The sequence below is a fragment of the Coloeus monedula genome (assembly GCF_965178545.1).
Source record: "Coloeus monedula genome assembly, chromosome: 6".
Lineage (NCBI taxonomy): Eukaryota > Metazoa > Chordata > Aves > Passeriformes > Corvidae > Coloeus > Coloeus monedula.
Window position 1 is genome coordinate 19968444 of NC_138786.1, and position 55710 is coordinate 20024153.

At 39.1% G+C, this 55710-nt stretch overlaps 1 protein-coding gene across 4 annotated transcripts; it reads right to left on the minus strand.

The window, feature by feature from the left end:
• Positions 1–2558: 2558 nt before the first annotated feature.
• On the minus strand, positions 2559–48243 carry CPT1A (carnitine palmitoyltransferase 1A). Of its 4 annotated transcripts, XR_014226494.1 has the most exons (22): positions 48162–48243; positions 35043–35121; positions 34736–34890; positions 33568–33707; positions 33001–33172; positions 29844–29945; positions 29039–29176; positions 28044–28121; positions 27301–27408; positions 26384–26471; positions 23919–24114; positions 23181–23369; positions 21645–21750; positions 19723–19839; positions 18634–18798; positions 17769–17903; positions 16552–16704; positions 15376–15480; positions 13392–13484; positions 11703–11861; positions 4486–4577; positions 2559–2831 (listed from the first exon to the last, which is right to left on the minus strand). XR_014226494.1 is itself a non-coding variant. In XM_082283380.1 (20 exons), the coding sequence occupies exons 3-20, from the start codon at positions 34874–34876 to the stop codon at positions 11775–11777; spliced, it is 2313 nt and encodes a 770-aa protein (XP_082139506.1). In that variant the 5' UTR covers positions 34877–34890; positions 35043–35121; positions 48162–48243; the 3' UTR covers positions 8789–11774. The 4 variants fall into 4 exon arrangements, 3 of the variants coding, with proteins under 3 accessions (XP_082139506.1, XP_082139507.1, XP_082139508.1); XM_082283380.1 differs by lacking the exons at positions 2559–2831; positions 4486–4577 and having other exon boundaries at positions 8789–11861; XM_082283381.1 differs by lacking the exons at positions 2559–2831; positions 4486–4577 and having other exon boundaries at positions 8789–11861; positions 35034–35121.
• Positions 48244–55710: the final 7467 nt, after the last annotated feature.

Consider the following 55710-nt stretch of genomic DNA (forward strand, 5'->3'; position numbering starts at 1 on the left):
ATACCCAAACTTTGTACCAGAGATTTATTGTCTCCAAGAAATCTGTTTTAATTACACAATTTTTGAAGCTCAATTTTTAAATAGTTTAGGTTCCTGGCTCACACTATCCTCTCTGGAAGAACATTTCAGAACCTTACTCCTTGAACAGTTAAGAAAACATACTTTCCATTCTAAATTTAAGTGATATGTAACCTTTTAACAGCTTCTAGTCCTCTTCAATATCGATCTCCTGAATTCAGTTATAAAGAGGAAGCATATATCTTCTCAGACTTAATTTGCCTAGACTAAATCAAACTCCTCTGTTCTCTCCATTAAAGACACATATTCCATTCTCTCATTTGTCCCAGGAGATTCTGAGGACTGCATCTGTTCCAAATCAAGTTTCTTTTTCGTGAGCACAGATGACCAGAACTGTACACAGTACTCCAAATGGAGATTTACCAGCATTTTATAAAATACTACAAACATCTTCCTTTCTCTACTAAAAATATACTTTCTAATGTTCCCTAGAATAGTATAAAGCTTTTTCATAGCTGTATGATATGAACAAATAGTGGTAGCCAATGGTGACCTTTTGATTCACAATTTAATTCACATCTTTCTTTTTGCCTCCCCTTGCCTCAAACCAGTGCAGAACTAATACAGAATTAGAAGCTGCTTCTCAAATCTTGCTACTCTATTCCAGCTGACACTCTTCCTGAGGTGTGTCTCTCATATCTCCATTTCCTTTCATATTCCTCTGCATTCTGCTTTTTAGTAAAACTTGGGCCCTTTTGACATTTACCCTTTTCTTCTTCTGTCCAGGTATGTCAGCTTTTCAAATGGACCACGTAGTGCTAAAAGAGAAGGGGTTTCCTGTCAGAATGAACTACAATTTTTTACAATCTCTACATTGAAAGGGAAATATTAATTCCAAAGAACCTTAAGCATAGTTGACTAAATTTGATGACAACTGGTCTAATCAAGCAGGGATTAACTCCAAACCTAACTAATAGGGAGGGCAGCTCATAGCAGCTTTCAATTTTTGTGTAAATATCTCATGGAGTGGATTGCATTCTAATTCTCTGTATTATTTCTTTTAAATTTTCCCTGTGATTTTTTTCTCTTTATTATTATTATTTATCCCCTTTATTATTATTTCCTCTTTATTAATTTTTTCCCTCTTTATAATTTATTATTTCCTATTTACTATTTTCCTACCTCTTGACTAGTCAAAATTCCTAATTTTTTTCCCATCATCATTTGAGCTCATCTCTCTTTTGAACTTAATAACTTGACACTTTATATTATGGCATTGTCCTCTGCTGTGTGTTCTCAAATAAAGATGCATCTGATGATGAGAGTGTATTACATGAAATTCAGTTTTTCAAGAATTCTAAGTTCATCTTAAAATGTATTTCTCTTTTTCTACTCCTCCCAGTAATTTTACATTTTATTTTTAATTTATATTCCTAATTTCTACATTTAATCCATGTTTATGTCACCAGTCCTAACCTTAATTTCTTGTTTACTGGTAATACTCCTACTGAAACTCAATCATACTGGGAATTTTAGGGAGTGGATTTCTCTTCTACACTGAGTAGCTTCTGCTTCTAACAGATTGTTTCTGAGTTTTTCCTAATTTATCACGTGGAAGACTGTGTTCTCACTCCATAATTAAACTATATCAATTCTGCTCAATGGGTGCAGACAGGGAAAGGTTAAACAACAAGACTCTTACTCCATCTGCATGCAACAGTCAGATCCTGCCTCATGTCCTTTAATTATTGTCTGACTTTGGGATACTGTCTTTTCATTCAAGTAAAAAACTTTCTGAAATTAAATTTGGGGTAGAATACTTCCTTCAAAGAATAAAAATTATCCTTCAGTCATCACATGACTAGTTTTAATCCAAAATTCTATAAAGGGAATGAATGACATCCTTAAATTTCTTTATGTAAGAATAATGCAGAAGCAACACTCAGCTTTGTTTAGGCTAAAAATAACATATTTCAAATACTGCAACTAATGGAAAAAAAACTACGGTGTTTTTTATACATGAAGCTGATACCAGTGCATACTGTATATTTTTCTTTTTTCTACTTTACTGGCTTTTAATCACTCGATGTCATGAACTCAATTGCTGTAACAATTACTGCAGTTTGTGCAAAAATCACCATTGGGAAAGCAATCACAGTATATATGATTAGCCATGTAAAATAACATTAAAATTTTTTTAACTTGTTTAAATGTAAGTTTTGAAATTTAAGTTCTACTTTTAGGCAGAATGCTCAGTTTCTACTGCAGAAAAAGGTTTGTTACTGTGTAATTTAATCACATTCAAATCTAGACCCAGAGCTTCTCTCTATCAATTTTACATTTGGTAAAATACACCTAGTCCATTAAAGAATCAAATTTAATTATCATGTATACATCTCTGTGTGTATTATTCATGCACAAAAGCAGCAGCAAGACAGTGAAATTTTATCTTAGTATACAGCATTTGCATTCTACATAGGAGCCTCCAGATATGCTTCCAGATCCACTTCTTAGTTTTCATGCTGTGGATTATATGCAGTCATCTACACCCCTGCAGGAAATTCTGAGCTTGTGTGACACAAATCTGCATCAACTGTGGATCTTTCTAGCTCAATATCAGATGAATCATTTTTAACATAACAAACATAATGTTTTTCTTAAAGCATGTGTCCTGTACGTTTGTCCTTTCAACTACACACTGCTATTAGTACCCATTAAACGTTGTTAAATTCTTACTTACAATTTAAGGTACTGAGATTTTGTCCAATTAACGTGGTTTCTTGGAATTTGTAGCCACTAAAACAAAAGGTAAGCTACACAGGTTGGAAAAAAAAAAAAAAAGAGAAAAAACATTTAAAAATACAAGGAAATTATTCTATAGTTTTGAAACAATAAATACTGGGTTTATCTTTTTTTTTTTTTTTAATTGCTGCTACCTAACAAGTCTGCCTCTTATTTAAAAATGATCTGCAATTAAGTATTATTAAAGGAAATCATTAGTGTTAAAAATAAACACATGCTAATTAGATTTAGAAACACATCAATTCAGTAAGATAATGAAATGTTTTTGGGGCAAATGAACTGCACAATTGCATTGATACTAAGAAACCTGAATTAGAAGAAAAATGTGTAAAAAAATCCTAATGGAAGAAAATATTCTCCTTTTTTTGGTAAACATCAATGTGCTTTTCTTCACCCCAAAAGAGTCTTACAAGGGTTCTCAGAAATAGCATAATCTATATAATACCAAATTTAAAGGTTCACAAGTGAAATAAATGTATTTTTCTTACCGAAAACGATATTTTTAATTCTGGTGTTACTTCTAGCAATTGTTGAAACCAGAAACCCTTATATGCAGAAAGTATACTGAAAGCTAGCTAAACCACTTAGAAAATATGTACAATTGTTACTTTCAAGTAACACAGCCTTAACAACCCATCTTAAAAAGAGGAAAAGGAAGGTATGTTGTACTTAAGGTTGTAAGATTACAAGATGAGTCTTGAACTTGTATTTAATTGCATCTCATCTAAGGAAAGAAGAAGAAGAAAAAAGGAAACCAAAGGACAAATCAAAAGCTGAAGAGAATAGTCCCTAGAAACTTTTAATTTCTTGTCTTAATTCTTGTACTTGCTGTGAAGATGAGTAGAACATAAAAAAGCTCAAGCAAATAAAAACTAAAGAACATATTTCAGCACGCTGCTCCTCAGGTTTTTATTCCCTTCCATTACAGCAAATAAATGACAATTTGAATTTTAAAGAGGAACATGACCTTTAACTAGAACATATCTATTTTATCCTTCTGATGGCTTCTGACAAACAAAAGCAAACAGGCTCCATACTTGGAGCATTTGCTGAGAGATGTCCACACTCAGCACCTATTGCTGTTAAGAGCGATCTGCGCTTATATGGTGCATATGGTGCTTAATATGAAAAGGCTTTGTGTTTCAACTTCCATCTAAATAAAAGACCATAAAAAAATATAATATTAAATAATGAAATAAAGCATGTAAAAAAAATTTTGAGGAAGCTATATTTAGGTAAAGAAACACTTATGTACATTAAAACTCAAACATTTTGTTGCTGCTTAGATGAAAACTTGCTACTCCATCTAAATAGCAGTAACTTTAGGACCTCATAAACCAGGGTTTTTTTAAACAACTTGATGGCATTTCAAGTTCACATAATTTTCTAAGTAGTACTGAGGCATCCAGAATCCCAGGATTAACGAAAATCCCATAGCCGTCAAGGCTGCTCTTCATTTATAGAGGAACAGTGTCCCTTGGTGGCAAACGAGGGTAAATGCAAAAGTATTCAGTGGCTTGTGCCAAATGTGCTTTATATGGAAAGAAATCTGTATTAAAATTTGCAATAATTTTAACATCTCCATCACTCTTATGTCCCCGAGGTGTCTAGAAATTTTTCAGTTAAAAAATAAACTGAAATAATAAGTGCTGGTGTCTCCATTACCTTTGGCTCATCTGCCCCGTTGCTGTTTAAGAACACAAACACATGCAGTTGCAAATCAACAATCTATGATATAATATCTGCCAATACATTATCTAGAAAAAGAAAAAAAAAATGTATCTATAGCATTTCAAATTATCTAGAGAAAATTATCGTTTTCCTTGTATCTGACTGAAGATAATTACTTTGGTCACGATACTCAGGAATTAAATGAACTGATTTTATGTTCTGTGTGCCACAACTGTTTATACACAGTATTTGAGTACCTACTTCCAGCTGGCAGATAACTTGGAATGAGTAACTAATGATTAGTTTTAATCTAATAAATTGTAATTCCAAGCACATAAAGATTTTCGTAAGAGTTCCACCTATCCTATAAAGCTTCATAATCACAGACTGGAATGTCTCAAAAAAAAAAAAAGCATCATTGTGCATTAAGATGTTTGCTTTTTCACCCTTAATTTTTGGAAGCACCTGTTGAGATCTCGAACTGTAGCTCCCTAACATGCCATTGTAACTGTTCATTTCATTTATTTAATTGTGATTGATCAATCTAGAGTTTTGCTTTGGATAAAGCAATCTTCACATAGGTTTGCTTGTTTGTTTTTTTTCCAGCTGTTAAATAGAAAGTAACATGTTTTTAATACATAAAATAGCATTATAGATATAGATATAGATATATAGCAGTATAGCTAGATAAAATTCAGATTCTGAGTGCAAGGAACTACCTTATTATTCTTGATATGACACTTACTAAGTGTGACTTTCCATGCTAGCGTGGTACAAATTAGTTAATTTTCTCTAGCATATAATTTTGCTATCAGTTACAGCATGTAATTACCACAGGGTTGGAATGATTTCTGTGTGAACATCTGGATTCCTCTGCTACACTGTGCAATGCTAATAACTTGCAGTCAGACTCAGAAACATCTGTACTCTGAAGAATTGCTGTGTCTTAGTGATTCTCAGTACCAATAGTAACTGCCTCTCTTAGCCTGGAATAGAAAGTTTTAAGTTTTAACAGGCGTGCTTTAAAATCTACTTTAAATCCCAGAGACACAATACATTTTCTAATTTTTCTATATAAATAATGCTTTATAAAGCAAGGATTTTATTCAGATTTAACACTGTGAAGTTAATTTGTCAATGGCAGAATGATTTTTGCTTGTATTTCAAGTAAAAATATTCCTAAAGAATGACAATAAACAGTAACATACTTCACAGTAACAATGGCATTCAGTGTTTTCAACACCAGGAGGCACCCTCTTATTTCTAAATGGCCCTGAAGAAGTTAGGCAATAGTCACACGACGTATGTCAAAAAAGACCTAATCTTGAATTATATAAATTGACTGAGGATAATTGGGAATTACTCTAAGTAAGAAGAAGTCATCTGAAACTGGACTGCAAATTCAGCTGTACCATAAATCAGATTGTTCCAAAATGAACAACTGTGTGCTGTGGCATTCTACCACAGATGTGTAGATGTGTAGTAAGTACCACTTGTACTTACTGAAAACCAATCTTTCACCTACCTTGCCAATCCATCAACTCATTAATGGAAATTAAATCTGAGCCATCAGTGCCCTGGCAGCCAGGAGGGCCACCCGTGCCCCGGGGTACATGAGGCACAGCATGGCCAGCCGGGCAAGGGAGGGGATTGTCCTGCTCTGCTCTGCACTGGGGCGGCCTCACCTCGAGTGCTGGGGCAGTTTTGGGAGCCACAATATAAAAATGATATAAAGCTGTTAGAGAGTGTCCAAAGGATGGCCATGAGGATGGTGAAGGGCCTTGAGGGGAAGCCATACAAGGAGCAGCTGAGACCACTTGGTCTACTCAGCCTGGAGGAGACTGAGGGGAGACCTCATTGCAGTCTCCAACTTCCTCCTGAGGGGAAGAAGAGGGACAGGCACTGATCTCTTCTCTGTGGTGACCAGTGATAGAACTTCAGGGAACATCATGAAACTCTGTCAGGGGAGGTTTAGGTTGGATATTGGGAAAAAGCTCCTTCCCCAGAGGTAGCTGGGCACTGGAACAGGCTCCCCAGGGAAGTGGTCACAGCACCAAGCCTGACAGAGTTCTAGAAGTGTTTGGACAACGTTGTCAGGCACATGGTGTGACTCTTGGGGTGGCCTGCGCAGGGCCAGGAGTTGGACTTGATGATCCTGAGGGGTCCCTTCCAACTCAGCATATTCTATGATTCTATGATTACAGTGTCATGTTCCCAAGTCACACTTCCAGAGTAAGCCTTGCTGCTCTCAATACACACTTCGGCTACTGAATAGGCAACCTTAAAAATCCTGTTTTACAAAATTCCAGTGCCTTTCAGAAACATCTTTCATGAAAATCCTGAATTTCTGTAACTCATCTTGCACATACCTATGGAATTCATATGTGAAAAACTCAAGAATTTTAAGAGATTAAGTTGCAAAGAACATCTCTCCATAGGCAGGGAATGCTGATGTTAGAGGCAGATTTGAATCCACAGCCCTGTTCCTTTATGTACACTGCACATGGGAAGAAGGCTCAAATACTAATTAATCAGCTTCCCAGGTATTATTTGGTGCAGTCCCACTTGGCAGTTTGGGTTCAGGTGGCCTTAGGAGAAGACCCCTTCCTACCTGTCCTGAACTGGAATCAGAATATGCAAAGGAAAGACAGGAGCCAACCAGACTTGACCCTTGAGGACCAGAAACAGGCAAAAATTCCAGATGCTATTTTGCCTTGCACCACAATGCAGGAAATCTATGGAGCAACATTTTTCTTTGCCTCTCTTTTGTGAGCAGATCAGACAGGACACTGTTTGAAAGCACCTTTTACGCTCTGGCACTTAGAAAAAAAGCCCATTTTAGACATTCAGGGGTTGAACAGATTCTTCCAATTATCATCAAACCTTACCTGCACACTTACTATTTAATCATCCACAGAAGCACCAGTCTGAGGTAAACCACAGGTATCATTGAAAAGATTCTAGTACTTAAAATGAAGAATGTCTTGTTTACAGAGATCAGTGTTTTAACCAAGAATTCCCTTGCAGTATCAATAAAAGATTTTGATGTCACTACAGCATTACATTCTTGTGAAAGAAATATTAATATTCTTTTGCAACGGACTTGATGGGAGAAACAGACTCCAGTTTGGGTGTTTGATGTCTTCAAAACAAGAATATTGATTCTTACTTGCAACTGGAGATAGGAATGATATGAACACCTGAAGAAATTTTTACTTATAACTATGTATTAAATTATTCATTTTTAAAAGCCAAATGACTAAACAAAAAGCATGACTTAGTGACCTTGAAAATGGGAAGCTATATACATTTTCATGGCATAATAAGGCAAGTAAATGCTGTGGCCCATTCAGCATTACCAGCTACTGTTACATACTTAGAATATTATTTCTGTTTTTTTCTTTTCAGTGCACAGCTCTGGTTTAGGTGTATTTACAACTATAATAGCATCACACTTAATACCTACATTTGTGTTTTCAAAAATAAACCAACCAAACAGAAAATGGAACAAAGACAGAAACCAACTGTAGCTTGCTTTTCTAGTTTCAAGTCAGAATTTAAGTTGTTTGAACTTGATAATTTGCTTTCCACCTGTGTGTGCTGTGCTTGCTCTTTATATATGTGCTTCCGAGCAGTTTAGGAAGGTAAGCAAGCAACACAGAAACAAGCAATCAGTTTTATTTCAAAAAAAGCATTTTTAACCTGACCAGAACTTCATTCTAATACCTTCAAGAAGAAGGGCAAATGAAGGAAACATTCATATTTAGTGTCATAACCTATAAGGATATGAGAAAGCAAGCTGGTCAGAAAGAACTTTCTAAATCTCATTTTTAGCTCCTGGTACAGAGACTAACAAACTTTCATTACCTTCAACTTTGAAGAAAGCACCTGTTCCACCTGATCACATCTTTATTATCTGTATGACTGCTCCTTCTGGAGAGAAAATGCCTGAAGTCAGAACACTGACGTTTTTATGTGGCATCACTACAGAAAAAAGAAAGTGGACACAATTTGATGGCAGACAAGGGTGAATCCATATGTTCAGCTTCTTTTGGGAGCTTTAATTCCTTTTAGTTGTAATAATTCATTAACACATTCCCTATTAACTAGAAGACGTTTAAATCACTGCTAAAACTAACAGAATAGTTCACTGCTACTGTTCCTAACTGGATTTAACAGCAATGGTTTCACAAGTCCTGAATTTCAAGAAACTACACGGAGCCGGGAAGAAAATAGTAAAGATATTAAACATTGTACTAAGTAGTGGTAATTGTGAAATTTTATTTCATTTTTTGAAGTCACAGAAGGAAGTAGAAAATAGAGACAAAGTGTAAATAACCAACAATAGATGTCAAGTAACTAAACAGGATAAAAAAAAATCTGCTAGCTTAAATTAATATATTTTACATGAGAAGACAATTGGTACAAAAGCTGAATTAGAAGGATGATTTTCAAGGTCAGGCACACACTTCCCTAGTCCCTCAAAACACTCAAGCCTTAAAAGAATATTCAGCTTGGAATGGTATTAATCCTGAACAATGGTACCCTGTAAATGGACTTAATGTTTTCCTAATTTCTGCCATGAAATAGCTGAAATAATAAATTCAGAAAATGCCCATTCGAGGCGTATTCCACCAATTCCACACTGCTATTTAATAAACAGAAAAATTTATTATCATCCAACCTGACTTTTAACCACCTCCTCAACCCTAAGTTTGATTTCCTAAATTACTAATTGAGAATTAATGATTCAAGGTTTTAATATCAAATTAGTAGTTTTACTGGAATATGAACATTTTACTTTACAATAAAATACACTGTACTAGAAGGTTCATTCAAAGCTAGGCAATTTCAGTTACATTCCTATGGCTTTGAGCAAAAGAGACCCCAAGCAGTTTTACTGTATGTACACAATATTGAACATCAAGATTTAAATTATTTATTAATAACCTACATTCACTGTGGATTTCTAAGATTTACATCCAAAAAGCATACTTTATTTACATGCTGCTGACATTTTAAAGAAAAAGAAACAAAATATTATCTGTTTAGGAATTACATCTATTCCAAAATTTTAAAAGATACATTTAACACCACAAAATGTTTTAACATTTACAATAAAAACCAGCTTTCTGTGCCAATTATACTTACTCTCCAAGAATGTAAAATTGCATTGATAACTGCACTAACTACAATTAGACTAGAAACACTTAAGACCTGAGAGTCAAATCTAAACCATTTTTCTTTTAAAGAAAATCCTACAAGCTAATATGCACTTATGTTAATTTAAACACAGACTGGTCAGTGGTCAATTAAAAAAAAAACAAACCAACACCAAAAACAACCCCCAAAACACTCAGTGCATTATTTCTGCAGCTCCAAAAATAGATCACTATAAAATGGTTGCAGTAGCTTGATAAGTGCCAGGCCTGCCAGATGCAGTAAGGCTTATTTCAAAGTGTCCTTTCCCACACACTGGACCCTAATCAAATAATGAGTGTCTTTGATCAATACCTGTGAGGGTTCCTACATTTATGTAAGCATGCAGTCGCTTAAGTACTCATCTTGGATTTTTGAAGGTTCCCACCTCAAGCATACATACCCAGGCATTTTAATAGCTAGATGAGAGTAAAAATAAACATGAAGAGGCATAGAAAGTTAGAAATACTGGCCAGAAAACATTCAAAGTCTAATGGGAAGTTTTATACCCACTCCAAGGGTCTTTTAAACTCGGCATAGCTCAGGAGCATCATTCACTGTATTAGTAACCATCATGTACCTTATATAAAATAGTAGAAAATAGAAAGTGGTTGTGCTAACAAGTACACTTTACTGCACTGCAGGATGTAATACAAAGCTACCCCACCTATAAAGCCTGGGGAAGAGAAGCATCATGCAAAAATTACTCCATTTGGTAGCAGCCATTTTGTTTCTGCACTTGGAAACATCGTGCTCCTTTCTGAGTGAAACAGCTTTCCCATCCCTCCGGGTATCCTTTAGAAACTGCCTGACCAAGAGCATCTCCCAGGAGGGGCTTGAAAAGGCCATGATTTTCCCACTCTGGAGCTATTTCCCATGGCTTTAGCAGTTTGCCCTTCTCATGCAGATGGTTGGCAATGCAGTAGTGGCCCCTCCAGGCTGGAAGCAGGCAAACTGCAATCGATCAGCCTACACAGGCAGCCTTGCTTTGCAGGCTATCCAACACATTGCATTCAACCCAATTCACATTTCCCAGGACCCAAAACTCGAGTGACCACCAATTCCCTTCACTAAAGCAAACACATGAATATCTGTTAACCCAAAACAAAGTTAGTCCTGCACTGCCTAAGGACTGACCTTTGCTATTTAGGACAGGAGAATTTCATTAGAGCTTTAAACCTGACTGTACCATTTGGCAACGTATTCACGTCTGCTTATGCCACTTCATTCTAATTTGTAATTTGAAAACCAGATCTGCATTACTACAGCTTCACCTCTTTCACCACTGAAACAACTCTCAGCATATGTCTTTTTCCTGGGTTAAGGATCTTCATTTTTCTAAGGCACTTGCATCAACAAGCACACAGGTCCATTTATTCACACAGAAATAAAATCAACGTCACAAACATGCTTGTAAGCAGTAAGAAAAATGTGATACCTGATAATGAGGGGACACATTTTACTGTCCAATGGTTGGATTTCTTTTTTTTTTCTTTTCAAAAACCATAATATTTCTACAATTTAGTGTGTTAAGGTGGGTTACAGCAGGGAGTTTTTGGCATGTTTTACAGTATTTAGCTCTAAAATGAAATCAAACAAGGCAAATGGCCACAAATTTTGTCACTCATTTACATAAAACAGCAGATACATTGAAGAACATTCTGCTATTAACACATAGAAAATCTAACTTTTTCTAGTATTTAAGTCAGTGTGTTTTATCCCTTTGATTCTGGAAAAAAGTAAACTGAAGTAAAAAAAAAAAAGAGAAAGTGTATACAAATTAAGAGAAAACTGCAGAAGTTAGAATATACATGACTTCATGCTTCATCCCTAGAAACACAGGAGATTTTAAAAGTAATCCTTTGTGGAAATAAGCTCTTCCATACTACTGACAAAAAACACCTAACCAACAAACCACAACAAAAGAGACACATTTAATATACTGCTAAGGTTTTAATAGGTGATCAAGAAGGTGTTGACTCAGTTTCTTCTCCAGCTACTCTTTGACAAACCTTGCTCTTGTTCACCGTGCAGAAGACTTCTCATCCCACCAACAGGAGGTTGCTTGGCACCAAGAAGGCAGCTCACTTTGTACAGTTTTTACCAAGGTTAAATAAACCCATGATGTCAACCATTGCTTTCTGGATGTTCTTTCCAAAGCGATGAGAATCCTTTAAAAAGAAACAGAAACCAAAACCAAATACTCGTACTGTCCACCAACAGCTATTTTTCAGGCAAAAGAAGAAACTTTTTTAAAAAGTTAAAAAACTTAGTATTTTGTAATTTTGGAGCTTATGGAATTCAGGCATGTATTTTACCACACAATGGGAAATTAGAATACCAGAAATTTTAACGCTATACAGATTAATCCAGATTTATGCTATTACTGACCAATGAGTTCTTCATTATGCATTTACTTTCCTTCAGCCGGAAATGAGATCATATCCTTTTGAAATCAGATGAATGAATAGCTTTCTGCTACTTTAAAATCACTGGGTTTTGATATTGCTTTTCCTACAAGATTTTGCAAAAGCTCATCTTCAGAAAACAAAGTGAGTGTATGACTGATGACCAAGAAGTACTGAAAGAACAGAAGAATGTTTTTTATTTTAGTTCCTATCAGAAATGCTGAATCATTTGCCACTGAAAAAAAATACTGAAAATGAAAGTAACAGTTTCCTAAGTGTAAATAAGATGGGCACTTGTTCTGTTTATTCCAAGTGCTAGATGAATGGTACAAAAAAGAAATTAAGATTACAAATATAAATTATTAGCTACATTACAGGATCTACTACAATGACCCTACTAATATCAAGACCTCACTCATGAAATGCTGCCTTTTCTGTATGGACCTTTGACTTCACTAATAAGTAAAAAGAACAGAGAGAAATTTCAAGTACAAGCTAACAGGCATCTGAAGAACAATTTCAACTATGAACAAAACAAAGTTGCATTTCCTGATCTTTAATGATTAACCAGGCACCATGATCTCCAGGACAAGTTAAGGTCAAAAGAGGAAAACTAGGTCAGCTATGTAACCCTGAACAACTCAGCATGCTTAGTAAAGTATATGTTTTAAAGTATAAAAATATAAAGGATAAATTGAACTCAAAGCAGGCTTCCACAACAGCAGGATATTCAACATATGACATCTACTACACTCTAATAATGGGTGTTATTTTAATAAATTTTTGATTAGTTATGTTCCTTAAGTACAGATTATAACTTATGGGTCAGCTTCTTTCAGGATTATTTAAAGCAGGAAGGCTTAAATAGGGAGCATACATTTTACTCTGTCTTTACAGCTGCAGCCTGAGACACCAATCAGAACTGTAATGAGAAAAACCAAGAGATGCCCATCTTTCTGTTTAGGGGACACATATGATCATTTTACATGAGTTGCAGGGAACTACATGTGTAAAGATAATCCTGGGACACATGTTTTCTTTATGCTTGAAAGCATAAATGAAATAGAATATGGTATCCTTGGGTCATGAGCTATTAAATTTATACAAGTGGAGACAAAAAACTCCAGCAAAACAGCAAAAAACTCCAGCAAAACAGCATATATTGAGAAAGAAAAAACACATTGTAACAGTGTGTTGCAAGTTCTACTGTATTTTTTAGACAATGAGTAGAACAGTTCTATAAGCACAGATCAGAACAGATTTATTAAACCATAGGAAAGGACTGACTCTTACCGTTTCAGAACAAGATACTTTGCTGGAGATGTGGAAATGAATGGAATTTTCACCCAAGATAATGTAAGAAACACCATACCCATCATCAGCCACCTAGGGGAAGAAAGAAGAGAAAAACACATTTTAAACTTTTTCTTTCTCCTTCATTCTCAATCGACTTATGCACAACTAAGAAGTTGTTGCAGTTCTTAAAATCAGTTGCAATTTCCTCAAGTCAAACTTCAACTTCTACATTTAATGCACAATTTCTGAAGATTGGTTCCACTTCAGGAATAGTTCTAGTCTCATCTGAAGTGCATGGAATTACCATTTTCTGAATATTTGTCTGTAATATTTCCCACCTTTAATATTTTGGAATAAAATACTTATTCAAAGAGCTTCTCTTATCAAGGCCTGGTCCTAAGCAGCTATACAACTTCAGTGCTTAAGCAGCAAGGAATTAAATAGTTCAGCTGTATACCTAAACAATCATTTTCCTGGGATCATTCTACTCATGTAAACAAACACAATGTAAAAGCCTTGTATTATGAAAACTTGCCAAAGGCAAGTTTATATCTGACTCTACAGCAAACATGTGATTCTGAACACCTGTATCATGAGCAGAGGTCTGGTCCAATTTCAACATTAGCAGCATTAACTGTCCCAAGTTTCAGTCTGGTATTCAAACTATGCCTGGTAAACACAGATTATCCTGATGTCACCCCTCTTCATGTCTCTCCTAACTCAAAGGATCACAGCCTTCCATGTCTTGGCTGCCACTGCTGCTAAGCAGCCTGACAGTATTCTCACTGTCAGTGCTACACAGGTAAATTCTACAGAACACTTAAAAAACCCCTTCAAAACCAACAAAAAACACATGCATGGAAAGCTGATGTACTGCATCTCTGGCCTACTTCTGCAAACCAAAGCACAGTTTTTGTAAACAGAAACAAAAGGAAAACAGTGTTAGAAATTCCTGCAGCCAAACCCCTCTTCTATTGCCTTTTGGGCATTTGGAATACTGACTTCATAATCTGCTAGGGGAAGCCAGTTTCTCAGGAATGAGCAGTATGGCTGTAGCTAGGCTTCCTTGATACTGCAAGTCAAACTCATTCCAACTTCAAAAACCACTGACAGCTGTATCAGAAACACGAATAAATAAATAATAACAACTTAGCACACCCCCCCCACCCCTCCCCCCACCATCTGCCAGCTTGACAAACCAGCCAAAATACACTGGACTCATCACCCTAATTTCTGTGTGGCGAAGAGCAGTCCTGTGATCCCTCTCACTGTTCTTTCAACAGAAATTATTTTGGAAAACATTAGTCTGGTATAATAGCCCCATAAAGGCTGCTTAAGAGATCTTGTTGACACCAATATTCTCATCAATGACCAAGTTCAAATACCAGTAGAATATTACAGCAAGTAAGCAGCTTTTCAAATCTCTAACAATACACTGGTTTCTTGAAAGTCTACAGAAGCCATAGAACACAGCTGTTTGATTTGGCCACTTAGGAGGGCAAGCAGAACAATGTGAGCAGCTTAATCTGGAGGAATGTATGAACACATCTATTAATCAAGCAGGAAATATAAAGAACAAGTCAAGTATAAGTACTTCTACAAACCCCAACCTTAAAATCTAGTTCAAGTAATAAGGCATTTGTCACTGTAGTAACAGCCTGATATACAAAAGATCCGGGCACAGGCAATGTGATAAAAACTCCAACTTCATCAGATCTCTCTGCTATGGAGCCCTGTAGCACATTTCAGAACTGTGTACTTCCTTAAGAATGATTCATTCTTGTAGTGGGATACCAGAAAAAGGCGATGCAGACTTTCCTGAGCACATCCACATCATGGGAAAGCATTACATACATGCATTTAAAAGCATGAGCTGCACCTCTGATATGCAGCAATGAGGCATCACAGATCTGAAGTTTTTAGACTGGCTTCTTGAAAATAAAACTCTTTTTTAGTGGGGACTTCTATTTAGGAAACATACCGGTCCAAACCCTCCACCAGAGGCTAACATCTCTGGGTTCTTCTTCAGGTCAATGTGTTGCTGCGGTGTCTGACTCGTTGACAGCCTCCAAGGTTCTGACAAAACCTTTATTAGATATGAAAGAGATGCAAACAAATATGAAACACTGTTTAAGAACATGCAACTTTCTCCAAAACTAGTCAAGATAACAAGTGTTATAATGACAAGTGTAATATTGATTTATGAAGTGTTAGAAAACACTTCATATTAAGGATAACTCCCATTTCATTGGAATGAACAATTAAAAAGCTTAAATAAAACAGTTAAACTTGTCCTGGTATGGAAACCATTAACATATGAGGAGGTGATGTCAATTCCCCAAAGAGAATAAAATAGAATTTGGATAGAAATGCTACTTCAAACAAGATTATCTGGTCTATAGCCTAGCAACTTCCACACAACAGGTCTTGTTTTAACAGGATCATTATTAGTCATATTTAAACCCCAGTAAGATCCTACATCAAGTTAGAAGCTTGTAAAATCTCTAACAACACACATATATCTTGGAAATTTGGAAACTGTAGAAAGTTGTTTTATTCTTGACTTAGCCACATTTAGGAGAGCAAGCAGACAAATGTGAGCAGCTTCATTTTGCAGCAAGGTGGAACACATTTTTTATTAATCAGAAAAAATGAACAAGTGCAGTGTAATTATTTTTATAAAATCCAACCTTAAAATCTAGTTTAAGTAATAAAGAATTTGTCACAGTAATAGTGACATTAATGCCACATACAGCTCCTTTAACTCATAGTAACTTAAAAGAAACTGAATTTGTCACAGTTTTACAAGAAAATTCTCAGAGAAAACACACAGCCTCTGTTCCACTCCCTTGAAAATATGCAAAACCCACAACCAAAAATTGTTTTTTAATACTGACTATATCTTTCTTGCAATTCCAAGTAACATGTATTATGTTAAAAAGCTCACTGAAAGCATTCTTCTAGGACTATCAACAAAGGTATACATAAAGGAAAATGAAACTAACTTAATTTATCAGGAGATGTTGAACAACACTAGCTGAAATTTTACCTTTTTTCTTAGGAAAACCAGAGTTGTATCTTGAGCAGATACCACAGAACACTACCTAACCAAAGGACTATTTACTGTAACAAAGAGTTACCAATAAAAGTCACCTACTTCCTTGAGGAAAGGAGAATCTACAGCGAGGTACTTGGACACGACATAAAGGCAGAAGAGGTGGCGGTCGATGCCAGCCCCAGTCATGGCAAGGCGATACAAGTGCTGATGTTTGGCAGCTGCCAGTCGAAACAACTTCAGCTTATTTTCAGGCTAACAAATAAAAAACAGATTAAGAAAACTCAGTTAAGTGAACTGCATTAAGGATGGAGGTGCAGAAACTAAGTTACAGCAATTACTCTCATGCATTGAGCACTTAAAGGTCAAGTACAAGACAACTGACCCCACATAGCATCCTCTGGCTTTTCAACCTCATGTACTCAATTTCAGGTATCAGCAAGTGCCAGCAAACTGCATAAGGAAAACTAATTTGTATTTTAAGTGTGATCTAACCCCACAATCTAACATGATTACAACTCAAGTTTGCTGCATTATTTATGGTTTCTAAAGACACAGGTCTTAAAGAGTTACAGAGAACAAATCTCATTGTGATTTAAGAAAAATCTCAAACTGCCAGAGCTATTTTAGAAGGCAAACTGCCAACACTGAAGCTACAGAGGTCCAAAAATGCTGGTCATCGAAATCAACACATAAGAACAACTCCTTCCTTAATGTGAATTATTCTTGCTTCCCTGTCAGAAAGGAAAGCTAAACTGGTGTGAGATTAGTTGTTCTACAAATCTATGTTTGAGTTTTACAAGTCACAAAAATTTCACAAGTAATCACTGTTTCCTGGAATTCAGGAATGGTAAATAATGGTATATTTGGTTATTTTCTGCCATTCTCTTTTGGTATGACCTAGAATTTCTGATGCATTGACAGAAAATGTGGACAATTACCTTATGCTGCTCTTTCTTCCTAAGAAAAGGCACCACTCTAAACGCTTAAAAACTATTTGCGGACTTACATGGTTGTCTAGTGGTAAGTCATGTGACTTATAAATTATCACAGAATCACAGGTTGGCTGGGTTGGAAGGGACCTTAAAGATCATCTTGTTCCAACCCCCCTTGCCATGGGCAGGGACACCTTACACTAGACCAGGTTGCTCAGAGCTCCATGCAGCCTGGCCTTGAACACTGACAGGAATGGGACAGCCACAGCTTCTCTGGGGCAACTATCCCAGTGCCTCACCACCCTCACAGCAAAGAATTTATTCCTAATATCCAATCCAAACCTACTCCCTCAGTTGTATAAGGCACCAACACCATGAACTTACACTTTCAGTTGCATCTTCCATGGCTTGAACAAAACGAGAGGACTCAACAGTGCACGAACGAACCGTCTCGGTCCTGCCTTCTCGGAACAAGCGTGTCATAGATGCTTCATATGTTAAAGAAAATTTTCCCATATCCTTGTAAAAGGGATAAACAAGAACATTAAGGTTAAGCCAGACTTGGCCCCTCTTTCTTAATCAACAGTCCAAGCTGAGCACACAGGCTATGAATCACTCCACAAATTAAACTCAACATTAAGTTTTCAGTAGTCCACCATTAGCCAACTTACCTGAAGATAATAAAGGCAAAAGTAAGAACAGAAGCAGGGTTTGATAAACACTAACAGAACAACCAGACTAGCAAGGACTACTCTCTGCATTTCATATTCAACCTTCTTCGGTTTATAAGAGAAGCTGAATGTTACTACACTGGTCTTTTTTACAACACATTACAGAGAAGGTGAACTAACAGAAGAAAACACAGGTAGGCATTTCTTGCTAATCTTCTTAGGGAGTGTCCATGACAACTGCGTTATGTGTGACTCTAAACTAAAAGACAAATTTAACATTGTTTAGATTATGAACACAGCTAACTCGAAGTTTCATATCTTATTTCAAGTCCAAAATGCCTAGGGATAGACCAACTAAGCAGAAGAGAAAAAATTTAGAAATGTATCAATATGTGAACCTTTGGAGAATTGTTTTCCAGCTAGTAATCTGTTTAGGGCTTGCATCAATTTCCACCCAATGTCTTTAATAACCACGTACAAGCAGTGCAAGATTACTGTGCACAGTCACATGTTTTAGTCACAAACATGTTATACCCAGCTTAATGAGGTTCTGTAAGCCAGAAACAGTCTGTTCTTACCCGATAGTGAGCAAGCTGCAGGGCAAGCTGCACAAAGGCATCAGGGCTGGTTTTCGCTTTCTTTATTAGTCCTTTCCCAAAAGCATCAAAATAAAATGAACAGAAGTCCACATCATCTGCTAGAGCTACAGCAGTGCTCAGAGACTTCTCAATCACTTCTTGGCACTTAAAAGAAACAAACAAACACACACCTGTATGTATACACACATGCATTCACGGCATTTGAGAGAACTGTTGAAAAAGTTCAAGTATTTTTAACTGATAAACAGGAAATGCTGCCTTTATGCACGCCAGGAACATCATTACCTAAATAATCTCCCTTTAGAGAAAGACGAAAAGCTATCTTTGCTAGAAAGATAAAATTCAAAAAGCCAATAAAAATGTTTTAAGCCAGTACACATCCAAAAATAACACTTAAATAAACCACCAGCATTAAAACTGTTCGGATCAGGAGAATATAAAAGAATGACCTACAGTTATAGAATGGCAAGAGTAGCGTGGCTTCCAAGCTGCCATACATGCTTAATTAAATATATCACCAACCATTACCTTTTTATTCAAAATTAAAATCCAAGTAGGAGGTGGCAGTTTTTCTTGAACTCAGGCAAAGAGAAACCAACTTAAAAAATCAAATCTTACTAGGCATGTATACAGAACTATGAACACAAAAAAAAAAAAGACAGCTATTCTAAAGGAACTGTTAGACAAGAGTATTTGTTGTGACAACAGTAATGAAACCCCAGCAAATAAAAGTTTATTTGAATACAGTCACTACTTAGGTGGCCACTTATTTTTGACATACAGGCAACCAAGAAGTAAATTCTAGTAAAATGTTGTCACTTCCCAGTCAGAATTTTTAAAGACTGATATTAAAACCCCCTGACGTTTGAAGCAAACTGACTAATGGCTACTGATGAAGTACACAACCTACAGGACTCAGAGGAATTTAAAGCTGATTTATAAGGTTATAATCCTTATATACATATATATATATATTTATAAGGTTTATAATCATTAATTACATAAATGATTTGACCACTGGGGAAAAGAGAAGTTTCTTCCTCAAACCACTAAATCTTCTGTACTTACTTCTTCTGGAATTTCCCACTGCAGTTTAGTAGGAATAGGAATATTTGGATTGGTATCTCCTTTGCAATGGCCATCTGCTGAATAGCCCAGTTCAAGATACTCAGTTGTCATCACATTCTGCAAAGAATGATACTTCTTCAGAACTGCAACACATTACTTATTGCTGTGGAATTAGGGTTTCATAGTGAAATCAATATAAACTATTTTCACTACACAGTGAAATACAACATACAACCTATTTCCAAATACTGAAAACAACTGCAAGTGAAGCCCTCAGTTTTACCTCTCATTTTAAGGTATTTTTACTTTACATTTTAAGGTATTTTACTTGACTGAGAAGAACATCAGATGTGCACCAAACACTTACTCAATTACACTGGTGCATTCTGTTAGATGCTACTGATTTAATCAAACATTTTTCCATTCAAAACCCACCTCAAACTAAGTAGAAAACTAAACAGATAAACAGACTTAGATTTCACAATCTTTGTTCAATTTAGGTTCTAAAGAATTTCTTCAAGTTTGTTATCTGTCAAAACTTACTCATCAAGAAATAATTTATTTTAGAGTAAGTGCAAATCCCTGCAAGAATTCAATTATTTTTCAGATTAGTATCCCTTTCAAAACTGCAGTTTATTTTACATGTGCTCTAGAGCTCTTGGGTGGGAAAGAAGAATGTTTCCAAGATGAACAACACAACTTGAACAGACATAAAAGGCTCTGTCTTACAAGATACCAAGCATCCTCAATGTTAAAAAAAAAAATCCAGAAACAACAAACCCACAAACAAACAAAAAGAATTACCAAAAGATTTGAATCTGCTCAACATGGAAAGAAAAAGCTTGATGATTTATTTCTAATCTCTTATTTTAATTTGATTTTCTCATTTCACTTAGTGGTCAGAACACAACAACTATGAAATAAAGCTTAGTCCATTACATTTTAAAAATAGACAATCTGTAAAAAGCTAACAACAGATAACTTTATAGAAAATAAAATCTTATTGTATCAGTCATCTTTATTCTTAGCAGAAGATGTACCAACTAATATTAAGTACAGATATATGAACTAAAAAATACACTATCATTCATTAAAAGCAAAAAAAGTAACCCTCTTTCACTGAGATAGTCTACACTGCATTGTCATGTCACTCTCAAATCAGTTTGGCCTTTTTTCTTCCCTGGGTGGAGAATGCAATGAGGCTTTTTTTTGTTCTTACACACATGGAAACACTTCTATAACAGAACTAGGAAATTACTTGGGGGACCAGTTTAGACTTAAGACCCATTTGCACAAATACATATGAAACTAAAATTAACTAATGCTTTTGAAACAGTTTTGATTGATTTGAGTCACATAATTGTTTATAGGTTTAAGCTTCAAAAAGAAAAAGGAAAATAATCAAATAGGATTTCAAATATTAAACTAAGCATATGAACAGACCTGGCAAAGTGCATTTATTCATTGCAGATAAATACAAGAGATAATGTCAACAGCGTATCAATATGCAGCTTATCAAACAATGCTCAGAGAAAAAGTTAAACTCTGTACAATTTTTTAAATTTTGAAAGTAAGCACAAGAAAGCTTAAGAGCTTTAGGAGCATGTGTATACAAAAATACAATGCCATATCAAAGAGGCAGCAATCCATGGATTTAAAACATAGAAAAGTTAGATGGGGAGCTGTATCACTTTTCTGCGAAGACAGCTAAGCTCACTAAAATGATGTCCCTCAAAAAAGGCAGCCTCTTTAAGCAAAGGTTTGGCATCTTCTTCAAATTCTACAGTTGCTGTAGACATAGGCCCCTAGTCACTCATCAGCAACATGCATGCAAGGGATTGAAAGGAGCTGCTGACCTTCAGGGCTGCTTCAAGACCACATCACATTATCTTCTGCATTAGCTCGTGGTACCAAACACTCACCTCCCACAGGTGTCCAACAATAGGAGCATCTGCCCAGGAGTGCTCTGCATTCAGACCCATTCTGCCATTTTTGAATACTATAAGAGTGAATGTCTTATCAAACCACCTACAAAAGAAATCAAGGTTTCTTACATTTCAAAAGCACTTCTATATTGTTATTTCCTCTCTCTCTGAAATTCACATTCAAATGCAGTAGTTCTTATCCTTTTTTGTTTAAGAACATTTAACTAAATAGACAGAAACCTAAACCTCATGAAGTTCAACAAGGACAACTACAAGGCCTTGCACCTGGGTCAAGACAATGCCCAGCATCAACAGACTGATGGATGAATGGATTCAGCAGCTCTTTAGCAGTTTAAGTAAAACCTTATAAAATGAAGGCCTTGTTGCCTTTGTAAAATCATAGCTCAGGCCTGTTACTTTGGCTAAGAGAAGGACTGTGAGAAAAGTCCGTGGGATGAAAAACAATTAGTTTTTACCCATGAGAATGTAGTATCAACAGAAGCATGAAAGTTAAACAGTAGAAGGAGAAAACTGCAACAGATCTGCACCTGTTACTTTTCTGAATGCCTGAATGCTGATGCTACAGGTAGCCAATGGTAGTATGTTGAAGTTAGTAATAGCCAGTGAGTCTATTGTAGTGAATATGTAACACGAATGATAACATACAAAAGGTGTATAAAAGAGGCTGTTTTGGTTAATAAATGGCTTTTTGGCCCTTGAAAGAGGCACTGTCTGTGTGTGTCATGACCACCCCAACAGCGACACAGAGGACTTGGGGATGAAAAATTCATCATGAGCTGGCCATGTGCACTTGCAGCCCAGAAAGTCAATCATGCCCTGGGCTGTTTAAGAAGCAGCGTGGCCAGCAGGCGAGAGAGGGGATTCTGCCCCTCTACTCCACTCTGGTGAGATCCCACCTGGAGAGCTGTGTCCAGCTCTGGGGTTCTCAGCACAAGAAAGACATGGAGCTGTTAGACTGGGTCAGAAGGGAGTCATGAAAATGGCAAGTGCTGGAATACTTCTCCCATGAAGAAAGGCTGAGAGTCAGACCTACTGCTCAGTCTGGAGAAGTCTCTGAGAACACCTTCTTGCAGCCTTTCAATATATAAAGAGTGTTTATAAGAAAATCTGAGAAAGGCTTTTTATCATGGCTCATAGTGACAGGACACAGGGCTACAGACACAGACTGGAAGAGGGCAAATTTAGATGTGTTATAATGGAGAAATATTTTTTACAATGGGCTTGTGAGACACTGGAACAGATTGTCCAGAGAAGTTGTGGATGCCTTGTCATTGCAAATGTTCAAGGTCAGGTTGGACTGGGCTTTGAGCAGCCTGATATCGTGGAAGTTGTCCCCTTTCTGTTGCAAAGGGGGTTGGAACTAGATGATCTTTGAAGGTCCTTTCCAACCCAAACCCCTATGTGATTCTATGGAATTTATAAACTTGTAACTCATCACTAATTCATATGTATTAGCCAAATTCTAAAAAAAAAAAAAAGAGGAAGGCATTTTCCACAGAGTTGATACTCCACCTGTCGTAACATCTGCCATGTATCAGTGATTTGGCATATGCATCCAGTGACCTCACTGGATCTTCTTTCCTGTACCCCTGCTCGATGTCATCCAATGTCACAAAAAATGCTGCTTTTTCAACAGCATCAAGGGACTGTTTGTTCTTTCCACGGCTAAAATAAGCCTGACGAGCCTTAGCCCATGGTACTCTGTAAAAAAAAAATTTGGTTTATAGCCAGATTACATAAATTTGGCTATGTTTTATTACACTTAAAATCACTATGAGACATTCCTCCTACTTCTGTGGTATTTGACACAATTACTTTCATTGCATTCAAACTATGGGAGCTGTGAACAGCTCTGACAGTACTTGTACAATGTAAACCTAGGAACCAATTCAACTCATCATCACACGTGCAAAACCTCATCCTCAGAAACTGAACATCTCTGCACATGCAATACCTAAAGCATGGATCGTCTACACTTAAAACTAAACAAAAGAAAGTATCTATTACAAGGAAGAAGACAACAGTAAAAACAATAATCCACATATAGGATTGCCACTGCAAAATTTCTTTAACTCCACATGGTTACAAATGACTGAAACACTGTTACACATCACCAATATACAAAATCAGTGACCAAGGTATACACAACTGACTGCAGACTATTTTAAAATTCCATATCCAAAGTTCAATGACTGTGTTATGCAACAACTTCTAAATGCTAAACTTATTTAAAAATAATAGCCACCATACCTATCTCCTGCAGTAAGAGCTGCAAGTTTCTCTTCACCAGGCTGAGGCTCTGAATCATCATCAAGAATTCTCTGTATTTGCTGTTCAATTTCTCGGGGTCTCAACAATCTGCCATCATGGTACAGCCACACTTTGAAGTACCGGCCCTTGTGATACACAACAATGTGTTTGCTGTCTTTCACATGCTGGAGGGTATCTAGAATTGCAATCACTCACATGAACACAAAGCTGAAGTCTCAAAACACTAATGCACTAAATAACATCAAATGCCCATTGCATGCACTACAACTTATTTCAGCATCCCATGTTATTTCATTACAAAGCATGAATGAGTCAAATACCCAGATGTGACAATCATCTGCATATATAGCACCACCAGTTTGCACACTGGAGGCCAGTATTAAGCAACTAAAGCGGGATTTCTGTATCTGAAAAACAAGCACTAGTTGTGTAGTCTGGTGAAGCAGTCAGCAAAAGAACATGCTAGATGAGTATGAGGAAAGGTATTTTTAAATCATTTGCATTCAGGTGCTAGACAACTCATGAAAATCTTAAGAAACCCAAAATTTATACCATCAGCTTTTATTTACATTTGTCCTGGCAGACGCAGAGTGAATACTCCATATATAGTCAAAATGTGTAATGCTATGTGAAGTAGAAGACTAGGCCACATTTTTTTCCTCATTTTCCTATCTATATGGCTTAACTGGGATAAGCCTGAATTTAGTCATGAAGGCATTGTATCAAACCACAGGTGAAGTGGTTCACTCCACAGTGCGTTGTGTTAAAAATAATGAATATTTAACCACTGCTCAAGTGATAGGATACAATGTTCATGAAGATTTTACCACCAGTTAATATGAAGACATGTCAACAATTTTTTTCCCTTTTTTTTCTTTAGGAATATAATATATATAAAATAATTGAAAACGGGGTACAAGGAATCAAGCTGCTCATGACAATGTGTGAAAAATGGTTTTGCAACTCACTTAGACATATACAGAATGACACAATTGTTTTTCCTTCAGAAAAACAGACACAAAGAAAAATTGAAAAAGTGTAATAAGAAATGTGACATGCTTAGGAGGAAAATAAGATTATTATCATACTGACAGTTAATTTGAAAGACTTTAAACAGGAGAACTGAGGAGAACTAAGACACAGAGGATGTATTTTAATCAGGTGTTAGTTAGAATGAGCCACTTCTACATTTTTGTGCAAAACTCATTTTAGACTGAAAGAACACCAAATACAATGCCAAATGTAAATTGTTTATACCTTTTATTTTATTGAGGACAGGGAAGGGGCAAGGGTTGCACTCTCAGTACGTCAAGTATTGAAGTATTCTAAATAATAGTAGCTCATAGACTACAGTTTTCCAACAGAGATTTATAAAACTGCTCATCCATTTAAGCTTCTGGTTATGACAGGGAGTAATCACACCAAGAATGTTCTTTTCTTCACTTTGCAGATAAAGCTTGCTGAGGCATAGCTGAAATAAAATTCCTCAACAATCTAGCAAAGTCCTTATCTGACACATGCACCTCCTGCTTTATCCACTACCCAATGACACTTCTCCCCCTTATCCAACTTCATACAGCACAGCAAACATCAGCCCTTCAGCAGGGAAGAGTGGGCACATCCCAGTGTTCAGAAACTCTTTGTTTTGAATTCTGTAGTTGAGTGGGAGTAACATGCTCAAAGGCAGTTTGAAAGCTTAGAGTGAGTTACAGGTCTCACAGAAAGTAAACCAAATATATCCTGTCTTCAAGTGACAGCCTGTCCATGCACTCCCAAATGGAGGTGACTGAACAATAACTCCTGCTTGTATTTCACTGTGATCCTGCCACAATGATGCACTGTTGGATAAACATGTGACATCTGCTCTAAGAGGCTCTTCAGCATATGACATGATCAGAGAAGCCTAGATACAGCTTAAGCTTTTGTAGAAAAACACAAGAGCACAAGTCTCCACTAAAATCTGCTGTGAAGTTCTCAAAGAGTAAGAAAATGAATAGCAATGTTTTCTTCCACCTGCTGATCACAAATGGTAAGTCCTTCTAGATGCAATCTGACTCCTTTTACAGTGACAAAACTTAGGAAAAACAAAAAAAGGCAACAAAAATGCCACTTTTAATATTAAGACCTCAAAAAGCATCTTAAGCTTGGGAAAATGGAGAAAAGTAAACGTTATTTATAAATTAAAAAACAGGGCAGACAACAGTATCTTGAAGTTCGTTTTTTAAGTAAAGGAGAAAGACCACTGAAAAAGCTTCCAAATCTTCTTAAAATGAAAAACATCCAGGCACTCTACAGCAATCCATTACATCCTGAGTCTTGGAACACAGTATCGATGTACACTTGTGCCAGTCAGATTCTTATCTGGAAACCAGATTTTTAGTAGAAAAGACACTAAGCCCTGAACTCAATCAAGGTGCTCATTCTCCTTGGCTGGCCTTGCTTACCTGATTCCTCTCCCGGGATACGGGAAGTATTAAACATCCTTTCCCACTGAGCTGAGCAGAGTGGAACAGTAGATCCCATCAGAAGAATCTGTGATGCAAACGTACATTCAAATGTCATTTTGCATATATGATTGGAAAATTAAAAAGTAAAGAAAAAGCCCCAGGATCTGGTTAAACACAGGCTTCAGAATAATGAGATTTATAATGCATTAACGCAGTGTAGAGCTTTTTCCTCCCTGCTCACCGTCTTTCCTTGAAGTACATGTGAAGGATTCCATGGACATTCCAGTAGCATGACTTTTTCCCCTCCTACCAAAAGCTCACCCTTCCTGAGGGAAGACTGAAGCTAGCTAGCATCTGAAACCCAAAGGGCTCTCCATGGCTGGTCTGGATGCAAAACTTACACAAGCAGCATGCATTACCCCTTAATTAATCCTTTTAAGCTGTTCATGGTTGTGTAGGAACAAAAGTTCACATTTCTCAGATTTGGAGTTCTGTACAACTAATCACATCCCTTCCACAACCTCGATTAAAACTACTTAATTGTTTGCTACAATACACAGCCACTGGACAGAACAGAAGCTCAAACGGGATTTAGCTTGCCTATCTTTGCTACCTAGAAATTAGTGCAACACAGGATTTTATCATCATCTTAAGCTCCCACTGGCCCCCTCTTGGTGTCAAGTGGCCTCCAGTCCTTTAACCCAACCTTCCTGTATTGTATCCAGCCAATTCTGTATTTTTGATAGTTGGTAGTTTCTGCCCATGTGCAATTCAAGTGACAGCCGAGGTGATTGGGACCACAAAAATTAGTAACAGTAAGACAATTCCACTCCTCTCCCATTCTGAAAACTGATCAACTTCTCATAGACTGTGCTGGAAAAAGATCAAACAGACATTTAAACTGATATACATACTGGCTTGATTTCTTGTCTGTCCAGTTTTTTCCGATAGAGCAGGATGGCATGGATAACATTACCAGCTCTAGCTGCCTGCAGAGTTGTGGGATACAAAGAAAGGAAGTCCTATAAAGTAGAGAAGAATCATAAGCTAATGATCATCAGACTACATTTAAAGAACAAACCCTGATTGTACTTCTCATCCACATTCTTAAAAGTTTATTCTGGACAATACAGAGAAGGCTTTAAAATATATAAAGTGCACAAATGCAGTGAGCTGATGAAACTTTTCTTCAGCAGTCACAATCTCCTTAAACATTACTAATCATTTGAGTAGAAAAGACAATGCTACATAAAACTTGATCTGAGACCATCATATTTATTTTTTCCTTTTTATTTTAGAGTCTTTTACAATTTTACTTCCTGTACAGGCATATACTAGTATGAGCACACACCTCCTTCAACTGTGTTACCCATTAAGTTTTACATGGAGCTTTTGAAAGATTGCTTTTTACAGTAAAGACAAAACTGTTTAAGTCATTACTGCATGAGTTTGCCAAAGTGGCAGCTGTGCTAGGGTTGTTAAGATAGGTGTACTTGAAGTACTTCAAGCACGTGACATACTTGAAGGTACCTGAAGATACTGGCTGCAGGTTATACTAGAAGAAAAATGAAGGTTGCATACTCAGTGGCAACAGATTTCTAAGCAGAACAATGCCAAGACGTAAGAGCTGCCAGAAATGTTTATAGGATTCACCTACCATAGCAAAATAGTTACTATTAACCATAATCGGTCCACGTCCTCTAAGGTAGATATATTCTTCCCACCAATCACTAACCTGCAGCAGGAAGGAAGAACAAAAGCAGTCAAATCCCATCATTTCCACAGTTTATGTCTTCCATGTTGATGGCTTCACAAGACAACATTCCACATAGAAGCAGGAAGGAAACTGCTACTCTGCCTCCCTACTTAAAACAGACAACAACCCCCCGCCCCGCTATTTTCTATCAAGCTTCAGGGAAAACAAGGAAAAAAGGGGTGAGAGAACTAAATTAAATTCAGCTATATCTTGCTGATAAGGTTCCAAAGAAGTCATGATCTCCACATAATATTTAAAATGTCCTGAATGTTTAAATATATTATATTTATAATATATTTAATATTTAAAATGTCTCCTGAATGCTTTACAGCCTTTGCCAGGACAGATTAGGCTACCTGGGCACTATTATGGCAGATAATATATCAAGAAGGAATTGCATTACAGGTCTCACTATGATGTTGGGGGTTGGATTTTCTTTTTGGTAAGAAAGAAAAAGAAAAAAAAGAAAAGATAGGCCAAACACTGTATTGCTACAATTCTTTACTTTTCTTACATATGCCTCAGCTGCTTTATATTAAAAAATTGTTCTAAATCATTCTTCTAAACTACCTAGGTAGTCAGGCCCATTATTGAGGTATCGAGCTCAAAAGGCAAATAAACAAACCCCAAAAGCAATCCTAACAGCAAAATGCTCCAGAACAACAAAATGCAAAATAAGGATTCATTTTTTCAAGTTTCATTCACCTTTGCTCACCACACTGTTTACCAAATCACACAAATTATTTATGTGCAAAGTCACAAGTACTTAAAAAAAATATTAAGCAGTTTCAATTTCCTGCTTTTACATTTCAGAAATAATAGAACTTAAGCCAAAAAGAGCCCCAGGGAACAAATGATGTAATTTGAACAACTGAGCCTTCTATTTATCTACTCACATAATTGGTGGCCCACCAGGATTTTAGCTTCAAATACCATTGAAGCCTTGGTCCCAAATTAAATGCAAAATCTTTGGCAAGACCCTCCATTCTTTTGAACTCTTCATCATCCATAAGTGGTCGAACTGACTCCAGATACTGGAACACAGGAAAAGAATCAGCATCAGTAGAGGAATTAATACATAACTTCTCACCATTCCTACATAAAGCACTCTAACAGTAAACAAAGATTATCCAGTCTAAATCCATAAGGCTGCAAATACTATATTCAAACTTCAAAAAATAAAGTATTTTTTCAGACATTTGTCAGCAAAACACAAGTGGAAGAGGTAACTTTTCTAAATATTTTCCTTTTCAAAGGATAAGACCTGCTGCTTCTCCAGTAGCAGAGATTTTCTTCTTCTCTAAAAATCAAACCTTCAGTTTCTGTGACATACTGTCACATTTGCACACTTTACTACAAAGTTTTGTGTCATAACACACACATTCAACAATAGACACTGTACAGCCTGTGGAGGATCACAAATGTGCTGTGCTTCAAAAACCCTGGATATTACACTTTGTGGCACAGCCTTACAACAACAGGCATCATGTCATCCAGTGTGAATCACACTGGCTTCAAACTGTCACCAGTTTCACTGGTTTGTCACAGCCTTCATTTTAATCTCCATGCAGAAGTTTGAACCTGTTACACTATATTAGTACCACGATGCAGTATTTCATGAGACATGGCAAAAACACCCCAAAAGGCATCTAAGTATGGATTCTGTGTTACTGAAGAAAATAAACTGATGAATGTACATACCCTGTTAACTGTGTCTTTAACAGCTGGAACTGGCAATCGTGGTAAAGATGTCTGGAAACTGTACAACATGGGCTTACGCCCTGAGAAGAGTTTTACAAGGGCCTGAAGAAAAGCAAAACCAAAATACACACATCAAATTATTAGGTTCAACAAAAGAAAAATGACAGATTAAATGTGTAATATAACTCACAGTCCTTTGCACTGGTAAATTATACTGTACTAGGTTTAGGAAGCTACCATATTTATCACTGTTTCACAAGTTAAAAAAGGCCTTGACAGAAACGAACTTCCTGAAAGTTAAACAGTGGAAGAGCAAGATAGGCATGGTCATTCCTGACTTCCCAGTCATTTTCCTGTCACAGACAAGATTGCTGTTCATGTATTGCACACCTTGATCTCAATATAAAGACAGTTACTTAGCACTTCTTCATACATTCCCTCTGGAAAGATTAAAAAGACCAAGTCTACCAGTTGATCTTTTACCATACTACACAGTAGATACTACAAACATATCTGAATTGTGCTTCAAAACACAATCATTATCAAGCCTGTGACTCACCTAAAGTTTCTAGATAACTACAGTACTCTTTAAAAGTAATACTTATGCTTTGGTATCATGGTCTATTGTTTTCCAAAGTTACAGCTCAACATCAATAATAGGGCTGTGGTTAATTCAAGCATGAATCAATGTCAGGTAGTCTACTGCATGATTTGAACATACCAAATTGTGCAAGCATGCCAGTGTTATACTCAGTGCTTGTGTTACAAAACCCCCAGCAACAAAACAAAAAAGCCAGAGACAACTTAGCTTCAGATATTATCCTGTTCCATAGGAGAGTGAAAACAGAAGCAGCATTTCTGTCTACCACCACTTTTCAGCTGCAGCACACACTAAGCTGGAATTCTAGACCATGCAACTTCCAGGCTACTCACAAAAGGATTTTGATACTGCCACCCTATTTCAGCATGAAAGTAAGGTCAAGTGTTATACAAACAATCCAGTGGAACTTTTATTGTCAAAGTGTAATCTTGGTCCAATACACAGGATAGTATACACAAGCCAACAGTCAAGACAAAATAAAACAGGGAATGTCATTTCACTACTAAATTCTGAAAACTCCTACCAAAACTGTTAGAAGGCAGAGTTTTTCCTCCCTCTCAGTTTCCTGGGTCAGCACAGCTAGAGAAGATAATTTTAGGCAGCACAAAAACAACTAAGAATTGCACAGTATTACCAGCAACAAAGACCTCCCTGCAAATGAATCTGTATCAGAGCCATCAGAAGCCACAGTGATCTGCCCAATGAAATCTAGTTGTGCTTCAGGACAAGATAATTTTGAAAACGGGCGGGAAAGAAAAAGCTCAGCTTTTCATCAGGAAATCTAATTTCGTACTTAGAGACAATTTTATACCAGAACTCTTAAGCCATAAAAGGCTCAAATTAGCCTTTTCAGAGAGTACTTGCTCAACTGCAAAAAAACCAGCAAACACATTTCACAGTATCTGTTAAGAAAACTTGTAATAGAGAACTTACAATAGCTTGAGACCAATAAAGTGATCTGACAGACACACATTTCGTTACATCTCTGATTTCATACACAGACACGACAAATAATGTCATTCTAACATACGCTGCATTTGTTCACGCATTATTACCACTTTTAAATTAATTTTTTAAAACAGCAACTAATATTTGGATCTTCCCCTTAATACGGATACAGGAAATCTGACTTTACAAGGTGAAATATGCTGATTAAAAGTGCCACCAGACTTCCAACCAGCCTGAAAAAATACTTTGTACTGTGACTAAAATCAGAGTTCAAGTTTTTGATCTGCATGACCATTTGAAGAGAAAACAGTACTAGAAAGCTAAGCTAGTTGGAGCTGTTTCACTAGTGAAGCCAGTCCTTTCTTTTGTTGGGTAGGTTTATGGAGGTTAAATAGACCTCCATAGTAAGTATAGATGAGACACTGTTGGGCAAACACCTCTAGTGTTCTGTATTTTTAAAACATATATAATACACAGTAAAATACATATGCAACATATATGATAGACAAAAGTTTATAAATACAATATGCAACAAAGCATGGTAAGTAGCATTACAGTTTGTACTGTTTTAAGGTTGGTAAGGCAATATTAAGAGCTTTAAAGTATCTGGTAGGACATGCTGAAAACCAAGGCAGCTACAGCTCCAAGCAATTGACAGAAAGAGCCTTACCATTCAGAGCCTCTGGACTGTATGAATTCGAGTCACGAGGCTGATACCGCTTCCAGGAGAAACCACCAATTAGAAATTCCATTTGTAACAGATAAACATTAAACTCTATTTTAGTGTACATCATTCTGGACACCTGCCCTTGAACATCTCCCATAGTAAATCATGACCTGTGCTTAGTTCAGTGCACATCCGCTCGTTTTTGAGGCTGCAGAGACTAATTTTAGCACAGTACGGAAATGAAGCTATTTCTACAACAATATGGGCAAAAGTGAGATGGAACAACTGAGTCCAAGTAGTAAAACCCTGCTTTATCTCTTGCAGCACCTACATCTCCTACATTTTCTCACTTTATACCTATCACATCCTCTAAGAATCCTTTCCAAAGCACCGCAACAACCCACAGGAGAAATGCCACTCACCTTATCCTTATCTGAAAACTGCACAACACGCTACCTACACCTTATGCTTCTTCCCTAACCCATTTTGGAGGCATACAAATAAATCAATTGAAAGGACACTCAATAATATTTTCTTGAAGCATGAGAATAATTTTATAATAGATGACTAGAAACCCTAACACTACAACAAAGAATTAGGGGAGCACTTTCTGTGAGGATAAGATTCTTTGGTGCTTGCAGCCAAGGTCTTTTAAGCTGTACTTGCACATAGAGAAAAAGTAGGTATTGAGTCACACAGGCCCAAGGTGGTGTTGGCAAATTTAGAAGTAATTCTTGAAGTGTTTACTCTTCCTTCTAGAAGACCATAATGAATAGTTTATTTACAGCATTAGAAGGTGACAGTAGAAATAGCTACCTAACAGCCTCCTGTCCCATGACACAAAAAACACAAGAAAGGAATAAAACTACAAAATTTTCTTTCAGGGCTTTGAATATTGATCAGTTAGAAGTTAAGATGAAACAAAGCCAACATATCCTTACCATCCACAACCTGGTGCCAGCAGTAAGCTTGCCATGCTCAGAGAACATCCAACCATGGTAGGAGAGCAGCATTTTCAGGGAGTAGCGCATTGTGACAATAAGGGCAACCCAAAGCCCTGTGCCAAAAAGTACTCCACTCACAATGTTCTGTGTTTGGTTTGACATATAGCCACTGTTGAAAACAAAAGCCAGCATACGCCAGTTAGTGTCCAGTTCCAAAGAGAAGCTGGTATTGCAAGCAGAAGTCTAACAGTACTACAGGCAGGCCTTACACAGCTTTATGCCTGCTTACCCTGCTTTCATAAATTCCTTTCCAAACACCTTTTCATGCAGCAACATCAAAGGCCATAAAAGTTCCTAAATGTGCTTCCCAAATACCCAGAAAACAATGCAGCAATACTGGTACAACCACCTTCCTATTTCATATCCTCATACATCTGTTTATTTGGCTTACCATGTCAAAAACATACTGTTCTAAAATGGATACATTTTAACAGGAACTTTAAGAGTAGCTGCAAATAAAACGGATCTCCCTTTAGAGGAACAGCAACCTTTCAGCCTACTTACGTTGTATCAAGTGTTCGGTTGATCTTAGCTATTATTCCTAAGGAAGGATCAATTTTGGCATACATTGTTGACATCACACCCACAACTACAATAAGCCAGCTAGATGGGCTCGCAGGATAAACGCCGGTGATAATTCCATTCTGGAAAGAAAAGCCTTCACATAATTTTTTCATGCCAAAGTGATTGACTTCATATTACCATGGAAAGAAACAAAAATCAACACATTTAAGTCATTTAGTTATAAACAAGTACTTAAGATTATCCAACATTTTCTTACATATAATTATCTCAGGAGGTAGGGAACGGATTTGCTTAAGTTTGATTACTACAGAAAATTGTAACAATGTTATCAACAATGAAAGGAACTTTCACATTCTCTTGTAGAAATCACTGATCCTGCTGCAAGTCTTACTAAAAATACTGAAGCTAACAACTCTAAAACAAATGACACTTCAATAATTTCAACTTACACTGAGTTAGACCTTTCTGCGTGAATACATGGCAAAAATATTCTACTGAACAAGACATTGAGAACCAGAATTAATTTTGTTTTATATAATTTAAACGGTCCTTGTCATAGCTTTATAAGAAAATTTTAGTAAGATTGCTGTTAACATGTTTATGTTTTTGAAAGAAATGTGGAATACAGCCTGTAGCTTATGTAGTTTGCTACTAATGAAACAGATACTTACAATTATAATCTCATGAACAAAACAATAAATTCACAGCAAATAAGTCATCATCAAATACCTCATCAGAAACAATACTACTTAGCCTAAATAAAGAGTGGAGCCTTGTACCTCTAAGAGGTATGACACTGAAGATCACAACTAGTTGTATTTTTGACTTCTGCTAAAATATTACATAATTACACGGCACACTTTGAAGAGAATGGAGTCAGTTAAAGCTGTTGTTAATTTCTGCATCTGCTTCATCTTGCTTCCATAGAATAAATCAAAAATATGCACCCTTTCAGTCTACATAGTATCACCCAGAGCTATCTTCCTCAGTACCCCTTGTCCTCACTAAAACCCACATAAGTCTTTCACAATGAGGAACTTCACTTACCATAAAGAAAAAAAAAATCTATTTTCCCTAACAAAGTTCAGTAAATTCATGAAACATTAAATAACCCTGAAGTTTGGTGGACTTCACTAGTTTAGCATACCTTGAATCTGATGAACTTCTTCTTCCATGAATAGACACCAGACAGGTAAATCTGTTTGAGTGCCTCATGGCTCATACGCAGGTCAATCCCATCTGGAGTTACCGTAAATTGAAAAGCTACTGCCTGATGAGCTTCCGCCATTTTCAGAGAGAGTTCTGCCAAAAAACAAAGTTAAAAACAAGTATTTCCTTCTTGTCCAAAGGAACCAGGACCTAACCAGGACCTAGCCCATTTCTAGCAAGATATTTTTTACACCATAATTTTGGCAAAGATCTGCAAGTATGAAAAATTTACGTACAGTACTTGCCTTTTCCTTACAGGCTATGCTTGTGCTTCAGTCTGAGTGTCCTGAAGGTTAATTAAGGCACCTCTTCTAACTGCAACAGCTGCAAACAGAAACAAAACACTCGAGTAACTCGGGCATTTTGGCAGCATCACAGACAGCTGCATAGCACCTAATACATGCAATACATAAAAAAATCAGAGCAGAACAGAAAGTGAAAGCCATGGCATTTAGAAAAGCATATCACAGGTACACAGCATCTTACTTCTTGAAGAAAATTCTGAAGATGTTTTATTTGAAACAGAATGTATCTAAAGGTTTCACCTCAGCTAGAAGAACAAAGCTGCTGCTGGCCATATCTTCTCCCAAAATTTTTTTCATATCCTAATTTCAAACTGATTACTCAAAGCAATAAGAGACTATAGACCCTGTGGCTCCGTGCTGTGACTGGCAAATAACTAAAAAAATCAAAACTATGCAGAGTTGAGGAAACCAAATTACAACTGTCAGAAAAATTACCTTCCCATAGAAATCTGAAATTATGATGAAATTTCATGGAATTGCAGCTCAGTTTAACTGCCCAAACAAATACCAACAACCATGCCAATATAGACAGAAGACAATTATACCGGGCAGCCATAAAAGACTCAAACAAAAACGACTGGAAGTTAAAACAGAAATGGAAACCCAATGTAGCCCCAAGAATCCCACCATGTGCCTGAGAGTGGTGTGCAAATGCCTCTTGAACTCTGTCAGGCTTGGGGCTGCAACCACATCCCTGGGGAGCCTGTGCCAGTGCCCAACCATCCTCTAAGTGAAGAACCTTTTCCAAATATCTAACCTAAACTTCCCCAACAGAGCTTCAGGCCGTTCCCTCGGATCCTGTCACTGGCCACCAGAGAAGAGATCAGTGCCTGCCCCTCCTCCTTCCCTCACAAGAAGTTGCAGGCTGCAATGAGGTCTCCCCTCAGTCTCTTCTTCTCCAAGCCAAGCAGCCCAAGTGACCTCAGCCACTCCTTATATCGTTTCCCGTCTAGAGCCTTCACCATCCAAAGACCCTCTGGACACTCTCTAACAGCTTTATATCTTTTGTTATACTGTGGCTCCCAAAACTGCCCCAGCACTCGAGGTGAGGTCGCCCCAGTGCAGAGCAGAGCAGGACAATCCCCTCCCTTGCCCGGCTGGCCATGCTGTGCCTCATGTACCCCGGGGCACGGGTGGCCCTCCTGGCTGCCAGGGCACTGATGGCTCAGATTCAACTTGCCAGTGAGCAGGACCCCCAGGTCCCTTTCTACAGTGCTGCTTTCCAGCACCTCATTCCCCATCTGTGCACACATCCAAGGTGCACCCCAAACCAAATGCAGAATCTGGCACTTCCCCTTGTTAAACTTGTTGGAAATTCCATGGCTTTTCTTAGTTTCTGTAACCAGCATTTGTACGTGAACACCCTGGAAGTTACTCCTACTAATCATTAATTCAGACTAATGTTGTTGGAGCACATACAATTAGAATGTAGATTTTTGCAGACAGACTCTATGTATAATGTTGAAATGGTCCAAACTATGTATTCCTGAAGAGCCCATCATGATTCCAAAGTCGGTCTCTCATCCAACTTAATTTATTAGCTCACCAAAACTTTCATGCATAGCCATAAAAGCAATATCCTCCTAGAAGTGTGACTAAGTGGTAGTGGAATTTATTACCCCGTCTGTAGGTCAGGATTCAAGGGTAAGTTTTAGATTAAGATTTTCACTGGTACAAAACACATTATCAATACCAAGTGTTCTAAGGTTGCACTGGCATTTCTATGTAATTAAAATAAAAAAAAGTACAACTACTTTACCCTTTTAAAATCCTAAATGCTAAAATTCACATTTTGTTTGCAAACCTAAAGCTAGTAATGAAATTCTGGTAGACTGTCATCCCCTGTTGAACAGCACATGAGGACCAACCAGTGCAATTTAGGTGGGCATTTCAAAAGCACTTTATTGTGACTGTAGTGCTGCTCCTCTAGTCTGTAAATACTCTACTATATCAAAGTCATCTGAAACACAAAGCATGGGTGCAAAGGTGTACGAGTAGACAATCAGGGAATATAAGCACTGGGAATGCTGCAATAACAGTAGGCCTAGGAAATAAATACACAATAAAGAAAGAGGAGGAATATTTGGCAGAGATGAATGAGGTAAGTGCTGCTGCACATCATCTATAAGGTTGCTGACCAACAGGCATGGATTCTTTGCAATATTTAACGTGCCTGTCCCTGGACCAGCCTACAGTGATCCACCTCTGCAATACAACTACTGCTACAGTGCCTAATAGTAATTCACAGATCTCGCAAATCTATCAGCCACTGCTCAAGTTTTAGAAGCTGTGTGCTGGGTGAATCAAGGCAGCTAAAGCTCACAGTATCCTACAGATAGTATGCAACTGATTTATGTGTGTGCAGTGTCTGACTAGAATAACAAGGAAGAAAAAATAGGAAGAAGGAAACCCAGCTTTGAACACCAGTTTCAAAAGCTTTAACACAAGCCCTTCGTGCCCTAGTAACAACTGCAATTTGTAGTACTTAATGACTCTGTCACTAACTACTTATATGGGCCCTGCTGTAGGCAAGTATGAGGAAGTCCAAGTCAGCTGTCCATTCATTCATTTAAATTGTTCATCACTAGCTGACAAGTGAGCAATAAAACAGGCAGAGGCAGCAGTAATACAGGGTTTAACCGGAACTCAGCAGGGTTTGAAAAAGCATTCAACGTTAAGAATTTATCATATGTTTAGTGGCCCTATTAAGACTGGGATGATAAAACCCAAACAAACAACGAACCTAACTGGATCTGCACACAGAGAATCAGGCACCTGGATTTGTCTCAAGAAGGGCCAGCAGGTTCTGCTCAGTTCGCTCACGGAATTTTGTATTCTGGAATGCCAGTGTCTTAAGTACAAGATCAACTAGTTTCTGTTACCCTTCAACTACCCTGTGACTTCTCAGCCTGGAAATTTGTATTTGACCTCCTCTTTGTTTCTGAATGGAAAGAATTTCAGGAACCCTTTCGTTTTTAAGCACATGCTTTTTTTACAGTCCAAGGCAGAAAAATATTATAAATAGCATTAAGCATTAATAGTCAACCCCGACATTTTAATGAATTAAAATGTAGCATTCTCATAGAAATAAATAAGCTTCATTAAGGAAAATATTCCTCATTCCCAAATGAAAAAAAATATTAATCCAGCAAGAATTAATCCTGAATCAACCAAACGAGCCCTGAAAACAAATACAGTCCAGTTCTAGGACTGTACTGCTTGACATTAAGATGTGAAACAATAAAACAGCTTGTTTCTTTTCATATTCCTTTTCTTTGCTTAAGAAAACCATAAGCCTTTAAGACTGCCCTGAATTATGATGGCGGAATACCAAAGGCTTCCCGAAGCCCGCTTCTTTGAACACTTGTTTCCCTCCTCAAAGGCCAATTTAATCATAAGCCGCGGTACGCTTCCCCTCGCTGCATTCCTGCGCTGCCACGTGCTCGCCAGCAAAGTAGGTAAAAGGGCACAGGCGGAGCCTTGGACTTTTAAACTTGACTTGCCACTGTTCCTAAGGCAGCACCCACATCAATCACTCAGCCAGCACCGAAACAATAGCGTCTTCTAACTGCGGGCATTTGGGTCTGCAGCATATTTGTGCACAGCATACACTAATTAACCTCGTTCCCAACAGAGAGCCATGAACAACAGCTTTTGACTTCCCTAGCAGCTTGGCAGTCTTACTCAAAGGGGGAAAAAAAACCCCGGCACAGTAATTTCTACAACTGATCGGAAATGGCTATTTTCATTCTTTTCAGTGTTCTCTCGTGATAATAATGTATCTTTTAAAAAACACACACACACACCTTAAAGTTTGGTTTATTGATTGCGAGTTTTTTCCTTTTATTTAAAGGAGAAAACTGCCTGTTCCTTGCTCTTATCTGGTTTTGCTTAAATTCAAACATGCTGTAACAGTTGCAGATGTTTCTCCGCTTCCTTTTTCATACCTCTGCTTGAGCCAAACTAAACGAAGTCCAATTTTTTACTCATTGTTATAAACAAACACTGCTAGGCTGGATGTCACTTTTAAGTCAAGAAAATACATTGCACACTAGAAATCCTGTGTACTGATGGTCTGAAAAACTATGCTGCTACATCTACTATGCATAAAGCATCCTCAGACTGTTATGTTATTTCTGCAGTTTCAGGACATTTACACTGCAAAGACTGAGGTTTAACTCAGACACCTTATGACTTCAGGTTGCAGACACTCAACAGTCGGTGTTAGGGCTTACATGTTGCTACAATCACAGAAGCAGGTAAGGGCTTCAGCTCTGGAAAATCTGAAGCTAAGAGAGGTCCCATGTGCAGGATGCTTCCATTTAAGTCAGGCATGCAAGAAGTTACCTGTGGTTGGCAGTGTCTCTCTGAAGCACAGTGGGAGAACTGCCATGTGCATTTTAAAAAGCATCAAGCCATGACACAAAAGCTAACTGCATTACAGTACACTGCACAAAACAAGGTATTAATTCTTGAAGCAGTTACTCTTGGAAATGCTATTGAGTATTAATCTTTTTATGTTTCTGTAGATTTCATATGCTTTACATGGATAGTGCTAAAAAGAGTAAAGTCACCACCTATACCTCAAAAAGAAGCAAATCCTCGGCTTTAAGAGGGTGTCTTCTGCTTCCCATACATTGCTTGGCTTATGCAATTCACTTTTTCCCCCCATTTACTCTTCCTCTTGAATAGAAAACCCCCTGCCATTTCTCCTTGTCAGGATTCTAAACACCTAACCAAGAGAGACATACTACTTAAACACAATTTTCACATCTAGAGCTCCTGCAAAGGAAATTAACAACTGCAGAGGAAAACCGAAGAGGTCTCATTCATGTGATCCCAAACACCTAAAACCTCAATGAAAGACTTAATTCTATGACTCCCCTTTCTAGGTAGGTGGATAATTTAGTTTCAGTCTCTCCTCACAGGTTTCTGACACCTATTCATAGGTTAGCTTTTATATGCATATATATATGATAGGACATATGACTGTCAGTAACCAAACCAAGCTCACAAAACAATTCTCTCCAACTATTCTACTTGGACAACCAAAAATCGACAGCTTTCTACAAAAAGCAATGGCTGCTGCATACAGTGTCTCTGAGAACATGGCCATGTACCACCACACACAGGTTTGATGCTGTCAGAGCTCTCAAACAGACATCCTTGGCACCCAGGCCAAGAGTGTTCACAGATTGTGGGTAGATTTGCAGCATTACAGGTATGATGGCAGTTCTGAGTTCAGAATTACCTGTATCATGGCATTTCTGAATTCAGAATTACCTGGAAGCCCTCATAACTTCAGGCACATACAAGGTACCACCAATAAAGCAATGAGAAGCATCTTATCACAAAGGCTTTGTCTTCTGACTCCTGCCAAGTTCCAACTAGGCAAGCTTAGAAGCAAAAAAAAACCCAACCCAAAACAAAAGACCAACAAACCACAACTGAAACTTGACCCTAAAGAACTCTTCATTCCTTTCTGAAAATAAACTTACAACTTCAAATTTTAGCTTGGCACTCTGGTTTCAAATACAGACTAGTGAGGAAAAAAGTGTGATACTAAACTATTTAAAATGACATTGCTTAAGGAAGCTTTCAAGATGGGAAGTGGAGAAAAATATCAGAGGAAAGTACATGAAACCCAATTTTAATTAGTAAACATACTTAAAACTATATTAAAATTTCCATTTAAAGGTAGACATCTTGAATGGAGAATGGTTTTGGAAAACCAAGCAAGTACCCCGAAGTCTTGGTCTGACCCCAAACCAGTCTATTTAAAAGAGAAAAGCAAGGGGGAGGGAATCTATTTCTATTAACATGCAAATCAGTAAGAGTTACTGTTTGAATGTTAAAAGAAGCCACAGAGAACTGGAAAATAATTCTGGAGTTCCCAGAAGTTCTCGTAAAAGGCTTTAACTCTGAAACCTCTTTAAATATTGAAAATATTGAAGAAGTTTTATTTAGTATTTAGCTGTCCACACATCAGATCTCCCTTCAGGAGGTGAGCTTGCTATAGCTTTTAAAAGAAAACAGACACCCAAAAGGTTTATTTTGTATGTTTAGTGATAACGTATTTTGACACTTTAGGGTAGATCACTGAATTTTAAGAGTCTGAGGACAGACTTAATGAAATCAAAGCCAGTATTTAAACACTTGAACATCAGCACTGTGTTTGTGCTGAGACAGTGACCAAGTATTTTCTCTCAGCTGTGTAAGCCATCACTATAGAAATTTGCATTTTCTATCTCCCAGAAAGCCAAAACTATTAATGCATTTTTTTTATACAAATCACTAAGTAACTTCTCATGCTCAAATCTGTTGATTTCATATCAGGCACTAAATCAAAAGAAAGAGAATTCCAAACACTGAGATGTCTATCCAATCTCTTCAGGCATTATTACACATTTCACTTGGATTTCTGTTATTGATGGTCCTGTCAGTCCAATCCCTCAGTACCACCTACACAAAGTATTCAGGCTAGACTATGGCAGCTGACTTGGCCTAGACTGTGCTTGCAATGAAATGATATATAGTGAAGCACTACAAAGCCAGTGTCAACATCCTCAAATAACTTTCTAGCACGTTTATTTTTACACTTTGCCACTTACGACGGTTTAATTGACATATACAGTCATCCCAGAAGTGGATGCAAAAAAAAACAAAACCCCACCCACCAGAAAAAAAACCACCAAACTGAAACTGCCCATGGATTTACAAGTACAGGGAATGAAACTGGGAGCAGTGGCTGAGAAACTAAAGGTTTTCACTGCCATCCAGATGGACCTTGACAGGCTGGAGCAACAGGCAGGCTGAAACCTTGTGAAGTTCAACAAGAAGTGCAAAGTCCTGCATGTGGGGAGGAGTAACCCCACACAGCAGTACACACCAGACTGACTGGCTGGAAAGCAAAGCTCAGCAAGCTGCATGTGAGCTAAGAAGGTGCCCTTGCAGCAAAGGCTGCAGGGGGTTCTAACAGAATCCTGGGGACACTAGGAGGACTGTTGCCACCAGGTTGAGGGAAGTGACTCTGCCCTTCTACTCAGTGCTGGTGAGGCCCCATCTCAAAAACTCTGCCCAGTTCTGGGCTCTCCAATGAGAGAAATGAAATCACTGGAGAGAGTCCAGTGAAGAGCCAGTAAGAGGATTAAGGGCTTGAACCATCAAACATGCAGAGATGTTTTAAGAAATTTAATGTAGGAGTTTTCGTAAGACACCTGCTGTAAAAAATAAACTTATAGAGCACTAAGGCCTGAACAAGAAATTTTGTGCTTCAATTGCTTTAAATAAATAACGTACCTTGAAATTCAAATTGGTAGCAGCAGCCAAATATTCGAAAAGAGCCAAGTTTTCTGCAATTGACAAAAATGTATGAGTAGTTTGGAGGATAAAAGAAGCTGGACTTTGCAGGAAAAACAGTTTAGAAAATGATTCATCTCAGATTTTCAACGTTATTCCAGTAACTCTGCCTTCACTGAGAAGCACCAATGTGCCATTATACAAGGTTTTCAAATGCATGTTGGTATCTTAAACACCACTACCTTGTCCAGTGAAAGCCTGCCAGTCTTAAGGCTGCAGGTAGATTTCTGGAGCTGACTTTGAGTGCCACGTATTTTGCAGCGATATGGTGGGAAACTGTGCAAGCTCCTAATAAAAAAATAAGCTTGAAATTCAATGTTACATGTATATACACCTATCTAGAGAAAACACTGACTGCTCCTATCAAATTAAAAACTACTGTATTATCAATAATAAAACTGATGTGACTTCAGTAAAGTATATGAAGGTTTTTCATGGAGTTTGCTATAAATAAAATAATTTCAGGCACTGAAGTACACTGTACAGCAGCATCCAGCACTGACTCGGTAACTCAAGGTCCCATCCACTCCTGGGTCAGATAGTGGTGGGGAGTCAGTCACTCACATAAATGCCAAAATTCTGCCCTACTGCAAGAGGATCGATAAGGTAAGGCAGCTAACCAGAGAATGACAAAAGGATGCCAAAAGTGCTTTTACTTGTGTGCATGTGGTGCTCCTTTTATGCATAGTTGAACAAAATTAAAACTAAAGCTATGGAAAAAGCATTCAGTTTATGAGAAATCTAAACAAACAGCAAATTTGTTTAGAGTTCTATGCCTTTCAAAGGAAATTCAGGTCTTGTTATATAGAATCTTCAGTGAACAGTATAGAATATGCAGCTGGAACATTTAAACATATGAACAAAAAGACTGTCTGGTCTCTTATATCTGTTTCTTGGAAATTCTCTTAGGTAATGACACCTTCCTGTATACTGCACTTATGCAAAAAGGTATCAAGATACCAAAGCCTCAAAAAGAACAGTTTATTGAGCTTATACTTAGCTCATGTGACATTCCACAAGGTGCTGACTTCTGAACTTACTATAAAGATTAACCAGACGCAGTTATTCCCTTGCGATTTTCTATTTCTAAATTGCTTCCTTGCCTACTAACCTTCAATAATGTCTGATCATGCTTCAGGATATCGGACGACACTGATACTTGCTGCTTCCAAGTCTTACCAATAACTCAGCTATCTTACAATGACTAATCATATTTTACAGACACAAAATCTTTATGGGAAATATGAGACGAGTGAAGCCAAATCATATCTGTGCAAAAATTAGCCACAAGGATTAAATTCACTCAAGGCTTCTCAGGTGAACCTAATGACTATGGCATAGAAATAAAAACCAAAGAGTCACTCTCCTTTAAAAGATGGATTAACATAGCCCTGATGAAAACAAAGTTAACCTGACAGGTGTTCTCATGATGCTTTTGTTAGGACAAGTTCTCATATTTGATTATTGCTAATCATTGGCTCCAATCCTTCCCACCCTCACCTACACCTAACAGGTGTGGTCTCCTGGAATTGCAAATGTCTTCAAGGATTTTTCACAACTAAAAGAAGAACAAATGCTGTAGTTCAAGCCAAGGTGGAGAACTGAATACTTCTATTTGCCCAAGTACAGCAATACTGGGACCCACAGCAAATCTCACCCCCAGGAGAGACTCTGAAATTAGAACAGCTAAGAAGTCTTCAGTAACTTGCTGTCCCACTGACAGCTTGTGTCCTGACCTCAGCAGTTTCCCAAGATCACCTGTGGGTGAATTTATTCATTACCCTCTGCAGATATCTCCTTTGGAGTCTTGGGCCAATTTTCTTATTCCCTTTCTAGGCGGTAAACTGGAGCAACGGGTCTATATGGATGGAAAGAGATAATGACAAACAGGCCAATGAATGCAACATAAACATACCCCAACAGCTGTCTTCCCTAAAAGCAGGCTTGAGATCTATTTGTCACGCACAGACCTTCTGTCCCAGAAGCTTACTGCCCCTGGGATCCTGAATAGTGTAGGACACACCAAGAGGCAGACTCATTCCAATGCTCCTAGCTCCTAACAGACACTACGCTGTAGCAATGGCAAACACACAGCTGTAGCTCTCAAACAGAAAGTCAAGAAAAGCAGCTTGAGCTTTGATTCACACACAGCTTTCAACTGCTCAGAGGGGCTGGATCAGATTGGAACCATTTCAGAAAAACTGATGGCAATGGAGAAAATAGTCACCGACAGGTTCTGAAACACTATTTTCCATTACACTGAATGACACTGTTTACACTGCACACGTCCAAGGCACTGAGGAACTGTGGAGTGACAGAAAGATCATGTGCTCCCCACTCGGTCATTGCTGAGGGCTCAAGCAGTGATTGCCAGCTACTGGGACAAGCAAGTTAATTTCAGGGGCCAGACTCCAATGCTAGGCTCAGCTTTCAGTTTAAGACATCTAACCAAGTGTTTGTCTGCAGGCTTTAAACTCCCATTAGACTCAGCACAGATGCTATCAAGATTTCTTGGAGAGGGGTTCAGAGAACAGACTGTTTTCACCAGCATTTCAAGGAGAAAACCCACGGTTAGCAAGTTGTCTTCTCACCTGGTCTGGAAACAGGCAAAGTACAGGAGATTTGCAAACAATCTGTTAATTAATTACTAGGCTAAGCCTTAGGAATATTAATCCCTACAGTTACTGGATCATATCATCTCTCTTCTCTTCCCAACAGCATGCTCCTGTAGAAGATGGTTCCAAAATGTACACTTCAACAAATAAACAAACAACCCCCTAAAGCCCCCAACAAACACAAACCACCAACATTCTCCAAATCAAAACAGAAACTTTTACAACTGGATTTATTCCTAGGGATTTTTTCCTTATACAGGACATACTATATTGTTCCTAGGCCTCTTAGATCATTCCAGCCTCTATTACAATACATGTTATATTGTCCACATCCCAGCAAGCTACATCCTCTGACCTTCTAGAAATCCAGAATAATCTTATTGAGTAAGAGAGAAGCATACTCTGCTAAAACACTGCACAGTTACCATACCACGTAGAAACCTCCCCCATTCCATAAAAACTAGGCTTTAGACCTGGGTATTTCTTTTTAACTGCTATAAAAGACATACCCAGGCATTTAGATTATACAAGTTTATCCCTTCTCTCGCCCTTTGAACTTAATGAGCTTCTGTGCTCTTGCAGTAAGAAGAATTATTATCTTCCCTATGACAACAAATGTCTCTGGAACGGCAGGACTTATATGAGACATAAAAGATGTCACATTTTAGGATTTAGGAGATCCTGGAAGATGGACAACAATGTGTGGTGATCAAAAGCAAACTGAGTTAATTGCTCTCACAGCAGTCCAATGACCATTTACTGTACAAGGTTGAAAGACCTCAATAAGGTCTTTCAGCCTGTACGAGGCTGAAAGACTGAAGAACCGGTTCCAAAGATCTGCAAAAATATTGAAATTGACATTCACATTAAAGTCAACCCAGACTTGAAGAAAGAGGGTTCAGTCATTTGAATCCTGTTTTTCCAAACATGCGGAGTTCAGGACTACGATACAGCATGCTGCAGGACAAACACAATGGGTTTGGAATGCTAAAAAAAAAATACATAGCTTTGAAGTTTTGTTGAGTGGCGGGGGTTTTATTTGTGGATTTTTTTCGGGGAGTGGGGATGTTATTTGTTCGTCTTTTTAATTCAAGCCCTTGCTTCGGCCGCCTTTCAGCCAGGGCACGGGGGGAAGACGTGGATCCCACACGGTCCTTGCCCGGCCGCGGGGCCGCCTCAGCCCGCCCCGGGCCGCCCCAGCCGCCGCCGGCCCCAGCGCGCTCACGTGACCGCGCCCGAGAAGTGGGTGAAAGGTCGCGCCGCCGCGGCCCCGCCCCGCGCCGCCCGCGCGTCCCCGGCCGCTCCAGGCCTTTCCGCGCGCGCCGGGAAGGCGCTGCCAAACAAAAGTTCCCAGAGAAAAGGACCGCAAAGCAGGGAGAGAAGCCAAGCGCATCTCGCTGCGAGCAGGGGGAAAAGGGTGTGCTCAGCTCGTGCAGCTGAGAGGTTTCTAGTCCGGTTCTCAGCGCTAAAAAGCCTCAGCTGTTCAAGGTTACACTTTTCTTGAACAAGGCATAGTGATTTCTTCCTGGATGAAGCTCTTCAATCAGGGCTGAAACACCCCAAAATTTCAAAGAGCTTTCAGATCAACCTACCTTTCAAACTAAGTCACAGCTGTGACAGAGCCCGATACCTGCGTAACCATGTGAAATTACATTTCCTAGGCTAACAGGGATCCACACAACACCACCTGTGCTATTGTAAACTGGCAATCGTTAGTTTATATCGATATGCTTACAACAGGAAAAGAACCTGCTTTCCACAGTACTTAGCCCACAATACTTATTTTAAGTACCATCCAGTCCTGATGGTCAGAAAAAGTGTAAAGGAGTTACCAGAGCTGGAAACTGAACGCGTCAGATACTTGGGAAAACATAAGGAAAGAAGAACGAAGGCACCAGATCTCTATTTTCAGTGCTACTCCCCTACATACACGTGGAAAGGAAACGAGCAGTTTTCTGTACTGTAATTTCCTTTAAATTGCAGATTGTCCTCTAAGTGCTGACAAACTGCCAGGTTAAGAGGAAGAATGAGACGTTTATCTTGGTCCTACTTTGCACTTTTCTCTTTCCAAAAAAGGTGCTTCCTGGTACAGTTTCATCAACACTAGTACAGATCTATTATAATTGGATCACAGCCCAAGTAATGTTTTAGGTTGAGTTTTCTATTTTAAACCATAGCGCAAAAGACCAAACTTGTGGGAATATGGGGTGAGAAAATGGAATTCCGTGATGCTGCAAGAATCTTGATCTAGCTTTTAAAAGAAGTCTGATTAGCATTCTCATGCAGTAAACCTGTCACGCCTTGAACAAGATATTACACTTCCTGTGTTTGTCGTTCCAGCAGTTTGTAGTGACTGCGGTTTTTATAGGTTTTACAGGCTGGAAGCACACAGACATATAGACTAGTCGCGCGCTCGCTCTCTCTAGACACACACACAATAAATTCGCTTCCGCACTTGAAAACCCACCACTGCTGCCACGCCGCATGCACACTTCCACAGCCGTGAAACTCCTCTCGATTACGAGTCAAACCCACGAAGCTGCGGGTCACTAGTGTGACCTTTGTTTCGGCGGCGGCACAGACCCGGCGAGTCTCCCGGCGTACCTGTGCCACACCGCTCCCCTGCCCCCATCCCCGCCCTTATCTGCAGCACTAAGGCACTACCCCTCAAACGGGGGCAAACCGCGAGCACGATGCCAAGGACACCGCGCCTTTCCAGGACTCTCCAGCTCCCGCCAGCACCGCGCCCACCACCCTTCCCTGCATTTCCACCCTTTTCTCCAGCAAAGACAAGCCCTGCTTAGGGAGCAGCGCCCAGCGCACTCGCACATGCACCACGGAACTTCGTGCTCGACCTAATGGAAACAATAATTAGGCTAAAACCGGACCAAGCGAGCCCATCCGGCTGTCGCCGATGCTGCCCTTCCTCAGCCCCAAGGAAAGGCGGACGGCGGCGCGCTGCGGGCGCGTCCCGGCTGAAGGGGGAGGGGAGCGGCAGCCCGCGGTGAATCAGCCGGACACGGCGGGCACACGGCCGCCGCCGCCCCCTGTCCGACCCCCGCAGCCCGGGTCCCGTGCCGCTCACCTGCAGAGACCGGCGGTGACCGGGCTGGGCGGGCGGGCTGCCGCGGCGGCCGCTCGGGAAGCAGCGATGGGACGGCGGCCGCTCCCCTGCACGCCCCGCGGAGGCGGAGCAGAGATGGGCGGGGATGGCCTGGGCTGGGCGGTCGGCGCGGAGCCGGGACGTGGGAAGGCACCGGCGGATCCGAGGGGATGTCTGGCTGTGGGGGTGGCGGTCCAGGGGTTGCGACAGGAACAGGGAAACACGGTCCCTGTGGTCTCGCCACCGTCCACGGGAAAGAAGCTCCGGGGACTGCGAGGAGAGGATCCGGGGCTGGAAACGAGGGGGCAGAACCGTGCTCCCTGGAGGAGGATTGCGCCTGGGGCACCTGTTTGGTGGTGAAGGGACTCCCAAGGAGAACGGAGGTTTCGAACCCCCCAGTCCCTTCTGTGAGCCCAAGGCAATGGCTCTCGTGGGCTCTGGCAAGAATGGAGTTAGATCTTAGAGCAAGTGCAGGCGAGGGTGTGAGGGGCTTCCAAGGGAAGGCGCAGGCCAGCGACAGCCCTCCCTCCTGGTTCCTTCTGCTCGGGAGCCCTGGCTGGAGGGTCTTTAATTTGGGTTTTCTCTTTTGAGCCTGGGTTCTGACTGGAGCAAGGCATTAGGTGAGCGATATCCTTACAAGGCAGCACAAGGGCAGAGTCCCTGTGAGGGTCAGCAAGAGCTTTCAGTCCTGCCCCTTCTGTGTGAGAGCCCCAGCACGGAGCCAAGATAGCCTCCCCTGGGAAGGACCAGCCAGCCCACTCTGCTGCAGAAAATACTGAGATTTGAGGGAAATAAGTACACTCAATCCATCTCAGGAAAAGTGACTACATTCTTTAAAAAATGCAAAATCATGAAAGTAATTAAAATGCAAAGGTGTCAGTCTCAGGGCATAGTGGCACTCAGTTTGAAAATGACTACTTTTGGAATTTGTAATGGACTTGCCACTTTCAAGAGCTTGGATATCAGATGCTTTGTTTGATTTTAGCATGATAACAGCTGGAAGACTGCTCTGTACCAAAAAGAGGTCATGGCCTGACTACAGTGGTGTCAGTATGGAGTCTCTCCTTCGAACTGCTAAGAGCTGGGATTCCTACATTTTTTCCTTGTGGCCACACCCACCCCGCCAGGCAGTCCTTTCCGCTGCAATTTCCAGGATGTGACTAAAAGCTTCTAAATACACAAATGTGACCAAATCCAGAAGCATGGACACTACACACTAAATCTTTCCCTTACACTGAAGATCATGCAGCGTCAGTCAAAAGAAAACCCCACTTCTGGTCAGAATTTTCCCTTCTAGAGTTGTGTGCTTAATGATGCAATTTTAAGATGCTATTCTTTCAGAAGGAAACATAAAGCCTAGAAAAAAGCAAGGTGAGGAGAAGAAAAAGCAGAGGCATTTAGATCTATTAATATTAGCAGGGGGAGGAAGAAACAAAAGAAAAATCATCAGCTACCCCCATCAGCACCACTCACATCTACATACTTTTGGCTAGGATATGACAGGAATAGTGGGTAGGAATGTAATGTGGACAGTTACAAGAAGTGGGAAAAATAATCTGTGTGGTTTTCATTATGCACAAAGGCAACCTAAAATGTCTTGTTGGGCATTTATTTTTTTATTCTATCTTGTAGGTGCCTTTTACTATCAAGAAATTTCTACAAAGAGAAAAGAATAAAAAACAACAAATCTGCTTTTGTTCATTCTACCAGTACCTGCATACATATTTTGGTCTGCAGTCCACATTTTCAGCTACACATTAAATCACATTAAAGAGTATCAGTCAGCTGAGAGTATATGTTGATGTTAATTATTTTGTTCTCCAAATAATTGTGCAAGCTGTCGTGAATTAGGGAGCATCAAGACAGAGTTCATACTTTAAGATGATTAAGCCCTCTGCAGATAACCTTAGTAAAGACATGAAAAGCATTGCATTATGTAAAGCTGTGATGACTGCAACTTAGCTAAACCTGACTTGGCTCTGTTTAGCTGGCAAGTGCAAACATCACAGATAATCCTGTGAATAATTCCCACTAGTCCTGACACTGATATCTAGGTCAGGCTCTATTCACCCATTAACCCACAGAAGCCAGTTTGGTACTTCTGTAAGAACAACCTAATCAGAACATTTTGTGCCTTTTATCGTGGCAGTACGCACTGCTGAAATGCTCTAATTCCTCTGCTAACTGTGTTTCTTCAGCGAAGAAGGTGATAAGATATAAGGTGATTCTGCCTTCCATGGCTGCAGCTGCAATTGTCTGCATGCCTGCAGCACGGCCTGTGCTTCTGTAGCAGCCTTGCACTGCTCAGCAAAGTTAACTCAATTTTCCCCCTATAATTGGCCTATTTTTAATTTCTAAAAAAATTATGAGTGTCATCAGCACAGACCACATGTGCATGGTGCTGTAAGACTTCTTGCAATTAATTCTGATCCTTGTAATCAAAAGAAATCAAAATAATCAATGACAGGTCATCTTTATCTGTGTCTTGTCAGACTGAAATAATATCAGTTTACCATGCTGGTTATGTAGTTCTTGACCTAAATATATTTGGTTATCTTACCCCAGCCCTTGAAGACTTCCTGGTTTCTGTACATGCAGCATGACTTCTTTGTAGCACCTTTTCTTACTCAGTGTACCTATCTTTCATTATTCCTACTTTTGTCTGTTTTTAAGATGTCGCAAAGTACTATGCCCTAAGCCTGGATCTGGTCTGGAAGTGTGGCTATCTCCAGTACAATTTTGTGTTTCTCTGTTTTGGTGTATTTTTTTAAAAATTACTTCAGTTTCTCAAGTTTTTCACAAGCAGTTTAATATAGATAACAGAATTAGTCTGCTCATTGGAACTGAATTATTCAAGACCTTCAGAGCACAAATTGATTGGGTGCAGTGTCAGTTTCTTGAGCAGATATTTTTCCAATTTGCTTGCTAGTGAAAACACCACTGCAGTTTCATTTTAAACAGGGCCAGGACCACTAGGATTTTTTTCCCCCTTCATGTTACCTCCCATGGCATCTAAAAATGAAGGTTTCCATAGTTAGTATGTAAGCACAGCTAAGTCAGTGATCCACAGTCACTGATAGCCTGAGTGGCAACACAAGGTGGTAGAAAATGAAATTAATAACAGCACAAAAGTGTCACTTTGTAACTTTGTGTAGAAAGATAAGTGTATGCCTATTTGTATGCCAGGAGCCAAGGGTGAGGGCAAAGCAGGCCAGACAGGACCCACCCTGACAACAGCATCTTCCCATGGCATCTCAGCAAGATGAGCAGGACAGGTCCTGTGACAGCAAACAGGGTTGGCCATCAGATGAGTCCTCAGCAATGGGGCAAGTCCAAGGCTGTCAAGGTGGAAAACAGCCAGATGCAAGTCAGCTGCAGGAGGGCACTGAGAATGAGACCACGCACTTAAAAGCTACTCCCAAGCTAAGCAGGGAGCCCCACTGGGACCCTGCAGAGCAGATTCTCCCAACAGCTCATTTAAAAACCAGACACCTGCAGCCTTTGTCTAAGGAGGCCCAGAGGTCTGGCAGTCAAAAGCCTGGGAGAGGTGAAGGGAAAATATCCTCAGGGCCCTGACAATGTACACACATACATGAGTGCAGTCTTGCTAAACAGCCACATTTACCTTTTGTGGGATGATGCAGGGAAAGTGTTAATTTATTTGTTCTCCAAATAATTGTGCAAATTGGAAGAACTGTTAACTTCCTGGAGGGCAGAAAGACCCTGCAGAGACCTTGACAAATTGGAGATGGTCAGTCTCCAGCTGTATGAAGTTTAACAAGGGCAAGTGCCAGATTCTGCACCCAGGATGGGGCAATCCTGGTTGTGTGTGTAGATTAGGGAATGAGAAGCTGGAGCAGTGCTGTAGAAAGGGATCTGGCGGTCCTGGTCACTGGCAAGTTGAATCTGAGCCATCAGTGCCCTGGCAGCCAGGAGGGCCACCCGTGCCCCGGGGTACATGAGGCACAGCATGGCCAGCCGGGCAAGGGAGGGGATTGTCCTGCTCTGCTCTGCACTGGGGCGGCCTCACCTCGAGTGCTGGGGCAGTTTTGGGTGCCACAATATAAAAATGATATAAAGCTGTTAGAGAGTGTCCAAAGGATGGCCATGAGGATGGTGAAGGGCCTTGAGGGGAAGCCACGTGAGGAGGGGCTGAGGGCACTTGGTCTGTTCAGCCTGGAGAAGAGGAGACCGAGGGGAGACCTCATTGCAGTTACAACTTCCTTGTGAGGGGAAGAGGAGGGACAGACACTGATCTCTTCACTCTTGTTACCAGTGACAGAACTGGAGGAAACAGCACGAAGCTGAGTTGGGGGAAGTTTAGGTTAGATATTTGGAAAAGGTTTTTTACCCAGAGGTGGTTGGGCACTGGAACAGACTCCCCAGAGATGTGGTCACAGCACCAAGTGTGACAGAATTCAAGATATATTTGGACAATGTTGTCGGGTACTCTTGTTGTTGGTGTGACTCTTGGGGTAGCCTGCACAGGACCAGGAGTTGGACTCAATGATCCTGTTGAGTCCCTTCCATCTCATATATATGATGCTTCTATGAAAGTCCTTACAAAATCCAATATCCAAAAGGGACAAGATGTTTTGTCAGGATCAAAATGTTGCAAAACTGTGTAGTGCACATTACTGACCAGTGAAAATCATTGAGTGATTTCATATACCACAAATACTGCCCATGCCTTGCCACATCCTCATTTTCTAACATGTTCGAGACCAATCCTGTCTCCCAAGTCCTCACTGGTATGAATTGACCATCTCATCCTCTGTTGTTATAGTGAGCAACACCATGCTTTGCCAGCACAGTAATATCTCAGACTTTGAGCTGGCTTAGTCTTTTTCCATTCTTCATTACTTTCTCTTGAAGAAGCAGTAACAATTCAGCAGATATTTAAGCAGATCAGAGTGTTTTGCCATGTCTTGCACTGCTTTTTTTAAGCAGAACTAACCTCACTTGACTGAGTCGTCAACAGGGTTATCAGAGTACCCTGTGACAGTCAGATCTAGCACAGAACATATGGTGTGCATCTGTGATTGCAACAACAGAAAGATGTTTTGGGAAAATAAACATGCCCCTCTTCTCCTAACCAGGATCCATTTTAGAACACTTTTAGTTTATTCATTTTCTTGAGTGAGACAGGCGTTTTGTTTTTAAGGAGTGGCAAAATGATCACTCAAAATATGTCATGACTTTTGATTGGAGTTTAAATCCAAATAAAACAAGTGTACAGTGCTCTGTCAAACTAACTATACTTTGCAATCTGTCTGGAAAGTGAACACTTGCAGGTGCCATTTAACCAGTAAGTAACACATTATTGCTTTAGAAATGAAATCCCCTCCAATAATTCTCCATGGCCGTGGTTATGTCCCCAGTCTCTGGTATTACTATGTTGAACAGCTGAGATAGTCTCACTTATTGGAGCAATACCTCCAAAGAGATGACCAGGGAACCAAGTTAACACAAGCACTAATCAATCTCCATTGAGAGGGCAAGTACTGGTTTAATACACTATTGACCAAAATGCCCGTAGGCTTAGCAGGTACCTAAGTTTTTTAGGAAAGATAAATTTTTAATTAAGCAACTGTGAGTAGACCCCATTGAGATTTCCTAAAAATGCCTGAGCATCTTTGGCAGAAGAGTGCAAGAGAAATTAAGTGATATCTACGTACTCTATGTTCCAAGCACTTCACTGTCTCTCCACATTATTTTTATTACATGTTGACCACTAAGACCAGAATGAAAGCACTGCTGTAGCACACAGAAGGGAGAGCCCTTCTGGGCAAGTTCATAGGGGACCCTTCACTGAGAAAAATGGGTCAAGGGGCCATTTGGTGGGACCACCTGCAGCAAGCAACACTCTGCATCATGCAGATTTTTAGATCTCATGGTTTTCATTTCTCTCCTTCTGATGTTTCACTTCTTATCTGTTGCTTTGTATATTTATGGCTCCTGACTTTGTCCTTTGGAGTCGCATTAAGTGAGGAATATGGATCTCCTGACACCATCCTGGATGTGGGAAAATGGACGACATTCCAGTTATAAAGGGTGTTATATACAAGCCTCACAGCATGTGCCTAAGGTTACCTTAATAGTAGCAAAATGGAGCCTGGCCAAGCTTTGAAAAGAAAGTATGTAGCTGGAAGTTTTCTAAGGTAAGGGAACAAGTCAAAACCACAATACTAAAGGTTACTGTGTATTAGAAAAAGCTGCAGTGAGTGCTGCAACCTAACAGTGGTTGTGTTTGTGACACTCCCTAAACTCTGCAGAACCTTGAGAAACAAAACTCTCTGGCCTGAAAAGACACATCTAGCAAAGACTAGAGATGTATTTAAGATTATTTCGAAAGTTATTTAGAGGCTTGGTTTTTAGATTGGCAGATCTGGCAGATACTTTTGGAAAGACACTGTTATATCCACTCATAAAATATTTAAAATAATCTACTGTCAATAGAAAATCTGTAACTCAGACTAACAGTCACTCTGAAACTGATAGCATAGTTTTCCTTAACAGTTTCAAATGCCAGCCAAAACTGAAGGGGTTTGTATTGCAGAATTTTTTGCTCATTGTAGTACTGTAGTACTGTATGTACTATTTTTGCTGCAGTCTCCTGGATGGAAGCAGAACTGTTACCCACCTAGGTCTGCAAGGACAATATTATTAATTATTTGCGACTATTTACTTGATTTTTGGTGTACCAACAGTGTGCCTTACAGTAGTTCTCAGACTGGTTTCAGAGGTTGAAGTAGATTGAACTGCTGTTTAGAGACCAAACTTCAAATGAAGGAAGTGAGTTCAATTCCTTGCTACTCTAATTTACAGTCAAAGAGTATCAGCTGACTTCCTCCTGTAGTTCAAGTTAAGCAGAGGACATGGGAAAGCTGTGCAAAACCTGATCTGTGCAGGTGGGGTAGTAAGGAGGAGAAAAGTCCTGTTGTTTCACCTGTTTTTGCCATTTTAGACAGAATGAGAAATGCACAGGATAAGAGTACATGCTGAGTGGATTAAAGAGTTGGGAGTGGACTGAAGGATTCTTCCGCTTTCCTCATAGTTTTTGAAGAAACAAAACCTCAAAGCCTTGCAACACTCACTAGGACAGCCGTTGGTTATAGAGTGTTGCTGTGTCACTGTGTTACCCAGTGTTTCCCTTCAAACGTTGGCATTCATCCCTACCTGACTGAAGCACATCCACACATCATTATGGCATTTTCCTTACTAAATTTCCTTCTCACTCAGATATGCCTTCTTTAATGTGGAGTACAGCTGTGTGAGGACATACTCTTCCATCCTGCCTAGAGCTTTGTGATTATTTGGCTCTACATTTCAGAATACCTCTCAGAAAAGACAGGAAATTTGAATCACACCAACTCTGCCCTCATCAATCTTCTCTTGGCATCTAGTATCTGTGCCAGAGCTATTTGCAAACTAAGCCAGATAAAATATCCAGTACTGAACACCACAGTCACAGCAATCAAACTAAGATCCACAGTGCTACTCTTTGTAAAAACTGTTCCCCAGCCACTGT

Excerpts from the sequence above, each read along its gene's own strand:
- CPT1A (XM_082283380.1), bottom strand. The coding sequence starts at position 34,876 with ATGGCGGAAGCTCATCAGGCAGTAGCTTTTCAATTTACGGTAACTCCA. Across the intron at positions 33,173-33,567 it reads AACCGAACACTTGATACAAC|TGGCTATATGTCAAACCAAA; the intron begins GTAAGTAGGCTG and ends TGTTTTCAACAG. Across the intron at positions 16,705-17,768 it reads TGGAAGATGCAACTGAAAGT|CCTGAAAATAAGCTGAAGTT; the intron begins GTAAGTTCATGG and ends TTTATTTGTTAG.